Genomic DNA, 52,995 nt, shown 5'->3' with positions numbered 1-52,995 from the left:
GGAAGGGAGATAACTCTAAATCTGTTTTTCTTGCCAGCAAAATCTAGCGATGGCTACAAAAAGATTTGTACCCGTGCTTCAAACAATTCGAAATTAGCATTAAGATGTTCGGTAAGATAAATACATTGTTCACTGGTCCATCGGGGCCCATGGGTTGATGTACCCTCGATGTTTGTTTATGTTCCCCTGGCCCTTCGGGCTCAGGGAACATTCACAAACATCGAGGGTACATCAACCCATACCCTCCTCGTGACCAGTGAACAACTTATAATGTATGCCCTTTGTCTGTTATAGGTTTGGCATCAGACGGAGGAAACACGTCACTTCCTCCCCAGACAGTACAGAGTGTCAATACTCCACACCTGACTATGTGAACACAAGCTGGTGGCTGTCTGATACATTGGGTGCAAGGAATAGCACTGTGATCCACGCATTTGTTACTTCGCAGAGTTCCATGTTCCAAAATCATTTCCAATTTGAAACAAGTGTCACTTTGATCATGTCATGGTCTTGGTTCTGGAGAGTGAAAACAACATTGGCAAGAAAACAGAAAACACAAAATCATGGAAACAGAAACACATTCCTTTTGAGACTGAATAAGGGAGATAACGGTGTACAGACGATTGTCTGCATTTACTGAAGGTTGTAATAGATTACCTCAAAGTGGAATTTGGTATGTGTTCTATTCCTAAAAGGAGATAACTGTGTAGACAATCAGTCTGCAGTCACTGAACCAGACAAAGGAGATAAATGTCACTGACATTTCGGTTGTACTCAACATTCTTACACCAATAAACAGAGACGTAGGTTATAGAATTGCAACACTGGAATAAATAGTGTATATCACAGTATATAATCACCCATACATTGCCAGTCACATGTAAAAAATGATTATATGACATGCATAACCTTCAAGGTCACATCAATCATACTTTGATATCATCCATACTCGGGCAGTCATACTTCATATCATACTGGTCATACTTTCATATCAGTCATACCATTTGGTTTCAAATCATGAATCATACTTCAATGTAATTTACATGTCAGTCATACTTCAATGTCATTATTGGTATATCATTCCAACTATCTCCCAACATAATTCTCTGCAATGTCACAACCACTTGTCCCATCAAAGTCACTATTGCGGAAGGATGATGCCTATTTCAACTTGACCGAGGCTGGCAAATGTCAGTATGATGGAGGGATGACCTTGGATGTTTGACCTTTGCCTAGAGATGGCCTTGACCCAAACCATGACATTTTGTATTCCAGAGTTTGTTTGATGAGTTCTTGTTCATCACGACTGAAGTGTAACAACATGGCGATTGCCTTCACCAGCTTCATTGCCTGAAACCGAGGAAAAATACATGGAGTGAGTGAGTGAAATAAAAAACAGGTGGAGTGACACAGGAAATGAGTGAGTGGGAGAAAAGAGGTAAATTGCGGAGTGAGTGAGAGTGATACAGCGGCAAGTGGTGAAGTGAAACAGACAAATGGTGGAATGTTTGAGTGAAACAGAAAGATGATCAAGAGTGAACTTATGAATTTTCCTTAAATGATAATATTTCTCAAAATTACTGGGAAAAAATAATTTTGCCTCTGGTTTTACACAAATTGTTCACTGACATACTGCATGGCCTCCTGAAACATTGTGATGGCATGGAGCTGTGAGTGAAAATGAAATAGAAAGTTATGGTCCCCTGTGAACATTCCAGATGAGGCTATCAAAACAGTATAAGCTAACGGATATTACTGTGATTTGAAATATTGACTATCAGACGAGAGTATTTCTGGCGGAGAGCACAAGGCTGCTGTGTCAAGTTTGTCTACCTACCTCAGACTCCCCGACTCAGCATGAACTTCAAGATGACATGTTTGAGATACTGAAAGTTGACATCTTTGTCAAGCTCCTGCCGGATGCCCACTGTTCCGCTCCGAAGCTTGGCATCATCCTCATTTAGAATCCCTGATGCTGCCATCTGCACATGACTATGACCCCTTGACCCTGACCCCAAACCTGCTAACAACAAGTCTGCTTGGAAGCGTTTGTTGGAATCAAACTTCCTGTTTGGCTGAGGTGAGTGAGAGTCCACCAGCTCGGAGGAGTCGTCGTTAGGGAGAGCCTGGACCTTGAGCTCCCGTTGCAGGGTGATTCTCAGGTCCTTCAGAGTCTGCTCTTGCTTCTTCAGGGCCTGCAGTGAGTGAGTGAATGAGTGAGTGAGTGAGTGAGTTGGGTTTAATACTGATGTGGCAAGTATTCAGTTATATCACGATGTATGGGAGATATGTAGAGTGCTGACAAACCAAGACACAACCACAATCAATCTGGGTTGTAACTGGGTTGTAAACACACAATCATACGATTTGGGCACACCACATGGAAACAGCAATCTGAAACATGATGTGTCAGTGAGTGAGTGAGGTTAGTTTTACACCGCACTCAGCAATATTCCAGCTGTAAATAATCGAGTCTGGACAAGACAATCCAGTGATCAACAGCATGAGCATCAATCTGCACAATTGGGAACTGATGACATGTGTCAACCAAGTCAGCAAGCCTGACCACCCGATCCCATTAGTCCCACAAGCATGGATTACTGTAGATCAATTCTAACCCGGACCTTCATGGGTCTGATGTGTCAGTATAACTTAGAAGGAAAGCACAAGGTGATGCAGGTCTAAGACAACAACACTTTGGTGAAACCTTCAAGCATGGGTGAGTGAGTTTGGTTTAGCTCTGCTTTGAACATCATTCAAGAACATCATAGCGTGTCCACATAATGTGTGAGTGAGTGAGTGAGTGAGTGAGTGAGTGAGTGAGTGAGTGAGTGAGGTTTTACGCCACTTTTAGCAATATTCTAGTAATATCACAGTGGGGGACACCAGAAATGGACTTCACACATTGTACCCATGTGGGGAATCGAACCCGGGTCTTCAACATGACCAGTGAATGCTTAAACCACTAGGCTACCCCACCACTCCAGCTTAAAACCCGAAACATTTAACATTTTGGTGAAAATTGAATATAAGAAATATAAACAGAAATATAATCAATGTGAACTAACATCTGAAGCCATGATCATACATCCTGGAGTGTTCAAGGGACACAACTGGCTGAATGTGGTGCCTTACATCATAGGACTACCCTTGTCCCCAACCAGAATGGGACTCTCACTCACACACATTTTAAATATTTATCATAGATAGTGTTTTCACATGGATAAGATATCGACTGACCCTGTTCTTGTCAGTGAGCTGATTCTGCAGCTCTGTAATTTCTGTCTGCAGCTCGCCAACTGTTGCCGTGGTGACCTGGTCTTCAGACTTCTTTATCTCATAATCTGTACACTGAACACAGAAAACAAACATACAACACAGGAACTAATAATTTCCTCCAAATGTCCTCAAACCACCATATACCATCATCCTGAAGCAAGAGAGTCACGCAGTCTACATCAAAGCCTAGTTTTCATCCTTGCTCTTTCAAGCCGACATTGTTTGGCGAAGAAATGCAACATATCAGCACAAAGTCAGAACAGAATCCATCTTTTTTACGACCTATCCATTACAAAGATGAATGTGGCTTAATTCTCATGTGTTTGGTACCAGGTAACATTTACAGGTAACGAGAAACGCTGTTCCTACTTTAACAAAGACATTGTTCATCAACATATTGTTGTCCTTCCCACAAAACAGCTGTTTGAAAGTACTGATTATATGCAACAGAGCATATCTGCTCTTTTACAGCCCAAATACTAATTCCACAGGAAAAGAGTAATTTTGATAATCTTCTCAGTAGTAATGCACTCAGTGTCTGGACAATCAGTTGTACACCCCACCCCTCTACCCCAGGCTACAGGGAACACACACCCGCTTGTCATAAAGGGTTATTTTCTCCTCCAGCTGACTAATAGTCTGCTGTAAGGAAGTGATCGTCTCCCCTTTCTCCCGGACTTCTGCCACCAGGAGGAGCTCCTTCTCTGCTGCCTGTTGTCTTCTGCTCTCCAGCTGCTGTGACAGTTCAGCATTACGCACCAACAGCTCATCCTTCTCTGGAAGTTGATAACAATTTGATGAAGTTTCCTTCCGTGTGGTGGAATACACCCTAGAGAGCAAATACCTTGTCTAAAACTATAGCAACCAGGTAGTCATAAAGGTGAGAGTTATTATTAGAGGTATCCCTGACAGATATCTATGAGACATATTGATGTCAGATGTCTATGAGAGATATTGATGTCAGATGTCCATGAGAGATATTCATCATCTATATTCATGACAGGAAACTTTGATGTATAACACTGGGAGGTATCTGTGCCACATATTGATGTCAGATGTCCATGAGATATATTGATGTCAGATGTCCATGAGACATATTGATGTCAGATGTCCATGAGACATATTGATGTCAGATGTCCATGAGACATATTGATGTCAGATGTCCATGAGAGATATCCATGCCAGATATTGATGACAGATATCCCTGAGAGATATCCATGCCAGATATTGATGACAGATATCCCTGAGAGATATCCATGCCAGATATTGATGACAGATATCCCTGAGAGATATCCATGCCATATATTGATGACAGATATCCCTGAGAGATATCCATGCCAGATATTGATGATGATATCGAGATATCCATGCCAGATATCCACAGATGCCTGAGATATCCATGACAGATATCCAGATATCCCTGAGATATCCATGCCATATATTGATGACAGATATCCTGAGATATCCATGCCAGATATTGATGACAGATATCCTGAGAGATATCCATGCCAGATATTGATGACAGATATCCTGAGAGATATCCATGCCAGATATTGATGACAGATATCCCTGAGAGATATCCATGCCAGATATTGATGACAGATATCCCTGAGAGATATCCATGCCATATATTGATGACAGATATCCCTGAGATATCCATGCCAGATATTGATGACAGATATCCCTGAGAGATATCCATGCCAGATATTGATGACAGATATCCCTGAGAGATATCCATGCCAGATATTGATGACAGATATCCCTGAGATATCCATGCCAGATAACCTTGACAGATATCCCTGAGAGATATCCATGCCAGATATTGATGACAGATATCCCTGAGATATCCATGCCATATATTGATGACAGATATCCCTGAGATATCCATGCCAGATATTGATGACAGATATCCCTGAGATATCCATGCCAGATATTGATGACAGATATCCCTGAGAGATATCCATGCCAGATATTGATGACAGATATCCCTGAGAGATATCCATGCCAGATATTGATGACAGATATCCCTGAGAGATATCCATGCCAGATATTGATGACAGATATCCCTGAGAGATATCCATGCCAGATATTGATGACAGATATCCCTGAGATATCCATGCCAGATATTGATGACAGATATCCTGAGAGATATCCATGCCAGATATTGATGACAGATATCCCGGAGATATCCATGCCAGATATTGATGACAGATATCCCTGAGAGATATCCATGCCATATATTGATGACAGATATCCCTGAGATATCCATGCCAGATATTGATGACAGATATCCCTGAGAGATATCCATGCCAGATATTGATGACAGATATCCCTGAGATATCCATGCCAGATATTGATGACAGATATCCCTGAGATATCCATGCCAGATATTGATGACAGATATCCCTGAGATATCCATGCCAGATATTGATGACAGATATCCTGAGAGATGATATCCATGCCAGATATTGATGACAGATATCCCTGAGAGATATCCATGCCAGATATTGATGACAGATATCCCTGAGAGATATCCATGCCAGATAACCTGACAGATATCCTGAGAGATATCCATGCCAGATATTGATGACAGATATCCTGAGAGATATCCATACCAGATATTGATGACAGATATCCTGAGATATCCATACCAGATATTGATGACAGATATCCTGAGAGATATCCATGCCAGATATTGATGACAGATATCCTGAGATATCCATACCAGATATTGATGACAGATATCCTGAGAGATATCCATACCAGATATTGATGACAGATATCCTGAGATATCCATACCGGATATTGATGACAGATATCCTGAGAGATATCCATGCCAGATATTGATGACACATATCCCTGAGAGATATCCATACCAGATATTGATGACATATCCTGAGATATCCATACCGGATATTGATGACAGATATCCTGAGATATCCATACCAGATATTGATGACAGATATCCTGAGATATCCATGCCAGATATTGATGACAGATATCCTGAGATATCCATGCCAGATATTGATGACAGATATCCCTGAGAGATATCCATACCAGATAACGATGACAGATATCCTGAGATATCCATGCCAGATATTGATGACAGATATCCTGAGAGAGATATCCATGCCAGATATTGATGACAGATATCCCTGAGATATCCATGCCAGATATTGATGACAGATATCCCTGAGAGATATCCATGCCAGATATTGATGACAGATATCCCTGAGATATCCATGCCAGATATTGATGACAGATATCCCTGAGATATCCATGCCATATATTGATGACAGATATCCCTGAGATATCCATGCCAGATATTGATGACAGATATCCCTGAGAGATATCCATGCCAGATATTGATGACAGATATCCCTGAGATATCCATGCCAGATATTGATGACAGATATCCATGAGATATTGATGCCAGATATCCTCTGATATATCCATGCCAGATATTGATGACAGATATCCCTGAGAGATATCCATGCCATATATTGATGACAGATATCCCTGAGATATCCATGCCAGATATTGATGACAGATATCCCTGAGAGATATCCATGCCAGATATTGATGACAGATATCCCTGAGAGATATCCATGCCAGATATTGATGACAGATATCCTGAGAGATATCCATGCCAGATATTGATGACAGATATCCCTGAGAGATATCCATGCCAGATATTGATGACAGATATCCTGAGAGATATCCATGCCAGATATTGATGACAGATATCCCTGAGAGATATCCATGCCAGATATTGATGACAGATATCCTGAGATATCCATGCCAGATATTGATGACAGATATCCTGAGATATCCATGCCATATATTGATGACAGATATCCCTGAGATATCCATGCCAGATATTGATGACAGATATCCTGAGATATCCATGCCAGATATTGATGACAGATATCCCTGAGAGATATCCATGCCAGATATTGATGACAGATATCCCTGAGATATCCATGCCAGATATTGATGATAGATATCCTTACTGAGATATCCATGCCATATATTGATGACGAGATATCCATAGATATTGATGACAGATATCCCTGAGAGATATCCATGCCAGATATTGATGACAGATATCCCTGAGAGATATCCATGCCAGATATTGATGACAGATATCCCTGAGAGATATCCATGCCAGATATTGATGACAGATATCCCTGAGAGATATCCATGCCAGATATTGATGACAGATATCCCTGAGAGATATCCATGCCAGATATTGATGACAGATATCCCTGAGAGATATCCATGCCATATATTGATGACAGATATCCCTGAGAGATATCCATGCCAGATATTGATGACAGATATCCCTGAGAGATATCCATGCCAGATATTGATGACAGATATCCCTGAGAGATATCCATGCCAGATATTGATGACAGATATCCCTGAGAGATATCCATGCCAGATATTGATGACAGATATCCCTGAGAGATATCCATGCCAGATATTGATGACAGATATCCCTGAGATATCCATGCCAGATATTGATGACAGATATCCCTGAGATATCCATACCAGATATTGATGATGAATTCCTGATATCCATGCCAGATTGATGACAGATATCCCTGAGAGATATCCATGCCATATCTTGATGACAGATATCCCTGAGATATCCATGCCATATATTGATGACACATATCCCTGAGAGATATCCATGCCAGATATTGATGACAGATATCCCTGAGATATCCATACCAGATAACCTTGACAGATATCCCTGAGATATCCATACCAGATATTGATGACAGATATCCCTGAGATATCCATACCAGATAACCTTGACAGATATCCTGGAGATATCCATGCCAGATATTGATGACAGATATCCCTGAGAGATATCCATGCCATATATTGATGACACATATCCCTGAGATATCCATACCAGATAACCTTGACAGATATCCCTGAGATATCCATGCCAGATATTGATGACAGATATCCCTGAGATATCCATACCAGATATTGATGATATCCTTGAGAGATATCCATACCAGATATTGATGACAGATATCCTGAGAGATATCCATGCCAGATATTGATGACACATATCCCTGAGATATCCATACCAGATATTGATGACACATATCCCTGAGAGATATCCATGCCAGATATTGATGACAGATATCCCTCAGATATCCATACCAGATATTGATGACACATATCCCTGAGATATCCATACCAGATATTGATGACACATATCCCTGAGATATCCATACCAGATATTGATGACAGATATCCCTGAGATATCCATACCAGATATTGATGACAGATATCCCTGAGATATCCATACCAGATATTGATGACAGATATCCCTGAGATATCCATGCCAGATATTGATGACAGATATCCCTGAGAGATATCCATGCCATATATTGATGACACATATCCTGAGAGATATCCATACCAGATAACCTTGACAGATATCCCTGAGATATCCATGCCAGATATCCCTGAGATATCCATACCAGATATTGATGACACATATCCCTGAGATATCCATACCAGATATTGATGACACATATCCCTGAGATATCCATACCAGATATTGATGACAGATATCCCTGAGATATCCATACCAGATATTGATGACAGATATCCCTGAGATATCCATACCAGATATTCATGACACATATCCCTGAGATATCCATACCAGATATTGATGACAGATATCCCTGAGAGATATCCATGCCAGATATTGATGACAGATATCCCTGAGATATCCATACCAGATATTGATGACATATCCTGAGATATCCATGCCAGATATTGATGACAGATATCCCTGAGATATCCATACCAGATATTGATGACACATATCCCTGAGATATCCATACCAGATATTGATGACACATATCCCTGAGATATCCATACCAGATATTGATGACACATATCCCTGAGATATCCATACCAGATATTGATGACACATATCCCTGAGATATCCATGCCAGATATTGATGACACATATCCCTGAGAGATATCCATACCAGATAACATTGACAGATATCCCTGAGATATCCATACCAGATATTGATGACAGATATCCCTGAGAGATATCCATACCAGATATTGATGACAGATATCCTGGAGATATCCATGCCAGATATTGATGACAGATATCCCTGAGAGATATCCATGCCAGATATTGATGACAGATATCCTGAGAGATATCCATGCCAGATATTGATGACAGATATCCCTGAGATATCCATGCCATATATTGATGACAGATATCCCTGAGATATCCATGCCAGATATTGATGACAGATATCCCTGAGATATCCATGCCATATATTGATGACAGATATCCCTGAGATATCCATGCCAGATATTGATGACAGATATCCCTGAGATATCCATACCAGATAACCTTGACAGATATCCCTGAGAGATATCCATGCCAGATATTGATGACAGATATCCCTGAGAGATATCCATGCCAGATATTGATGACAGATATCCCTGAGAGATATCCATGCCAGATATTGATGACAGATATCCCTGAGAGATATCCATGCCAGATATTGATGACAGATATCCCTGAGAGATATCCATGCCAGATAACCTTGACAGATATCCCTGAGAGATATCCATGCCAGATATTGATGACAGATATCCCTGAGAGATATCCATGCCAGATATTGATGACAGATATCCCTGAGAGATATCCATGCCAGATATATTGATGACAGATATCCCTGAGAGATATCCATGCCAGATATTGATGACAGATATCCCTGAGAGATATCCATGCCAGATAACCTTGACAGATATCCCTGAGAGATATCCATGCCAGATATTGATGACAGATATCCCTGAGATATCCATGCCAGATATTGATGACAGATATCCCTGAGAGATATCCATGCTATATATTGATGACAGATATCCCTGAGATATCCATGCCAGATATTGATGACAGATATCCCTGAGAGATATCCATGCCATATATTGATGACAGATATCCCTGAGATATCCATGCCAGATATTGATGACAGATATCCCTGAGAGATATCCATGCCATATATTGATGACAGATATCCCTGAGATATCCATGCCAGATATTGATGACAGATGATGAGATATCCCTGATAACCTTTGACAGATATCCTGAGAGATATCCATGCCATATATTGATGACAGATATCCCTGAGATATCCATGCCAGATATTGATGACAGATATCCCTGAGATATCCATGCCAGATATTGATGACAGATATCCCTGAGAGATATCCATGCCATATATTGATGACAGATATCCCTGAGATATCCATGCCAGATATTGATGACAGATATCCCTGAGATATCCATGCCATATATTGATGACAGATATCCCTGAGATATCCATGCCAGATATTGATGACAGATATCCCTGAGAGATATCCATGCCATATATTGATGACAGATATCCCTGAGATATCCATGCCAGATATTGATGACAGATATCCCTGAGAGATATCCATGCCATATATTGATGACACATATCCCTGAGATATCCATACCAGATATTGATGACAGATATCCCTGAGATATCCATACCAGATAACCTTGACAGATATCCCTGAGAGATATCCATGCCAGATATTGATGACAGATATCCCTGAGAGATATCCATGCCATATATTGATGACAGATATCCCTGAGATATCCATGCCATATAAACTTGACAGATATCCCTGAGATATCCATGCCATATATTGATGACACATATCCCTGAGAGATATCCATGCCATATAAACTTGACAGATATCCCCATGAGGGAGTCTGACTGTTCCATCCAGACAGTATTACAAATGAAATAAGCCCTTGAAATGTGGCCAACTTACTGCAAGCTGAACTCAATCCATGGAGCTTGTAAAGGAGTAACTAATTTCTTCTAGGGCAGTATATAGATTCATGATGGGATACCTGTTCTGCTTTGTGTCAAATCAGACAGCAGTGCCAGTGACAGTATCATCTACCTTTGTTAGACTCCTTCAGTTCTGCCTGCCCTGACTTGAGGTTCTTCTTCAGATTCTCCAAAGTTTCCGTCACGGACTGCACCTCCACCTCTAGGCCAGATATCTGCTCACAGGAAACATCACTCACAGTTTATCAGGATCAGTGTGGTGCATTCTCACTGACATGGCAAACATGAGTTGATAAGGAACACTCACAGTCAACACTAGATTTGGAGGTACCTTCTAATTCTGGGTCCTGTTCATCAAAGTGAACTTAGCATTAAGTTTGTTGTACGTGTTATGGGAGTTACAATCATTTAAAAGCGAACATTGAGTCTACTCCTACCTTCTCCACGAGTGAGGTCTCACTCTGTCGCTTTTCCTCCATGGACGTCTTCAGCCTTGAACTCTCCTCCATCTTGTCCGTGTACTCCGTCTGGAAGCAGGATGTCAATGCGTTAATCCTACCACTAACTGACATTTAACTAGTCATCAAAAATATTGAGACATCTGTAAAAGTTCAATTCATGTCATCTATTATTTGTTTATACACTTTTCATGTACATGGTGTAAGAGTTCAGCTGAATACATCAGACAATGCTTATGAGGTGAATGTTCATATCCTGCTTTGCCCCATGTCCTTGCTGTGCCCCCCATTCCCTCACCTGTATCCTGCTGTGCCCCCCATCCTCCTCACCTGTATCCTGTTGTGTTCCACTTCAAGAGTCTTCAGCTGTTTATCCAACTTGATGTGTTCCTCCAGAACCTCCTGTTCCCTCGCCTCCAGCTGAGCCTGACATACAGACAGACCATGTGTCACTCCATGTCGTGAATCACCATATTTGAGTCATCACGACATGTCGCTCATCACTTCACATCACTAACCACCATATTTCAGTCATCACAACATGTCGCTCACTTCACATCACTAACATATATCAGTCATCACGACATGTCGGTCATCACTTCATGTCACTAACTAACATATATCAGTCATCACGACATGTCGCTCATCACTTCACCTCACTAACCACCATATTTCAAAATGGCATTGTGTATTTCACACCATATTTCCGTCATCACGACATGTCGCTCATCACTGCATGTCACTAACCACCATGTTTCAGTCATCACGACATGTCGCTCATCACTGCATGTCACTAACCACCATATTTCAGTCATCACGACATGTCGCTCATCACTTCATGTCACTCACCACCATATTTCAGTCATCACGACACTTCGCTCATCACTTCATGTCACTAACCACCATATTTCAGTCATCGCGACATGTCGCTCATCACTTCATGTCACTAACCACCATATTTCAGTCATCACGACATGTCGCTCATCACTTCATGTCACTCACCACCATATTTCAGTCATCACGACATGTCGCCATCACTTCACATCACTAACAACCATTTTTCAGTCATCATGACATGTCGCCCATCACTTCATGTAACTCACCACCATATTTCAGTCATCACGACATGTCGCTCATCACTTCATGTCACTAACCACTATATTTCAGTCATCACGACATGTCGCTCATCACTTCATGTCACTAACCACCATATTTCAGTCATCACGACATGTCGCTCATCACTTCATGTCACTCACCACCATATTTCAGTCATCACGACATGTCGCTCATCACTTCATGTCACTCACCACCATATTTCAGTCATCACGACATGTCGCTCATCACTTCATGTCACTAACCACCATATTTCAGTCATCACGTATTACATATCGCTTCATCACTTCATGTCACTCACCACCATATTTCAGTCATCACGACATGTCGCCATCACTGCATGTCACTCACCACCATATCTCAAATATCACGACATGTCGCCATCACTTCATGTCACTCACCACCATATTTCAGTCATCACTTACATGTCAGCCCATCACTTCATGTCACTCACCACCATATTTCAGTCATCACGACATGTCGCTCATCACTTCATGTCACTAACCACCATATTTCAGTCATCATGACATGTCGCCCATCACTTCATGTCACTCACCACCATATTTCAGTCATCACGACATGTCGCTCATCACTTCATGTCACTCACCACCATATCTCAGTCATCACGACATGTCGCTTCATCACTTCATGTCACTCACCACCATATTTCAGTCATCAATGCACATGTCGCTTCATCACTTCATGTCACTCACCACCATATTTCAGTCATCACGACATGTCGCTCATCACTTCATGTCACTCACCACCATATTTCAGTCATCACGACATGTCGCCCATCACTTCATGTAACTCACCACCATATTTCAGTCATCACGACATGTCGCTCATCACTTCATGTCACTCACCACCATATTTCAGTCATCACAACATGTCGCTCATCACTTCATGTCACTCACCACCATATTTCAGTCATCACGACATGTCGCTCATCACTTCATGTCACTCACCACCATATCTCAGTCATCACGACATGTCGCTCATCACTTCATGTCACTCACCACCATATTTCAGTCATCACAACATGTCGCTTATCACTTCATGTCACTCACCACCATATTTCAGTCATCACAACATGTTGCTTATCACTTCATGTCACTAACCACCATATTTCAGTCATCACGACATGTTGCTCATCACTTCATGTCACTCACCACCATATTTCAGTCATCACTTCATGTCGCTCATCACTTCATGTCACTAACCACCATATTTCAGTCATCATGACATGTCGCTCATCACTTCACATCACTAACCACCATATTTCACTAATCACGTCACACATCACAACAACTATATACACTGCATTACTCATAACTACATGCTGAAAGGATATTGTGACCACGACTCCTTCAGTAAAGTATAAAAGAATATACTTGCATTTCCCATTCAACAACCTGACATATAACAATACCCAAAGACTGAATCTGGTCAGATTTGGAGGCTTGGCTCTTTTTAATGTAATTCCTTGCTGCCTATTAAGAACACTATGTCTTTGTACTGACTATTCTCTGGTCAGCTTCATTCTTCATGTGGTCACGGGCTGTCTCAATCTCCATCAGCTGTGTTTCCAGGGCTGTGATCTTGGCCCGCAGACCAGACTCGCTGTCCACAGCACTCAGCCGAGCCTTCTGAAGCTCCACCTCCAGCTCATGTTTCTGCAGATGGCAAGCAAACAGTGTTAGAGTGTGGACAGTGTTAGTAGACACAGTGTCAGAACAACCAGAAGATATAGATGGCTGTAGAAGTAGAGTGTCAGTAAACAGACACTGTCTATACACAGAAATCAGAGCACTAGGCTCACCTGCTTCTCATACTGTCTGTCCTTCTGGCTTGCCAGCTCCCAGCTCTCGAAGGCCCGCTTCTCTGCATCCTCAACACTGTGCTGCAGCTCCTGTATCTGTTGGCAGCAACAGGTGGAGGAAGTGACTTCAGGGAACACCTGCACATATCTCAGACATGGGGCACCACACTATGCCACCTGCATACATGTCACAGACATGTGGCACCACACCATGCCACCTGCATACATCTCACAGACATGGGGCACCACACCATGCCACCTGCATACATCTCACAGACACAGGCCACCACACCATGCCACCTGCATATGTCTCACAGACACAGGGCACCACGACATGCCACCTGCATACATCTCACAGAGGTAGGGCACCACACCATGCCACCTGCATACATCCCACAGACATAGGGCACCACACCATGCGACCTGCATATATGTCACAGGCATGGGGCACAACACCATGCCACTTGCATACATCTCAGAGACATAGGGCATCACTCCATGCCACTTGCATACATCTTACTGACATGAGGCACCACACCATGTCACCTGCATACATCTCACAGACATAGGGCAAAACACCATACCACCTGCATACTTCTCACAGACATGGGGTACCACACCATGCCACCTGCATACATCCCACAGACAAAGTTCACCACACCATGCCACCTGCATACATCCCACAGACACAGGGCACCACACCATGCCACCTGAATGTATCTCACAGACATGGGGCACCACACCATGCCACCTGCATACATCTCCCACAGACACAGTTCACCACACCATGCCACCTGCATACATCTCACAGACATGGGGCACCACACCATGTCACCTGCATACATCTCACAGACATGGGGCACCACGCCATGTCACCTGCATACATCTCACAGACATAGGGCAAAACACCATACCACCTGCATACTTCTCACTGACATGGGGCACCACACCATGTCACCTGCATACATCTCACAGACATAGGGCAAAACACCATACCACCTGCATACTTCTCACAGACATGGGGCACCACACCATGCCACCTGCATACATCCCACAGACACAGTTCACCACACCATGCCACCTGCATACATCCCACAGACACAGGGCACCACACCATGCCACCTGCATGTATCTCACAGACATGGGGCACCACACAATGCCACCTGCATACATCCCACAGACACAGTTCACAACACCATGCCACCTGCATATATGTCACAGGCATGGGGCACAACACCATGCCACCAGCATACATCCTACAGACATGGGGCATGACACCATGCCACCTGCATACATCCTACAGACATGGGGCACCACACCATGCCACTAGCATACGTCTCACAGACATGGGGCACCACACCATGCCACCAGCATACATCCTACAGACATGGGGCACCACACCATGCCACCTGCATACATCCTACAGACATGGGGCACCACACCATGCCACCAGCATACATCTGCCACCTGCATTCCCACTGACATGGGGCAGACATGGGGCACCACACCATGCCACCATGCATCAGCATTTATTTCACAGACATGGGGCAACGCGACACCATGCCCCTGCATACATCCCACAGACATGGGGCACCACCACCATGCCACCTGCATACATCTCACAGACATGGGGCACCACACCATGCCACCTGAAGCATCTCACATTTCACCATGACATGCATTTATTTTCACCACACCACCACACCATGCCACCTGCATACATCTCACAGACATGGGGCACCACACCATGCCATCAGCATTTATTTCACTGACATGGGGCACCACACCATGCCACCTGCATACATCTCACAGACATGGGGCACCACACCATGCCATCAGCATTTGATTTCACAGACATGGGGCACCATTTATTTCACAGACATGGGGCACCATATGCATCCATCAAAGACACAGGGCACCGTATTATGCCGCTATATCCATCTCACAAGTATGGGACACCACCCTATTCCACAGCATCTATCTCACAGAAATGGGGCACCACATGCATCGTAAATATGGGGTACCATACTTCAACACCTGCATGCATCTCACAGACATGGGGCACCACACTCCAACAACTGCATGCATCTCACAGACATGGGGCACCACACCATGCCATCTGCATATGTCTCACAGACACAGGGCACCACACCATGCCACCTGCATACATCCCACTGACATGGGGCACCACACCATGCCACCAGCATTTATTTCACAGACATGGGGCACCACACCATACCACCTGAAGACATCTCACAGACATGGGGCACCACACCATGCCATCAGCATTTATTTCACAGACATGGGGCACGACACCATGCCACCTGCATACATCCCACAGACATGGGGCACCACACCATGCCACCAGCATTTATTTCACTGACATGGGGCACCACACCATGCCACCTGCATACATCTCACAGACATGGGGCACCACACCATGCCATCAGCATTTATTTCACAGACATGGGGCACCATATGCATCCATCAAAGACACAGGGCACCGTATTATGCCGCTATATCCATCTCACAAGTATGGGACACCACCCTATTCCACAGCATCTATCTCACAGAAATGGGGCACCACATGCATCGTAAATATGGGGCACCATACTTCAACACCTGCATGCATCTCACAGACATGGGGCACCACACTACAAAACTTGCATGCATCTCACAGACATGGGGCACCACACTACAAAACTTGCATGCATCTCACAGACATGGGGCACCACACTACAAAACTTGCATGCATCTCACAGACATGGGGCACCACACTACAATACCTGCATGCATCTCACAGACATGGGGCACCACACTACAAAACTTGCATGCATCTCACAGAGAGTGCAATGCTTGAATGAAAGTATTATTGCCATTATTGCTATATAGTGTCATTGTAACAGAGGCAATGATTAGTGGAGAGGGAGTATTACGGTTATCATTCCAGTTATTCCTGCACTGTAACAATGTAACAGAGGCAATGCTTGAAGGGGAGTATTACTGTTATCATTCCAGTTATTCCTACACTGTAACAATGTAACAGAGGCAATGCTTGAAGGGGAGTATTACTGTTATCATTCCAGTTATTCCTACACTGTAACAATGTAACAGAGGCAATGCTTGAAGGGGAGTATTACTGTTATCATTCCAGTTATTCCTATACTGTAACAATGTAACAGAGGCAATGCTTGAAGGGGAGTATTACTGTTATCATTCCAGTTATTCCTACACTGTAACAATGTAACAGAGGCAATGCTTGAAGGGGAGTATTACTGTTATCATCCCCCTTATTCCTACACTGTAACAATGTAACAGAGGCAATGCTTGAAGGGGGAGTATTACTGTTATCATCCCAGTTATTCCTACACTGTATCGATGTAACAGAGGCAATGCTTGAAGGGGAGTATTACTGTTATCATTCCAGTTATTCCTACACTGTAACAATGTAACAAAGGCAATGCTTGAAGGGGGAGTATTACTGTTATCATCCCAGTTATTCCTACACTGTAACAATGTAACAGAGGCAATGTAACAGAGGCAATGCTTGAAGGGGGAGTATTACTGTTATCATCCCAGTTTTTCATTCTTTATATTAATAACATTGTACACATTGCAACTGAACATAACACTGATGCTTGAATAACAAGTTGGGAATAAGCCCAGTCTATGCTGTCACATCAGTCTTGGCCGTTGGTCTACCATGTCATTCTAAGGTCAACAACATATACAAACCTCCATGCTACAAAACAGACCAAACATTGTTGCCACATGTTAGGTTTTGGGACAAACCTGTTTATGAAAGTTTTCTTGCATGTTTTCACAGTCATGTCGTAGATTGGCCATCTCCTCATTATCCTCAACTATTTTAAGGTTGAGGTGAGAAATCTGAAATGAATGTCAGTCGTGCGCAGTTCCAGACAAAAGAGGCTGCGATTGACACTACTCCCCACAAACTTGATAAAGTTGGAAACTTGCACAAAAAGTGAGTGAAAAGAAACAAAATAGCTGCATTCTGTGAATGGTGTATTTCCAAACATGATTAAAAACTTGACATATATATATATGGAGAATGTTTTGTATTATGTTACCTTTCAAGTTTGTGGAAACAGTGTCAAAGATCAAACAGGGTAATTGAGAAAGAACACACCATACACAAAGTGACCATGCTCATAGAATTATACAAAACTAATGCTGTTCAATTACTGATTACTTCTGCTGATTATGAACTAATCCTGTTTTCACGTCTTTAAAGATGATATGGAGAACGTGATGAAGTGACAGGTTACTGACTGAATGATATATTTACATTAAACAGCAGATGTTTGAAGCAATCAGAGCGCATATGGTCAGCTTGTGCAGTGTGAGTGTTACAGAGCAGGACATAACACAGTTCACATCGTCCACTACAGGAAGTCAACTTATATACCCTCACATATGAGGTTTCAAACCTGCATCAAGCTATCATTTGTGCACTGTAGTTTAGTACTAAGTTTACTGTCAACATTTCAGCTCTGCCACAATGACTGAAATCAGTTTAGAAGCTTTGAAAAATATCCATGTAATCATACAATAGTTCAGCTTAATGTGGAAGAAAAGCTACAAATGAGTGAGTGGTGTCATAAATTTGTAATGAACATGACACCCCAGGTGTTGAACAAACTCATTATATCAGACCACCAGGTGTCAAACATGGCCATCTCACCATAAGGTGTTGTGTAGCTATTGAATAATCAGACCACCTGGTGTCAACATTGTAATAATACAAATACACCATCTCACCATAAGGTGTTGTGCAGCTATTGAGCAATCAGACCACCTGGTGTCAACATTGTAATAATACAAATACACCATCTCACCATAAGGTGTTGTGTAGATATTGAGCAATCAGACCACCTGGTGTCAACATTGTAATAATACAACTACACCATCTCACCATAAGGTGTTGTGTAGCTATTGAGCAATCAGACCACCCGGTGTCAACATTGTAATAATACAAATACACCATCTCACCATAAGGTGTTGTGCAGCTATTGAGCAATCAGACCACCCTTGTAATAATACAAATGTCATCTCACCATAAGGTGTTGTGTAGTAATTGACAATCAGACCACCTGTGTCAACATTGTATCTCACCAATACACCATCTCACCATTGGTGTTGCTATTGAGCAATCAGACCACCTGGTGTCAACATTGTAATAATACAAATACACCATCTCACCATAAGGTGTTGTGCAGCTATTGAGCAATCAGACCACCTGGTGTCAACATTGTAATAATACAAATACACCATCTCACCATAAGGTGTTGTGTAGCTATTGAGCAATCAGACCACCTGGTGTCAACATTGCAATAATACAACTACACCATCTCACCATAAGGTGTTGTGTAGATATTGAACAATCAGACCACCAGGGGCTCCTTTCACAAAACAACCTTTACTTAGCTGCCATACTTTAACATTGAACTAAGGTTACCTTAGTGACTTACAATCACCTTAGTGCTTTGTGAAAAGGAGGCCCTGGTGTCTACATTGCAATAATACAATTACACCATCTCACCATAAGGTGTTGTGTAGCTACTGAACTATCAGACCACCTGGTGTCTACACTGCAAGAATATAATTACACCATCAAACCATAAGGTGTTGTGTAGCTATTGAACAATCAGACCACCCGGTGTCAAACATTGTAATACAATCACACCATCTCACCATAAGGTGTTGTGCGCTATTGAGCAATCAGACCACCTGGTGTCAAACACCTGGAGTGGAACACGAACATGATACAGTCAACCAGCAATGATCATATTGATGGGTCATGCAAGACATTAACAGTGTCATAAAAACCATAAACCATCACAAACAGAACACATTGTTACTATTTCATGCTGAACACTACAGCCTTGGTACAAACCAGGACAGTGAACTGTGTTATGTAGGGATGCTAACATTAGAAAATCATCAAACTGCAGTTAGATTCACACAACATGATGCAAACAGAAACACTGCATGATATTTATATCACAAACACTTATTACAACTACTTATTAAAATAAGAAAACATAAATCACACTGATCATGCTTACTTGTACAAGACAAAAAAGTGGCAATGGTGATATTAAAAGTTAAAAAGCTCTAGTTCTCAAAACAAACTTATTATGAATGTGTTAAGCAAACAACAAACAATGTAAGCTGACTAACAAAGCTGGTTAAGTGCTATTCTACATCTGCCATCCTCCAGGTCCCAACACATCACCACTCCAAACATAAGATAAGATAAGATAATTCTGTATTGTCCCAAGGGAAATTTGTTTTGCGTCATACGTTCTCTAGTTTTTCTTTCATAAAGCAGCCCTACATAACATTGCAATTGGTAATCATGAAATAATCAGGATATAAATACATCAATTTAGTACACAAACATAGATATTGAATAAAATTTGGACAATTAAAAGACAAGTCATTCACTGAATTTGTTGTTAATGCATCTTATACTAGCTGGAACAAATGAGTGGCGAACCCTGTTTGTTCTAAAAGTCGGCATACGCAGCCTGCGTCCAGAAGGTAATAATGAATATTCCGAAAAGAGTATGTGAGTAGGATCACTTAAAGTTGTTCCTCTTATGGAACCATAGAGGTAGATTAACAACTGAATACACATGAAATAAAATAACATGACTAGGTGTAATTCAAAACCTTCAGTGAAGTTTATTAATATAATAAAAATGTTTAATATAAAAGTTCCCATGAAAACCAACTGTTGGTAAGTTTAGCTGACATCTGAATGCATAATAGCTATGCTTTCATTAAGACTACCTCTGATTACTTCTTAACCAATACCTATGGAATAGCTGAGACGGGAGCTGCATGGTGCAGAGTGGTGAGTGTTGGACGTGGAAGACTGGAAGCACAAGCTGAATGTGAGGCTACTAAATTACACACAGGAACACGTGCAAGTTGGACTGACATCCATCAGTAACCATGGCGATCATTGGCTAACTAATGCATGTGTAATTCTGAAAATATTTGTCACCAGGTGAGTTGTTAATTACCTCTCCAGGATGAAATACAGCAATGGACAATAATTAATTCACTGTGACGACAAGCACCTGTTCTGTATCAAGCCCATGTCAGTGAACAAGCATTCATTCTGTATCAAACACCAGTTTAGTATCCACAACCCTGACCCCCCGAGCAGGCACTGTGACCACCTGGTACTGCATTCCTTGCAACTCTCTTGGTATTAGTGTATTGATGCTGCCTCAAGTTACATCAGTGACATATGATGATGATGATGATGCCTCCCCCTGTGTAGAAGCTCAGGTAAGACTCACCTGTTCCTCCAGGTGTGTTATCTTGTCACTCCATGTTGACTTGATTTCAGTAAGTTGTTGACGACTCTCAGTCAGCTTGTGCTCCAAACTGTCACGCTGAAACAAAATATTTATTTTGCATATGGATTTTGGTGGTTGCTCTATTCAGATGACAGAAAAACTTATAGTTTAACACCTCACCGTTCAGTGAGTGAGTTAATTTTCTGTAGCATTAAACAGATTTTCAGTCTTATCAGAGACTGACGGCTTAGTATGGGAGGCAAGCAGAAAACAATGCTGGTCCTACAACTGGACATTTACCTAGGTATGAGTTTAGTCCCTACAAACCAAGAAAAATAATCACCATGTTCCAATATTAACTATCATGATGATCAGATTCTGGCATTTGTAAGGGACATTCCAATATGTTTACATCATTAGTGATTCAACAGTGTGTTATTTAGAACTACCTCTACTTCTATGGCCTTGACCCTCTCATCCCCTGACAGTGTGTGGTCATGTGACCGCTGTTCCAGCATCTTGATGCGTTCACTGAGCTGTTCAATGTTGTCATCCTTCTCTGAGATAAGCTTGCTGGTCTTTACATAAAACAAATCATAATGTTATTGAATGGGAAAATTTCAAACAATTTTCTACATAGTTCACTTTATGAAGACATCTTCAGTTACTTGTATCAGTAAGACTGCAATATATGCACTCAGTTCGCTTACAAAGTTTAAACAGTAATATAACAGGTATGGTTCAGACTGAAGCCTAAGTTATAGTTCACAATGTTAGCTCACCTGAATAATGAGTAATGCTATTAATACTTGTGCACTAAAGGGAGACAACTTCCATCAACCTAGCTTACCTTGTTCTTATGGACTTCAGAGCTCCTCTGCAAAGCCTTATGCTCATTCTCCAGCTCTGAATATTCTGCAGTCAGTTTGGACAGCTGGTTAACTTTCTGTAATAAACAGGTTCCAAATAACAATCTGCTATACAAAGTTGTAAAACCACTGAAGACACCAGTGAAAGGAGAAGCAGGTAGAAGTTTTACAAAATGTTTATCACCCTGAAACCCTTCATGCTTACATTCATGATTTTACCTCCCACATATCACAATGTAGAATTCATATTTGAGTTGGGTTTTGTTTGCCACTTGCACTCATATTTGTCACTTGCACTCATATTTGTCACTTGCACTCATATTTGTCACTTGCACTCATATTTGTTACTTGCACTCATATTTGTTACTTGCACTCATATTTGTCACTTGCAATCATATTTGTCACTTGCACTCATATTTGTCACTTGCACTCATATTTGTCACTTGCACTCATATTTGTCACTTGCACTCATATTTGTCACTTGCACTCATATTTGCCACTTGCACTCATATTTGTCCACTTGCACTCATATTTGTCACTTGCACTCATATTTGTTACTTGCACTCATATTTGTTACTTGCACTCATATTTGTCACTTGCACTCATATTTGTCACTTGCACTCATATTCACTTGCACTCACTTGTCACTTGCACTCATTTGCCACTTGCACTCATATTTGTCACTTGCACTCATATTTGTTACTTTGCACTCATATTTGTCACTTGCACTCATATTTGTCACTTGCACTCATATTTGTCACTTGCACTCATATTTGTTACTTGCACTCATATTTGTCACCTTACACTCACATTTGCACTCATATTTGTCACTTGCACTCATATTTGTTACTTGCACTCATGTTTGATACTTGCACTCATATTTGTCACTTGCACTCATATTTTTCACTTGCACTCATATTTGTTACTTGCACTCATATTTGTTACTTGCACTCATATTTGTCACTTGCACTCATATTTGTCACTTGCACTCATATTTGTTACTTGCACTCATGTTTGTTACTTGCACTCATATTTGTCACTTGCACTCATATTTGTCACTTGCACTCATATTTGTCACTTGCACTCATATTCAAGTTTCAAGTTTCCACCAACATGATGGTGGTCTGCATCATTGGGGGACATCATCATGTGGTCATCAAAGCCTGACCACCTGATCCATCATATGCCAAGGATAGGTAACTCAGGTCACTTTTACCCTAGAAATGTGGGCTTCCAAATTAGGTATGAATCAAATTAGAAAGAAAGAGCATGCCTTCCTCTCATCTCATTGTGTCACAAACTAACATTCATTCATCTACATCATCAACCCCACAGATGTTGTATACTGTGCTGTACCAAACAAAGTTCACACAGAACTCAAAATGACCTACCGCAGTGAGCTGCGAGTTGACTTCATCTAGACGCTTCTCGAACACAGCCTTCTCCTTTGTCATAACAGCCACAACATTCATGTGCTGCTCATTGACTTCTGTCAGACGAGTGCTGCAGCAGATTGACATGAATCAGTCAGACAATAAGCTATCTCATTCAAGTGAAATTCTTTAATGTATGCAGAAATTTCCTCATTTAATCAATGTGCCTAGTTCATTTTTGCTTGCAGAGTGATCAGAATATCTGATCATGAGCAAAACCAATGAAGTCAGATGGGGACAGTGATGGATAGTGGGATAGTGACGTTACTACCCAAACTAAGCTATGAGTCAAGGCAACTCACTTCTCTTTCTCCAGTTCGTCCATTTTTGTTTTGAGGTTTGTGAGTTGATTCTGAGCTTCTTTGAGAGATTTCTCTGCTTCATGATGTTTGTCGGTGGTTGATGTCAGCTCCGCTCGACACTGTGACAAGTCCTCCTGTGTGATCAGCAGCTGCAACATCAAAGACTCAATGGCATAACAAGCTATTTGTCTACACATCGTTGGAAAGAAACAAATAATCAGATCATAGAGTCTAAGACACCTACACGAGTTGGGACTGTTCCTAGATAAAGACACCTACCCTGTGTTTGATGTTGGTCATATCCTAGATAAATACTCTCAGACACCTACCCTGTGTTTGATGTTGGTCATATCCTAGATAAATACTCTCTGACACCTACCCTGTGTTTGATGTTGGTCATATCCTAGATAAATACTCTCAGACACCTACCCTGTGTTTGATGTTGGTCATATCCTAGATAAATACTCTCTGACACCTACCCTGTGTTTGATGTTGGTCATATCCTAGATAAATACTCTCACCTAGACATCCTAGATAAATACTGACCCTGTGTTTGATGTTGGTCATATCCTAGATAAATACTCTCACCTACCCTGTGTTTGATGTTGGTCATATCCTAGATAAATACTCTCTGACACCTACCCTGTGTTTGATGTTGGTCATATCCTAGATAAATACTCTCGGACACCTACCCTGTGTTTGATGTTGGTCATATCCTAGATAAATACTCTCTGACATATCTACTCTGACACCTGTGTTTGATGTTGGTCATATCCAAGATAAATACTCTTTGACACCTACCCTGTGTTTGATGTTGGTCATATCCTAGATAAATACTCTCTGACACCTACCCTGTGTTTGATGTTGGTCATATCCTAGATAAATACTCTCGGACACCTACCCTGTGTTTGATGTTGGTCATATCCTAGATAAATACTCTCTGACACCTACCCTGTGTTTGATGTTGGTCATATCCGGGTAAATACTCTTGGGCCTGGTCATATCCTAGATAAATACTCTCTGACACCTACCCTGTGTTTGATGTTGGTCATATCCTAGATAAATGTGTTTGACACCTACCCTGTGTTTGATGTTGGTCATATCCTAGATAAATACTCTCTGACACCTACCCTGTGTTTGATGTTTCATATCCTAGATGTTGGTCATGTTGGTCATATCCTAGATAAATACTCTCAGACACCTACCCTGTGTTTGATGTTGGTCATATCCAAGATAAATACTCTCTGACACCTACCCTGTGTTTGATGTTGGTCATATCCTGTGTTTGAGATAAATATCTCTAAGTACTCTCTGACACCTACTCTGTGTTTGATGTTGGTCATATCCTAGATAAATACTCTCTGACATATCCTAGATAAATACTCTCTGACACCTATCCTGTGTTTGATGTTGGTCATATCCTAGATAAATACTCTCTGACACCTACCCTGTGTTTGATGTTGGTCATATCCTAGATAAAGACTCTCTGACACCTACCCTGTGTTTGATGTTGGTCATATCCAAGATAAAGACTCTCAGACACCTATGTTAGTCCTGTGTTTGATGTTAGTCATATCCTAGATAAGTACTCTCTGACACCTACCATGTGTTTGATGTTGGTCATATCCTAGATAAGTACTCTCTGACACCTACCCTGTGTTTGATGTTGGTCATATCCAAGATAAAGACTCTCTGACACCTACCTGACATGTGTTGATGTTGGTCATATCCTAGATAATACTCTCATATCTGACACACCTACCATGTGTTTGATTTGGATGTTAGTCATATCCATATCCTAGATAAGTACTCTCTGACACCTACTCTGTGTTTGATGTTGGTCATATCCTAGATAAAGACTCTCTGACACCTACCATGTGTTTGATGTTAGTCATATCCTAGATAAGTACTCTCTGACACCTACTCTGTGTTTGATGTTGGTCATATCCAAGATAGAAACTCTCAGACACCTATCCTGTGTTTGATGTTAGTCATATCCTAGGTAAGTACTCTCTGACACCTATCCTGTGTTTGATGTTGGTCATATCCTAGATAAATACTCTCTGACACCTACCCTGTGTTTGATGTTGGTCATATCCAAGATAAATACTCTCTGACACCTACCCTGTGTTTGATGTTGGTCATATCCAAGATAAAAACTCTCTGACACCTACCATGTATGTGATGTTGGTCATATCCTAGATAAAGACTCTCGAACAACTACCCTGTGTTTGATGTTGGTCATATCCCAGATAAATACTCTCTGACACCTACCCTGTGTTTGATGTTGGTCATATATTAGATAAAGACTCTCAGACACCTACCCTGTGTTTGATGTTGGTCATATCCTAGATAAGTACTCTCTGACACCTACCATGTGTTTGACTTTGGCCAGTTCCTGGGTGGTGAGACCTTGCACCTCATCCTGTTCTTCCTCACGCTGGAACAGTCGGTGTTTGTAATCTTCCTCTTGCTTGAGGTTGGCTGCCAGCTCCGTGTTCCTCTATAATACACATCAACACACACTGTTAATACTGGCGGCATAAGACACTAGTTTGGAGACTCTTACAATGTGAAAATATCTTTCAATGAAACATTATGATGGGTTATGGGCTTATTACTGTATCAACTGTCTAAAGATGGATGGATGTATTATGAGTGTTAAATACTTGGATTAGACATACCTTATTTAAGGCATTAATTTTTTCTGTCATTTCCTGTAACAGAAACACTAGGTGTGTTCATTTTTAAAATTGCAATGATGCCAGACAGTACATATCAATTCTGAAAATATACAATCTTAAGAAAATTATCATTGTACATCAGTAGGCACACAAGAAGGAAAAAATCAAAGCATTGCCTTATTGCAATTAACATGAATATCATACTAGGAAAACTTTATTGTTTTGCTATTATTGCACTTATACACTAGACTCAATGTTGATGGGGGGGGGAGTCATCACAAGGGGAGACAACTCCACACTGACCTCGTCTTTCTCAGCCAGCTCCTTTTTGTGGGCCTCAACAAACTCAGCAAACTTGGCCTTGAGTTCCTCACTCTGCTCATCTAGTTTCTCATTGGTCACTGTCACAGGAGAAATACACATGAAGATTGACAACAGTAATGTATGATTCAGAAATAGAGGATATTATATGAGTGCCCATGTCATACTATGTTTACGACACGAGTGCCTAAATGTTGGTATTTCCCGAGGGAGAGCGAGGGATATACCGATATTTAGGCACGAGTGTTGTTAACATAGTATGATATGGGCACTCATATAATATTCTGTTTATTACCGAAGTCGTCACATTGAGGAAAATAAACCCAAATCTACTTTCAAACACAGGCTGGCTACCGCCCGTCATCGCATGTAGAACGCAACGTCACAGAAGAAAAGTGACGTCATAGCCTTGTTCATGACGTCATGTCACCATGATAGAGCGATATTTTGCCCTAGGGCATCATATGAAAAATATGAACCTCGATATGTACACCCTCGTAGGTAATAATTATTCATATCATCAGTTAATACTTCAAAGGAAACCAGAAGTGTTTAGAGAGTATGACTTCCATCTTTATTGCAGAATAATATAGTTCCTGAAAAGGAGAGGTGAACGTATGCTCAAATTGATCTATAGGTACTTCATTTTAGTTTGGTTACCAATAAAAAATTTTCCAAAGTTCTCATGGATGAGAAAGGTCTGTTAAGAACCTCAGCAAGTCAGTCAACGTGACAGCTCGTATTGATACACTTCAATCGAGTGCAAGAATCAAAATGGCTGACACGATGAATGTAACAGGGGGCATTCCGATGTTTTATGAAAACCTGACGGCGGTCACAGATCGAGTGGACATTTTGAATGTAGCATAGAAGCAGGGGAGGTAATCAGGAATTCAATGCAAAGATGAAAAGCACCAGTCAGTGGTCATGTCAGTGACCATGTCCCAGGGCATGGCATATCACATGTCCTAAACTGCCAAAAATCAGAATTTCAGATTCAGGGTAGAAAAGAAACTACCAGTACACAGTTTTTGATCATGTCAAAAAATATATAAATGAAAACTCATTTTGAACTTGTAAATCCCTAGCTTCACGTAGAGACCTGTCCTTACACAGACAAGTGATGTGCTGCCTAGATAACTGTGGTGTAGTCTTACCTTCCTGTTGTTTCTCCGCTTCTGTCTCCAGGCGGTCAATCGCCTTGTTCTTCTCCTTAATGAGGGCTGCATACTCTGTGGGCATAGAGTTACCATAGTTACAAATTTCTACACAGAATGATGACAATATTTATGGACATATATATCTACACAGAGAAAAAAGGACTGTTGTTCAAGCATGTGACACTGTATGGGAGTAAGAAAACGAATCAGAAATATTGAAGAGTCCCCATGCCAGCTGTTGGTGGGAGAGCACCACATACTCTTAACATGCCAGCACTTGCATATACTTTTTGTTGTACTTGGCCTTGGGATTATTCTTTTAAAACAAAAGGTTGATGAGGTAAAGTAAAAGAAATACTAAAATGCTAATCAGTAATATACCATTCAAGCTGTTAGCAAGAATCATAATAACAGGTTCTATTAAAAATCTATAGAAACAAAACCATAACTGGTACATGACTGAGCAGTAACAATTATCATACACAAGCCCTTTTATCAGGTTTATAACATTTAAGGTGCCCAGCCTCAAACATGTGCTTATGTCACTACACTTTTATGTTTTTGGTTGTTGTGAAATACATCAACAGGAATATAACTTGGCCGCAGACTTTAGCCAGTGCTAGCCTTCCACTCAGATATTATACGGACAAAGTTGAGGAGAATGTGTCGGTTGAAATGAGTCGTATATCAAGTTATCAGGTGCATCAAAGACAATACATCTGACAATGATTGACTGATTACTGATGAATGGTGCTCATGTGTAATACAGGTAACTTCAGCTACTGACCACTGATCTTAGACTCCATCTTCTTGCACTGCTCCGTCCGCTTCAGCAGCATCATCACCACCTCCTCCCGTGACGAGTCTGGTATCTGAAGAATACCTCTGGAACTTGTCACCATGACAACAACAATCAACTAAAAAACTTATCCCCTGCCATCACCATCATCATCATCAGTATTTGTAATCATCATCATCATCATCATCATCATCATCATCATGATCATCATCATCATCATCATCATCATCATCATCATCATCATCATGTGTTTGTAATTACAAATAAACGTTTAGGGTCATTCTCACTTCACAAACTCTACGTGCCTAAAATGGGAACACAGGGCTTGATTTAAGCATTTAGAACTTGGGGTGATGCAACCTCGTCATATCATATTACAGCAAACAACCTAAAACACCTGTAATTCTGAAGACGGTGATGACGTGGACTCTGTATTTCCTACCTGAGAATCCTCGCTGGACTGACTGGCAGGGGATGCAGCACCACTCATTCCGGAGTCTCCAGACATGAAGGGATCCTTGCTCAAACCTTGCGTCAATGTCACTGTGGCTAAGGGGAGATAAGTCAAATTATATTTCCACATGAGTGCAATCATGTCATAAGGCACAAAAAAAATATGTCCGTTTCCAGTAACCCGACCGATCCTACCCTAACCCCCCCGACCCTAAATCTATTCTAAACCAAGTCAAAATCATGACTGGAGTGAATTTCAACTCATCATTTCATCCAAATCAAGGATATTTTCACAAGGCTAAAATGGATTGCATTGAATTGGCATAATACAACAAAACCTGATAAATAACATAAATAATCATTTGATATAGAAATCTTGTTTCATCACAAGGCATTGTCACTCAAGATATGGTAGTTTGGTACTCTTGAAGGCCTTCTCAGGTGCCCACCTGGTGTTACTAAAAAAAATTAAAAAGTTAAAAAAAAGAAGATCAAACCGACCCACCTACCCTATTTTTAAAAAGCATGTAATAGGAAACGGACATTTTTTTCTTTGGCCTAAGTGACACCATGAAACTCAACAAAAGGGGACAAAAACAAGTTATGGGGGAGTGAAAACAACTTTATACTTGAGTTTTCTAAAACCTAAAAAGGAAACCAACCGTATCAATTTCAAATGGAACTTGCATTTAAATGAAAGACGTTTAGATCTGTTTGTTTGCTGTTTAATGTAAACCTCAGCACTATTCTAGCTATATCAGTTTATGGCGACATTGTGTAAAATTCAACTAGGACCGGACAGTCCAGTAATCAACAGAATGAGCATCAATATACGCAATTGGGATACGATGATGAGCAATGTCTCGGTATTAGACGCTTAATTATAGTTTTAACAGCAGTATGTTTCCATGGTTACTTTCTGGTAATAACTTACATGAACTTCGGCGTATTGGACTGGCATGTCCTGGAAAGGGTGGTGGCAGGAAGGTCTTATCTCCATCCACAACACTTCCACTTTCATCCTTGATCCTTTTCTTCAACTTGGCAAACATTCTGCTATCTAATTTGTCCTTCTGAAAGTTAGGAAAAGAAATATAATTTCATTAGGATCAGCAAATAGGATAAGCATAATTCAATTACTTTGTTATATTTACTGGTTAACAGCGATTTTTGTAACGTGTTACCTAAGGAGGTTGAAATGATATAAATCTGTTTAACACGGTAATCAGTGAAAGAAATAAGGCCTGTCCGACCGCCCGAGATGGGCTAGATTTCTGACGGACGGTCTAAATATACAGCTAGCCAGCCCGATGGTCTGGTAAAAAATATAGATGTTCCATACATCTGAGTAAATTCACCATATTTGGTCTGGTTAAATCCATTTTGGGCTGGTAACATTTTGAAGTTACCGGCCCTGATGTCTGGCTGGGTTTTTGGCTTATTTCATACACTGCGCTAATGTGTATATTCTGGAACTCATCAAACTTTCAAGATCAGTAATTATGAGGACAAAAGTACATGAAATATTGCTGAATTAGTTTTCAGCATGTGTAAGTGCAGGATCAATATTTGATCATAACATATGTTCATGAATTTACTTGCCAAAGGAGGTGTAGTTTCTTAAGGATTTTGCAAAGGCTTTGGACAATAATTCTGTCAAAGATACAGTGGTCAGGCAAATATAATGACCACTGCCTCTGCACTTAGATATTTAACCATTGTTACCAGACTGAGCCATTGTTTGGTCAGGACTGGAACTACTTCTTTACTCCCAAATATTGACGTATAATACAAAGTGCTAGACTGAAGCAGGGTTGTGGACCAACTGCTATTTAGCAAAGAGGTCTACCAGCAGTGTGCAAAATAGTCACTGGCCCGCTAGCCCGTGGCCAGTAAAAATCCACAGTCACTGGCCCGACTGGTTAGTGAATTTTCATGGGGTCATTTTGTAAATATATCACTATCTCCGACTTGTTAAGTTATCATACACTTTTAAATCATGCAAGATTATGGCCTGATAAAAATGTTCATCATATTAGCAGCTAAACAATGAAACCCATGTCTACATTCAAATTTCTGGCTAGTGAATTATTTTTGTGGGCTAGTAAGACTGTACAGTATTACCAGTATATCACAATATGCTTTTCAAACGATACGCATTGCAATAATTTTTTATGAGAACCAGTATATTGGGTAAAATACATATATGAAGTTTTTGTAATGATCTTTATGGTTCAAATTAAAATCTACCCATACTTTCATTCACAACAAATGTTTCCTTCGTTATTCAATGACAAAAAGAAAATAGAATCCCTGACTATGCAACCTAAGTTTGAGATTGCTGTTATCAGAACCATAGCATATATGTTTAGGGACTTATAATGAAAAAACATAGGATTGAAATGCACAATTAGTGTCACTCACAGTCAAACACTTAAAGGTCACATGCTACCAAAAAATCAAACATAATTAAAACACAATTATCACTTCTTCATGACATATAATATGCATTGCTGATTATGAAAAAACAAATAAACAAAATTATAAGCGTATAATCGCAAATCAAAAGTGCAATATTTTGTACTTGGGTTTACCTCCCTCGAAACGAAGCAGCCGGGATACCGAACCCAGTCAGAGCGGGTGGGTGTGCACTCAAGTGTAACGGCTGGTTCATTTGCAGATGCTGCCCTCACAGCTCATTGTGTGTGTATATATAGAGATGTTGGGTTTTGTAAAAACATGCTCATTTTTTGTGTATAACATTTTGCAATCAACAGACATCATAACATGTCATGTGTTCTAGTATCACACCTGCCTGTCTGTGTAATTACATAATGTGACAGAGACCGAACTCGGGCCATAAATCAATGCATTTTGTTTATGGTGTATAGCCTGATTGGTGTTAAGTTCAAATTGCATGTGGTCAGTGATTGCAGCTGTGTATTGAATATTGTCATTAGCAGACAGGCAGGCAGACACACAGGTGTCAATAAAACAAGACATTGAGTTTTGTCTGTGACAACGACATATCTATATCACAGTTGGAAATTCTGTCAACGGTGAATAATGACATTTCTTTTAAGTATCGAACTGAGAAAGTGACTTGGTAAGAAGAACGTGTGGTGAAATAGACAAATGAAATTATATAAACAGTTAATTTACTGTCATAATATATAAAAAAGCTCGCGCCTGTGAGATATCAACAAAACATTAGAAAAATAGCTCACACCAAAGCCTTCACCGAGTATTCACCGGACAACCGCTTCCAAGCTGTGCGAACCTACTTCACTGCGCATGTGCTATAAGCGCAGCCCAGCTGTTGAAACCCGTTTTCCCCAGAAAAGTCTGGGGAAAATTAGTGAAACGTTTGAACTCCGATTTCGCGCGTTTTTTTTCATCGTGTTATTTTTCAACTTTATAAGTTGAATTTGCATGTTTGAAGATTTGTTTCGGTAAGTCCATACCGAAAGGTATCAGAATCTGCAAAGTTGTGTTTTACGTTGCATGTGACCTTTAAGTTCCCAATATATTGCAATATGTATTGCAATAGGGGTACCCCGAATCGCAATATATTGCAATACGTATTGCAATAGGGGTACCCAAATCGCAATATATTGCAATACGATTTACTTGCCAATACACAGCCCTATGTGCTAGCAAAATTTGGAAACTATTTTGCACACTGTCTACCAGTGATGTGTTCATAGTACAATCAAACTCCTGGTCCAATGTGAATTCCTATTGCTCCCATATAGCAATGTGTGTGCATAGGTTAGTCAACTTGTACTGGTCCAGGCTAATGCTGGTTAAAGTAGAAGACAGTATCAGACAGTATTCTGAAAAATGGGTGGTGGCAAAATGAGGGGACCCTACAGATACTAGGGTACAACCCAGATCCTAGTGTTCATGTTGACTACATATCTGAACATTGGGCAAGCTTCAACGTGTGCAGAACACTGCAGTGAGGGTGATAACCAATAGCCAGAAATATGACCACATCACTCCTGTACTCTACAGTCTACACTGGTTGCCAGTCAGATACAGGATCCAGTACAAAATACTGTTGTTAGTGTTCAAGTGTGTGAATGGCCTTGCCCCCAGCTACCTTTCAAATTTTCTTCAAAAACACTACCCTCCCAGATCCTTATGATCTAGTTTCCAGTATTTCCTGGAGGTACCAACCACCCGAACAAAGACATTTGGCAACTGTTCATTCGCAAAAGCTGGTCCAGTAATGTGGAACTGTCTACCTACACACCTCAGATCGCAGGATAATCTATCAACATTCACGTCACAGCTGAAAACGAATTTGTTTAGTGCTGCCTACCGTACTTGAGCAATGCCTTTCGAGACTCATCTCCAGCTCTTTTGAGTGGCACATGCCATAAACTAGCGCTGTATAAATATATTTTAATAAATTTTATGTGTGTATGTGTGTGTGTGTCGCGTCGTCGTCGCGTAGCGCGTCTTGGCACAGGATAATATAAAAATTACATCACTTCATTCCCCGCAGCAAGAAAAAGTACTCAAAATGAATGCAGATTACATAGCAAAGCAATAGAGTGCTTATCAGCTCTGGGGACATTTTGTTCCTACAGTAAATCTGTATCTTTCAGTTTTAGCTACAAGAAAAGAAGTGACTACCACCCATAATGTTTACACTTGCCCACATGTGAGTTAATGATGTCGGTTGAGTGTTAAAGATGAAGTAAACGAGCATTAATTGGATTCTATGAACTAGAATCCACCTTGCTAGGACTGCCATTTGTCATGATGCTAGTCTCCCTGGTAAAGAAACAAGCATATCAAACTAACATTTGCAAATATTGATCACGTTGATACAGAAGTGTGATACAATCACAACATATAGCTCCGGAAAACGTAATATAAAAGGAATGTCAACCCAAACATCACCGAACATTACATTTACACTGAAGTTGTAAACATAAAAGAATACCTGTTTTTTAGATTGATGAAAGGGACATGTACATCAAATACAACAGCGTTGCCAGTTCCACTGAAGAATATCCCGTTTTGCCTAGTTTGCAAGACGCCTGTTGATCACCGACTTTGCGTTGTATCAAGTCATTAATATATACACACCACAAATGATTTGGCACCTAAATGTGAATCAGAAATCAAAGACGTAACCATAAATGTGAAAATTTTCTCAAAAATCTGGCCAGCCTGGCAGGAACCTCAACAAGTCGGCCATGACAGATAACCGGAAATGATTTCATCTTTGCTGTATAGTGAAACATTTCCGAAATACGGTAGTACAAATAAAGCGGTAAGGTGACATTTGTGAATGAAACCTGCATTATGAGTCATTATATGGTCTATTGTTACACTCAAAAAAGAAAACTGTATTGAATTACGTGTAAAACACTCAGGAAAGTACATTTGAAAACATATCCTTCATGTTTCGTTCCAAATTCGTTTCACCTTTCAAATTGTCAAGGGAGATCACCGGTTTTAGAGGAGATTCCAAACAAGTATTTGTTGCCACCTGATAAATACTGAAGGATTGTTTACGTAAGATTTTGTCATGATTTATGTCGCTTTCGTCTCCCCTGTTTTTCTCCATCACGTAAGATGCGATCATTGTATACTCTGTGCATTGGTCATAGTCCACTCGGATTATCAGCTGGTTCAGATATAAAATGATGACCCCAGGCTCAGAGTCAGTAACGCAGTGTGGATGTCCTCATATAGCCATGTTTCTTCTATCATTGCCGCGACTTCTTCATTTACAGGAAGTTGTAGATATATGCAATTAATATTGTGCTTTAACCCATGTATAAAACAAGTATTTGTGTAGATGGATCATAAATTATGTTTGTCACATAAGGAAGTTTGGGGTTACCTAACACAAACTAGCGATCTATGTCTGCAGTTAATGATTACTTTTCTGCAAAAGGCTATGAATTACTTCTCATGTGAAATTTACCTAAGCCTCAGTCAGAACAGATTGTTTTGAACGAGAGCCTGAAACTGATGACAGAAACTCTTTGATATTATATATGATATATGCTGAGCCGCTGATCCTTTGCTTTAAAAGACATTTAGTGCCTTAACCCATGTATGTATGCCTCACCTATTGAGGTATGTCTGAGTGCACTTCTGATTGCTATTACCATTAAGCAGTGCTTCTAGTTGGGAACTTTATGACATTATGTATGGAATGGTAACACTGATTTCCTATCAAACCTACAAGAATGTATGCAGCATTAAATGTGTAAGATAAGAAACATTGTATTATGTTGTATAATAAGATTCCATGTTTCTGTAGCAGGTTGAACTGTGACTCAGCACAATGGATGTTGATGCAGAAGATGAAGATCCATGTCAGTTCATGGATGGTGAAATGGCTGAGGAGTCCATGGCAACAGATGGTCCCACGTATCAAGACTGTGACATAGCAACTCCAAAAGATAGCATCCCTGTTGCCATGGCAACAGAAAACAGAGACATTTTGGAAGCCAGTGATGGTGAATGTGTTCATGGTAACGGCACCGCACATAATGATGTAAATGGAGCCATTGCAGTTTCCCCTACTGTGTCTCTGCCGGGAACATTTAGGAACTATCAAACATTCTCCAAATTAATCCTGTCTCCTGGGACTGGTTTCCAGGTGCCAAAAGATGGAACTCTTTGCAATGTTAACATTGCAGTTTTAAATTCGTATTTATTAACAGCAGAACAAATTGGGTATGAAATAGGGAATAACATTGTGATAATGGTGGGCGAAGGGGATACTGATGTTGCTCGGCAGCTCGACCTCTGTCTACAGACGATGAAAGAAGGGGAGGTGTGCGATATTCAAATACAAATAAACTCACTCAATGACCAAACTGGTATCTGTGATACATGTTCTTTCAGAATCCATTTGATGTCATTTCAAGAATCTGTGTTGTCATGGCAACTGCTTCCAGAAGAGAAGATCAGCCGTGCAGCTCATCACAAGGAGAAGGGAACCGCCTTATTTCAGCTTGGGAACATAGAATTTGCCTTCAGGAGATTTAGCAAAGCCTTGAAATATCTTGTGTGTTGCCATCCTCAAGACAGTATTCCAGAGCACATGCTAGAAACATATTGCAAATTGAAGTGTCAGTGTTACTCCAACCTAGCTGCATGTCAGATGAAGATGAATATGTTTAGTGAGGTTCTACAGAATTGTTCCAAGGCCATAGAAATTGATCCAAAGAATGTTAAGGCATTGTATCGCCGAGGACAAGCTTATCTTTTCTTTGACGACACAGATTCAGCCAGATCTGACCTGGAGATGGTGGCCTCCCTTGAACCTCACAACAAGGCTGTGCTGCAGCTGTTGGGTCAGCTGCAGGTTAAGCAGAGACAGATGGACAACAAGATGGCTTCAGGACTTAGCAAGATGTTCACCTGACATGGTTCGGTTTGATTTAATATCAAATGGTCAAGTTATATACTTTGAAAGATATGTGCCTGGCTTCAGAAACAAAGTACTCTTATTGCTCAGAAATGGAGGGTTTCATACTTCCTGGACAGTGAGAACAGAGGTGACCTTGACAATGTATGTTTTGGCTGTGACAATATGTTGAATGAAGTATCATACTTTGAGCCACATGTATTTAACAAGTGGAACATTGAAGTTCTCTCCACACGTCCCAACTAACAGAAAAAAACCGTGAAGATCTGGGTTGGAGTTTGTCATCAGCCGCCCATGCTTATCATACTATTGAAGTAATGGGATTGCCTGGTCAGGCTTACTTACCTATTTGATGCAGGTCATTGTATCACGGTTGCATAGATCAATGCTCATGATGTCAGTCATTTGTCCAGAACTGAATATTTACAAAGTTACAAGGACTTCCATGTCATTGCTGTGTAGGTCTATATGGCAAGATATTATTCATCATTTGTGTTTCTTGCATTTTGTAAATGTGGATGTTTTTGAGATTGTGGGAAATAACTGTACCATTAGTGTTACCATGGTTACACTGTACACAGGGCTTCAGATTGATTCATGTTTCTTTGAGTATCGTCCTAATCATACTAATTATAAATTATTTTTTTTGTTGTCAGTTCTGGTCAGATTTAATGATGAAGTTGATAACATAATGAAAAAGTAACTGTTTGGTAACTGCTCGAAGACATGCAATTAATTTCCAATCTATACCAAAGATTCTTTATAAAACACAAAGTCAGAATTCATGGAAATAAAGCATACAATGTTGGAAAGTGTTACAACATAAAATTCTGTACCATTGAGAAAATGTCACATACTTGTAAACAGTGATGATCCAGTTCACCTTGGAATAGAAATGACCTGAAACTGGGAAACATAGGTTTCCCATGACTCAACTCCACTGATATATGTAGCCATAATATTCATGAAGAGTCTCACTCAAATGACATATCAAATATATGAAGTCAAGATGTAATCTGTTATAAGTGTTGATATACTTGATATCAAAAGACATAAGATAGGGATTTTATTTATCATCCAAATCAATCTCCCTTGTTTTAGTTTTTAGACAGTAATTATGAACATCTTTAGTGTTGAAAGTACAGCTAACCAGCTTCAGTGGAAGAGAGATAAGTGATGTCACCTGTAACATGTTATATACTGAACAACATTAGAAACACACCACACTAAAATGCACCGGCGATGCTCAGATATCATGGGTACATTTCAGTCTGATGGGGATATTTTGTATTATATGGGTGGTGCATTTTTAATGTTGTTCAGTATATTTGGGGTTACACTTTGTTAGTAAAGTACAGATTCTAGTACTTTTGTTGGGTTTGAGTCCCATCCGGGATTCGGACCCTCACCCTCAGAGTCAGGCACCTAATCACCAGCACACACAGTCAGCCGCCTAACCCACTCAGCCACCGCGACTTCCAAGATTTTCTTCTTGTTAAGGAAAGTGCAAAATACACAACTGATCAAACCCTATCATAGAACTGAAATTATAAAAATGGCACTTTACTTACAATGATAGAAATTATAAAAATGGCACTTTACTTACAATGATATTTGATATATGTCTTGAAAATCTTGTAAGCATAAAGGACATGTTGTAAAACTGATTATTTTGCAGTGTTGTTAACTGAGACTGTAGTTGTTATGCCCACAGGAATAAATATTGTTATGGAGTGTTTTTATTTAAGGTTATACTGGTCTGGAAGCATTTTGTGATTGCTGTAAGAAATCTTGTTTGTTGTGTTTAGACTGTGTGGTGCAGCATATGAAATTATGCTTGTTGTCTACCATTGGTCTTGTTACACGTTAGTGAAACCTCTAACATGTTCTCCGTTAATCTTCGTCAGTGAAACCATCAGCATCTTAGGATCATCTCTGTTAATCCTCACACGTGAAACCTGTCAGATCTCTGTTGTTGCTCATCAATAAACCTGTAACATCTTCTTCGTTAATCCTTGTCAGTGAAACCTCTAACATCTTCTCCATTAATGCACGTCAATGAAACCTGTAACATCTCCATTTAATCCATCAGTTAAACTTCTTACACCAGGCCTGTTTAATCATTGGAGCCTTTAACTTACAGGTCTGTTTTATTTACTCCAGTGAAACCTTGTTTCCCACATACAAAACTGGGAATGCTGCTCTCCCCAATTTACGATGTGCTGAATGACTGGCAGCCATATCTGTTCATGTCTAATGATTAAGGGAACATTATGTAATAGTTTTTGATGAGAAAACTCAACATCTACACACAAAGTCGACTAAAAGTAGTTCCTGATTGTTCTACTAAAAGTAGTTCCTGCTTGTTGTCCTACTAACAGTAGTTCCTGCTTGTTGTCCATGAAGTTTATCAAACTTGTTTACTGCATCATAAACAGTATGGGTTACAGGAGATATGGCATAATGTGATAAGCAGCAATGTAAATACATGTGTAGTAACATGTTAACTCAAGGTTTCATGTTGTTCAGCAGTGTCAACATTTTGTTGTGAAATTTGATTAGCAGTACTACCTGCAGGGGACCGAAGGGCAATTGTGATTCTGAGACAGCGATACTGTGTCACAAGACGAGTCTCAAGGCTCCTGTTTGTTGCCACATGTCTACTAGATGAATTGTGTTATCTACTTTACTTTGTGGAATGGCCTGGCTTATTGCCTGTCACCCTATCCCATGATGTGAATTGCTGCTCACTAATATTGCCTTAATGATTCAACAATTCTCTGTGATGTAACTGGAATGTGCTCTGTGAACACAACCAGTGACAATCATGTTGCAACTTCAGATTCGGTAGACATCCTCTGAAAACATTTTAACAAGTAATTTTTCAACTATTTTTTAAAAAGAAAAACATTTGATTATTTGCCTTCCCTAATAAACTATTGCCAACATTCATCTTGTTTGTCCTCATTATTCTAGGACAGAGTTCGGCTTGTCTAATCGTCCAGGCTGAAGATGGGTAGTTTGAATGTGTTCTTCTTTTCCAGTCTGTTACAGCCAGTTCATCATTGTTGGATGTACAAGGTCCTATGTTCATATGAAACTGACTCAAGTACAGATTACTTAGTGGAGTGGTGATCTGGGTTTGAATCCTGTTAGTCATGACTTCGACCCTTCCTTGGTCTGCATCTTCCTCATTGAAAACACAGCATCGACAACGTTCGGTCCTCCTCCCTCCATGTTCAGCAAACAAGTACAATACCATCTCTATACAGTTGAGTTTACATAATTAATGAAATAACTGTATGCTGCTGTCACAGACATGATGCACTTGTGTGTTTAAAAGGGGGTCGTGTTGTGTACCATAGTTTTAACCAATATGTTGACCTAAAAAACCTGCATTGTTTTAGGCTTCGATATAGTTAACCTGTTTGCACTAATGCACTCAGCAATATTCCAGCTATATAAATGCACACAGTAAATAATAGACCAGACAATCCAGGAACTGATAGTGTCCCTGACTTCACCAACGGCACATACCGCTATTCCTTGTTTAACCGATTTCATATGCAGGTTTTCTTCTGGTGGGCTGGTCTGCAGCTGAAGGCCTCCATGACCATATACTTCATGCTTGACTGACAATAAACAGGACTTACTATTAATACATATCTTTTTATTCAGATATATGGAAAAGATGAATATAAAATCATATTCAGTGATATACTGGACAGCACATGATGAAGATGGGGGCTGTAGTTATAGCTGTGACAAGTCTGTCTGAATACACTCTTTGTACTTCACAGAATGGATTAGTTGTCTCTAGATTTACAGTATTCTACATTTTCCATTGTCCTCAAAGTTTCATATACATGTACCCAGTAATGTAGGAACGTAGTGAAAAGCTGTAAAGTATGGACAATGAACAATGCAGGAAGATATTTAGCTGACGAAACTAAACTCGAGCGGATCTTACTTAAGGATGGTCACGAGTCATGTGGTGTATATTGTGCAACCTTCATAGTACATGACTGACTGAGTTTGGTTTTACGCCGCTTTTAGCAATATTCCAGCAACATCACGGCGGGGGACACCAGAACTGGGCTTCACACATTGTACCCATGTGGGGATTCGAACCCGGGTCTTCGGCATGAAGAGCCAACGCTTTAACGATTAGGCTACCCCAGTGCCCCTCATAGTACATGAATTATGTGATCAATACAGTAACATCTTCAAAGTACACAAGCCAGGCAATGACTACAACATGCCACTTGTAGTACTTGGCTGAGTTTTTTTAACAATTATGTCATGAAATCGGTTTATGAAAGAATTCTCGTGGAGAAAAGAAAGGAAAAAGTCTATAGTTCAGTCATGAAGTTTCAAATTCAACGTAGCACTTTGAAAATATGACACAAATTTTATCAATTTCAGTTGCTGTACTTCAATATCATTTGTAAAGTAAACATAAACTTATCTCGACAGAACATTAACACTGTACAAAATAGAAATTTGATATGTTGAAAGCTGTGCTCAGCTGTTTTTCCAGGTGAATGAAAGAAGAAATGACTTGCTTTGGTTGTTTCATTGACTGACAACTTGGCTATGTATACTCCTTCCCACTTGAACGTTGTCTGCATACATTGTTTTTCACACTGAAATTTGATCACTTTGGAAAAATATAACAATAACATATCAAATTTCATTTCACTTTACATATTTATTTGGTCTTAAAAACCCATGTTATATAACAAATTGAACATGATAATCATAAGCATTAATAGTGAAATATATTTGTGTGTATGATCTCACCTTACACAGGTGAGAAACAATGTAAACAATGCTAACATTTTCTAACTATCTTTATATTTGTTCATTAGCTTGGAATACATGGTTGAAAGCAAACTGTAGACTCACAGTTTATTGAAGGTAAACATAATGTGAAAGCTAAAGGAAATGTCTGCTTCTCCGACCTATTAAATGCAAAAAATCAAATGTCAAAAACAGATTTGGAAAATTATTTACCTTTACCAGCAAACTTGCTACAAGTATTTATGGGCAAAATGATGGTGCTTATTAAAATATTACCTTTATGCTATCACATTTTTGAAAGCAATATAGCTCAAACTTTGAAAGAAAAAGAATTCTGTAAGGCAGTTTCACTACTTGAGTATTTTTTGACCGCATTTACTTTATTTTGGAAACAGACGAAAACCTTGATATGTGCTTTGTTCCTAAATGAAAAATTGTTACAATAACCTATTTTTGAAACTGTGTCCTGCCTTCTCCTTGTCAAACAGTCAGTATGTAACATAATGAGAAAATTTTGGAAACGTGCAGAATAGCAGCATTTTGTAATGTTTTATTCCCAAGAAATAACTTTACACTCTTTGTAAGCTCGCTTACATTATTCAAGTTATAAACATTTTTCATAAGTTAAGATAACAAAACAGACCACTCTTAAAAATATTATGTTGTTAATATTTCAGAATATCTCAAAGGTTATACAGGCAGAATCCTTTAGGTGTGTAGTGTGTACTGTACATGCAGATGTATACACAATATCTTAACAAATAGTCAGACAAGTGATCAGACACAGACAGATGACACCTCCTTCAGACTTTCTTCGGTCAGTCATTACTCGGACTATACTTCCCAAACCTCCAACGGCAAATGTCTGCAACAGATAGAACACAGGGTAAAGGAGAGTGATATTAGCATGTTCCAGCACGAGGGACACCAGATTGGGTTTCACACATTGTACATGTGTGAGGAATCGAACAAGGGTCTTTAGCGTGACAAGTGAACGCCTTAACTACTGGGCCAACACACCACTCCACCTCCCCCGGGTCAATGAGAAGGGGCATTACATACCACTACTGGCAATATTCAAGCTGTTTCGTGTTCAGTCACGGAGCAAGCGGGTTCTAAACTGCTCTCGTCAATATTCTGGGAGACACACATGGCCCAGATATCTACAGCATTGGCTGTTATATTTCTTATGGGTGACTTGGTATTCAAAAACATGATCATGGGTTGAATGTGGTGTCTTAGTTGACTGGGCTGTCTCCCAAGTAGTTGATATCTCTTGGGTATGAAATCTATCAGATATACATGGCTGCTGGTTGTTGGTTTCTTGTTGTTTAACGTCACATTCAGCAATAATCCAGCTATAAGACAGTGGTCTGTAAATAATTGAGTCTGGACCAGACAATCCAGTGATCAACAACACGAGCATTGATCCATGCAATTGGGATATGATGACATGTCTCAACCAAGTCTGCAAACCTGACCATCCGATCCCATTAGTTACCTCTTATGACAAGCATGGGTTGCTGAAGACCAATTCTAACCCAGATCTTCACGGGTGGTATCAAATATGGCGTTTAGCCCAAATAGTATTATGAGCAGTTAATTTCAGTATATGAATTAGTATTTGCTGGTCTTACTGGGCATAATATCTTTTCAAGAGAGAGGGTTCAGACTAGTGAGGTGAGGTGACCTTGGGTTTAACGTCATGCTTGAGAATATTTCGCTCATATGACGACATGCATGCGTGTGTATGTGTATGTGCGGCTGCTTGTACTAGCCCAGACTGAAGCTGGTTTTATAGTGCTAGCCCACTGAGATACCATGCCGCAGTGAAGCATGAATACCCCACTCAGACACATTATACTGACTCCGAGCCGACCAGTCCTTGTTGTACCCATTAATGCCGAGAGCCAGGCAGGGACCAACAAGTACCATATTTTAACGTCTTTTGGTATGACGCTGGTCGGGGATCGAACCCGCGACCTTCCGCATTCAGACTAGTGGCTAAACTCTACAGCACATTTTCTTCATTTCACAAACCTTTTCATGCCAGGTAAGGAGTACTGCACTGCTGCCTTCAGAAGGATTCTCGAATCCACGGTAGATATATTTCATCAATACATCTATTGACCTTGTATCTAGTGACTTCACAGCTTTTTCTACCTCACTGGACTTGAAGGATGTCAGCACCCGGACCACAATCTGACTGGCTCGCTCCTAAAAATACACATGTAATCTGAACATCAGCAAGGGTGGGAGTCAGTGGGTTGGGTCTCACGGGACAGTCAATCAATGTCATATGATGACACTTGAAATAAACCATGTCATGGAGTCTGACCATCTAATCTAATTTAGTAGCACAAGGCCAGCAATAGCGTGACTGGGATCTACTTTAACCTGTGTCTCCACAGTACAATCGCAAATCAAAAGTGCAATATTTTGTACTTTGGTTTACTTCCCTAGAAACGAAGCAGCCGGGATACCGAACCCAGTCAGAGCGGGTGGGTGTGCACTCAAGTGTAATGGCTGGTTCATTTGCAGATGCCCTCACGGCTCATTGTGTGTGTATATATAGAGATGTTGGGTTTTGTAAATACATGCTCATTTTTTGTGTATAACATTTTGCAATCAACAGACATCATAACATGTCATGTGTACAAGTATCACACCTGCATGTCTGTGTAATTTCATAATGTGACAGAGATCGAACTCGGGCCATAAATCAATGCGTTTTGTTTATGGTGTATAGCCTGATAGGTGTTAAGATGAAATTGCATGTGGTCAGTGATCGAAGTTGTGTATTGAATATTGTCATTAGCAGACAGGCAGGCAGACACATAGGTGTCAATAAAACAGACATTGAGTTTTGTCTGTAACAACGGCTATATCATATCTATATCACAGTTAGAAATTCTGTCAACGCTAAATAATGACATTGCTTTTAAGTATCGAACTGAGAAATTGACTCGGTTCAGAAGAACGTGTGGTGAAATAGAAAAATGAAATTATATAAACAGTTAAATCGGTAATCTACTGTCATAACATATAAAAGCTAAATACCTGTGAAATATCAACAAATTATTAGAAAAATAGCTCACACCAAAGCCTTCACCCGGTATTCACCAGAGCGCCAGAAGGTTTTCCGTCTTAAAATGTCGAAAGCCCCACTGGTTGACACATAGCTGAGTAGATCTAGATCCTAACAAGGTTCTTTTATGTAATGAGTAGATTATTTACTATTTGTTTTGATTAGACTACTCTTGCTCACGACCTTATAATCCAGACAACCTTCCAAGTTGCGCAAACCTGTGTCACTGCACATGTGCTATAAGTCCCACTTTTCCCCAGCGTTGGGGAAATTAAGTAAATCGTTTGAACTCCGATTTCGCACGGTTTTTTCCATCGCGTTATTTTTCCACTTAATAAGTTGAATTTGCATTTTTGATGATTTGTTTAGGTAAGTCCATACCTAAAGGTATCAGAATCTGCAAAGTTGTGTTTTACGTTGCATGTGACCTTTAATGGGGGGAACAAACTTGAAGCAGGTCCCTTGGCAGAGGAATAGTGCTGTCAAATCAAATCTGGGCTTAAGACAGAACCCAGGAACCAATGGACACAACTTTGCACAACAAACTACAGGACCTCAGTCCAATGAAGCATGTACGCCATTGTCATCAGGCAATGTTAAAGCATCCACCGTTAAGTTCAAAATGAGTTACAGCTAACAACAACGTAGGAGTGTTCTCACCTTTACATTTTGGTTCTTTGTTGTGACTGGAGCACTACTCAACACTAATTTTAGGGCATCTGCATTTTTTCCTGTATCTAAAGTTAAGTAAAATATGCAAAATATTGACACTGACAAAAGTCTAATACGGCAAAATTGGACAAATATTCACTGTTTTCAATTATTGTGATCAGAATACATACAGTCAGCTGGAAATACAATAGCCCTGCTTAGAGACCATTATATTCAGCCATGTCAAAAAGTAATGTCATCTGAATTTATGCACTCTTTGAAAGATGGATCGGTTTGATCATGAAGAAAAAATGTGTGTAAAATAAAGATAAGAGGAAACTCCACATAGATTAAAAGTACTCCCTTTTTGATGTTACCACAGCACACGGAAACAACCAGAGAGATATCATATCAGAGTTAAAATCCAATGTTAATGAGACTGCAATGATGTAAGTAATATGTTGACAATGCAAGTAAAATGGCAACAGTGCTGAAAAACATGGGAGTTTTAAGTGTTTTGAACCTCATGAATAACAATCAAGTCAATTGTAAGACCCTTCCCTGGTGACCCTGGTATATATGCGAATAGAAATTGGAAGACTCATTTATTCACAAGCTGCTACAGTTTCCTATTCATGCAAGTTATGATTCAAGAAATGAAACCCACCAGACTGCCTTGAGGCATCATCAGACATCATTGAGGAAGTAACATAAAGCTGTTTCATGAGCAAAATGATACAATTACTTATTTGGTTATGAGGCCTTTGTTCGAATAAAATTGAAATGGTAGGTCACAATTATTTCCTGAATAAGAAACAGAATGCTGTGAGTCAGAGATGAACTTGGACTGCCAGTTCGAGTAAAGGATATTGAGTAAGGAGTGTAGTCACTTCCCCCTCGTTCGGTCCTTGTTCGGCAACATCATTATCTTCGTCTTTGAAGCGATCGTCGTCATACTGATCGACATCTACCTTCCTAAACTTGCTAGCACCAGTATTTTTTGACATAGCTGCTAATAATTCCAGGAAACTGAAGTCTTCGGCACCGACCCAATCACACCCCGGAAGTAGAATGATCCTGCCTCGTTTTGACAGATAACGACAAGTACTTACCACGGTTCCGCTTTAAAGAACAGACTTTTCGCGGAAACTTGGGGATATTTTCTTGTTGATAGTATCGATGATAAGATAAATATCGATTTAAATTACTTGTATGGGGAATATTGTATCACCTTTTCTATAACGACATTGTACCGGAAGTCGATGTTTTCAGAACCTCGTTCCGGCCTTTACTATTCTGACATCTTCCAACATGGTACATACAACATGGTTCTTTTATTATCTATGCAATCCTATGTCCCTTCCTACTCATATGTTACCATACGACGTATCTTGTCAATAAATAATGAATAAAGTATATGTCTGACCGGTCATTTTATGTTTAGGGTATGTAGCGATGTAATTTTGCACTTGTGAATCGCGGTGCCCGTACGTAAACAACCCACATTTGAAAGGATTTTCTTTACTTTGCGTTTCTATTGCGGTATAATATCCGAACCGTAACTGACACGTATATTTTGTGCACATACAAATCTGTCATAATTGACAGCTGTCTAACAAAAAGCTTCAGTTTGGGTCAGATAATAGCCTATTACTGTCTATGATTTCCACCCTGTATCTACATTTTGTAACTTGTAGACGAACCGTGTCAATGATCATGGACTAATTGACATATTACTTGCGAAAGTATATATTTTCACATTCAGGGACAGAAGGCCTGGTTATGCTTTGCATTAGAGTTGTTTGTTAACTTTTAAAGGCTATCATTTTGATCCACTTTTGTTATAGGACGGTGCTTAGATTCTGAGCACCAAGAAATATGATGTCAACCTCGCTGACAAGATTGATTATTTGAGAAACTGTCTCCGTAAATTTTGCAAAATGTCTACAACAATCATCCCACAAATTCTTTGTAGTTTACAGGCATCCTTTCGATGAGTATCTTGATGTTAAAGTGGACTGCTCAGGTGGCAGAAAGCTGTGGTTTTTCATGGATCAGTGGTATTAATTATGTCTTCATGTCTTTGCCAAGTTAATAAGAAAATCTCTATGCAAGATCAGGCAAATATCCTTTGGCCATGATATACCAGCCCTCGTTTGATAAGATTATGTGTAGGAGATCCAGTGACAACAGTTCTTAAATCACGTCTGCTCATTTTGGGTCTCCATCAGTCAATTCAATTTCAGCAAACACAAAGGGAAGCTTTGCAAAGATTATTGGATAGTTGGCCATCAGGGCCTGCTGCCGCCTGCAGGCTTTAAAATCTACAGGCCCTGAATGAAATCTGCAGGCCCATTTTGTTAAAGTCAACCCAATAAAAACCAAATACAGGGATAGAAATCCTTTTTTTTTCTAAGTGTGCCTTAGGGCACCAGACAAATATTTTAGGTGTGCCTTTCTGAAATCGAGTATGCCCACATGTTTTTAGAGTAAATGACAATGATGATGATCATTTGAAATTTATTGTTAAATAAAGAAATGAGTTTATGAGCATTCAGATATGTATGGTATTATTCAATTTGGAAAAATACAATTGTTTGGGGGATTAAATGACTAAATGTGATTTATGTCTCTTAAAAAATTAGGCGTGTCAAAAGGGCACCGAGAGCATTTTTTATCCGTGCCATTTCTGTATTTACCGTGCCATGGCACACTAATATATGGGGTATTTCGAACCCTGAAATAGACTACACTGTACACAGTTTCACACTATTTCTATAAAATCAAGTAGCCATGCCTATGACGCAGATAGACGTTTTTATTTAAGTGTTGACATTCCTTTGCACAAAGCGTACGTTAATAAAGAAATAAAATGAAGGGAAAGATTCAAGTTGAAAAAAAAGACAGATAATGTACTGAAGGGCACAAGGGCCTGCAGATATATGAAACTGCCGGGCCAATACCATAACAACCGGCGCTGGGCCTCTGAGCTGGCGATTATTTCTAATGCTGTATCCAACTGTCATTTATGTTACTAAAATATGTTGTGAGTGTAATGAAAACTATTATTAGGCATCAAGCCTAATCAAGAATAACCCACCCTTTGTCTACTGGCTTCAATCATTCCTATCACAACAAGTGTCATGTCAACACACCGTACATCAACCTCTTCTATTGTATAAACCAATACCCGCCATGTATATATTTCTCCTTGTGCAAATGTTGTGTATCATTTGCTTGATAACGGTGTTAGGATCTACACCAAAACGTTGTAACTACTACTGCAACAAAGAAGTTGTCTATCCATAAAAAGTGTTCCACTTCCAAACTATTATTGTTACATGATAAAATCTTGCAATGCCTGTGACTTTCTGATTTGAAAAAGTTTGTTGAAACCCTGAAGACACCTACCATGCTTACTACTTACCTTCCACTGTTTTACTACAACTAAACTAAGACTAGAAATTGTCAGAAAATATTTGATTATCGTTTTATGTTGCAGGCCAAGGTAAAGGCTAAGGAACTTCGCGGCAAGAAGAAGGAAGATCTTACCAAGCAGCTCCAGGATCTGCAAGAGGTAAAAACCATAAATCTCTGTCAGACCACACCCTTGTGAACCATGCTAGTAAATCTTAAGTTCACAGTGGCTGATATAATGAACACTCCCTAATTAACTGGTGAAAGTGTAATCACTTTTTACAGCTCTGGATGAGCTTTGAATATATTGAAATATGAAGAATAAGTTCAATAGGCAGTTAATTTTGAGTTGCTTACAACAGGGATAGAAATACTTTTTCTTTGAAGTGTGCCTTAGAGCACCAGACAAATATTTTAGATGTGCCTTTCAGAAATCAAGTGTGTCCACATGTTTTTAGAATAAATGACTGTGGTAATGATAACAATCATTTGAAATTCATTGTTAGTAAATAACAAATGTAACCTGCTTCTGTTATCACTGATTTGCTTCTGTTTAAGATGGCTTTCTTAAGCTTCATTTGTTCTGCTTTCCCAGCCCCTTTAATAGCTAAGACTTTTTGTGACAGGTTCACTTGTTCAATATATCCTATCTAACATACACAATTTCCTTGTCAATAACCAAACTATCAGTACACCCATCACTCTAAGTGGAAAAACAACCAGATTTCTTTACATCATCCATCTTAATTCCAGTGATTTCCTGGGTGATAAAGTCAATAAATGTTTTTGCTTGTTTGTTATTTGCTAAAGTGTTTTGTTGTGGGGATTAAATGACTAAAGTTGAGTTATGTCTCTAAAATGGGCACAGAGAATTTTTTATCCGTGCCATGCCATATTCAATATTTAACCATGTTACAAATACACCTTTGTAATATATCAGGGTAATTCAGAACCTGGGTCCCGTTACAAATACACCTTTGTAAAAACTATCAGGATTTGGTGGTCAGTGTTACAGTTCTGTTCTGTCACAGACTGCCATCATACAGCTGAGATATTGTTAGGCGTGGCATGAAAGAGCAAAAGACGCCCAACAGGGTTGAGTTAATTTGATCTGGTAATGAAACTAGGAACCCTGTTCCAGTTGATACCTATGTCAAGAAATATTTTGAGTACTATTGAGGCATTGATCCTTGGGTTAAAGCTACTGTATTAGAGACCACAAATAAAGACTTTGAATTGTTATTGTGTGTGGACATTTCATATAGACCTGGTGTCCCATGATTTATCTGACCAATGACCTTGTCTTGACAATTTCAGGAACTTGCTGGTCTTCGTGTTGCCAAGGTTACAGGAGGAGCTGCCTCAAAGTTGGCTAAGATGTAAGCAAACTCCCATAGAGAATAGGTCTCCAGTAAATCTACTGGGTTTACAATAAAGACACCTTTTACCAAATTGAAGAGGGTAGGTAACACTACTCATAGGCTCAATTGAGTGGGCAGCTATTGATGTTGACCTTCTATGAAGATATGGTACCCTGTCCCAGTTTAAAAGCCGTGCACACACACACACACACACACACACACACACACACACACACAGAAAAGAAAGGATCAGGCGACTTGGTTGATGCATTAAAACTAATTAACCCGATGGCATGGATTGTTCAGTATCCATCATTGGATTGTCTCATCTAGACTCACAGGCAACAAATCATGCAATTAACAACGGTCAAGCCGAACACACCGTTTGATGTAGAATATTGCTCTGTCAAAATTGACATTGAAGTAAGGAGCCCTTGAGGGTCAGTGGAAGTCCTCAATAGAACACTGGTTCTATTTACCAATGGTTTGCCTTTTTCTTGTCTTTGTATGCACCAGCCAGGGATACAGATGGATTATCGCTGAAACATGTAGGTGTTGAGGTAAAACTAAGTGGTAGTGAAAACAATGATTGGGCTTCTCAGAGGAAAGAATTGTATGACATGAAACAGTGGTAAAACGTCTGTGTTGCATAGATGCAAAAGATAGTACATGTATGAAAAAAATCATCAATGTCTGCACAGGCAATGGTCTACAGATTGCCTGTCAAAATCTTTTAAGCTCATGTATAGCTAATGTTTTAAGTTAATTATTGCTTTGAATATTGATGAAATGAATTCTAATGGAATTGTTGCAGATGCTCTGTGAGGAAATCTATCGCTCGAGTCCTGACAGTCATTAATCAGACACAGAAGGAGAACCTAAGGAAATTCTACAAGACAAAGCGCTTCAAGCCCAAGGATCTCCGTCCCAAGAAGACGAGAGCAATGAGGCGTGCACTCTCCAAGTTTGAACGCTCTATCAAGACAAAGAAGGAACAGAAGAAAGAGCGCCTGTACCCTACACGAAAGTACGCAGTCAAAGCTTAAATGTCTATTTGTGGGGAATAAAAAAAGTAAAAAAAAAATGTTTTCTGTCATTTATCAACCTTTCCATAAGGTGTCTAGGGAAGAGATGAAGTTGTGTAAACATGCATTCTGGAGATGATAAACCATGGAAACAATATCTTTGTTAAGATGGAGTGTATGTGTATCTTACACAGAAGTCAACAGTATATCCACTCCAAAATGACTTCTTAATAATCCAGTCCAGAACAGATGAACAAGTGGACGATAAAAGCTTTGTCTTCCATGGTGGGCGGTGGGGTAGCCTAATGGTTAAAGCGTTGGCTCGTCACGCCGAAGACGTGCTTGATTCTCCACAAGGGTACAACTAGACTAAAGCTTAGTCTCGGAATATATATAATTTTGATAGTAACAAACAAGCCCATTTATATTGAAAGGGAGACCAGAGATTCAGAGATTAAGAACATCTGCATTGGGACTACACATGCTGGGGTGATTACCAATTAGAAGTCACATCATACAACCATCAGATAACGCTATAAGTGAAAGGCATATTTATTGGCCCTCCTGTTAAGCCCTGTCCTATCTCCATGCTGTCATCACCTCAAGTGCCCCTACTGCCTAACATTTTACTGTTGGGAAACTTGCAGCCCACAATGTCACTTGGACACTAGATGACCAAGGTGCAAGATCTGTGTGGAACACCAACAAAATTATTTATGAATTTGATCCTATCTCCAAATTCAAAAGTTTCCATTTTGTATAATATGCGAAGAGGATATAGATAACCACCTTTTTTTAAACAAACTGTTCAATGGAAGCGAAAAGGCCAGCGTCTGTCTTACGCTTGAAGATGTTCTGGGTATTTCTAGATACTAGATCATCCTCACTAGATTTCACCTTGCATGCCTCAATCACATCACGAAGGTAAACAGATTTAATTCCGAGATGCTGTGCCTTTTGAATTTGCTTCTTCACGAGAAGGCGACTAACGGGGTCGGGTGGTCAGGTTTGCTGACTTGGTTGACACATGTCATCGTATCCCAATTGCGTAGATGCTCATGCTGTTGACTACTGGATTGTCTGGTCCAGACTCGACTTATTTACAGACCGCTGCCATATATGGAATATTACTGAATGCGTTGTAAACCCAAACTCACTCACTCACTCTTCATGAGATATGTTTTACTGTTGAGCAATTACCGGTAGACAAAAAGAGATACTCAAAACACACCAGAGTTTCACACAATTATCTTATATCAGGAATAAGAAAAATAACCCTTGTTTTAATTACAATTAAATCCGTAACCGCATTTACAATTGGGC

At 40.0% G+C, this 52,995-nt stretch overlaps 4 protein-coding genes and 1 long non-coding RNA gene across 10 annotated transcripts; 2 read left to right on the top strand and 3 right to left on the bottom strand.

The window, feature by feature from the left end:
• Positions 1-210: 210 nt before the first annotated feature.
• LOC124267406 (golgin subfamily A member 1-like) lies at positions 211-35,133 on the bottom strand. 4 transcript variants are annotated; one of them, XM_046702316.1, is made up of 23 exons: positions 34,877-35,133; positions 30,854-30,992; positions 29,909-30,015; positions 29,455-29,539; positions 28,665-28,739; positions 27,490-27,587; positions 27,187-27,219; positions 26,877-27,005; positions 24,503-24,651; positions 24,159-24,270; positions 22,749-22,844; positions 22,348-22,476; positions 21,899-21,994; positions 18,354-18,449; positions 14,562-14,657; positions 14,263-14,415; positions 11,957-12,052; positions 11,606-11,695; positions 11,281-11,383; positions 3,874-4,055; positions 3,241-3,351; positions 1,838-2,195; positions 211-1,350 (listed from the first exon to the last, which is right to left on the bottom strand). In XM_046702316.1, exons 2-22 carry the CDS (start codon positions 30,969-30,971, stop codon positions 1,839-1,841), a joined length of 2,511 nt encoding a protein of 836 aa, XP_046558272.1. In that variant the 5' UTR covers positions 30,972-30,992; positions 34,877-35,133; the 3' UTR covers positions 211-1,350; position 1,838. The 4 variants fall into 4 exon arrangements, with proteins under 4 accessions (XP_046558272.1, XP_046558275.1, XP_046558274.1 ...); XM_046702319.1 differs by having other exon boundaries at positions 1,845-2,195; XM_046702318.1 differs by lacking the exon at positions 18,354-18,449.
• Positions 15,586-16,205, bottom strand: LOC124267419. Its single transcript, XR_006896024.1, has 3 exons — positions 16,170-16,205; positions 15,633-15,683; positions 15,586-15,601 (listed from the first exon to the last, which is right to left on the bottom strand). It is a non-coding gene; the product is annotated as an uncharacterized LOC124267419 (long non-coding RNA).
• Positions 35,134-35,360: 227 nt separating the features above from the next.
• Positions 35,361-37,961, top strand: LOC124267410 (FK506-binding protein-like). 2 transcript variants are annotated; one of them, XM_046702324.1, is made up of 2 exons: positions 35,361-35,454; positions 36,215-37,961. In XM_046702324.1, the coding sequence occupies exon 2, from the start codon at positions 36,236-36,238 to the stop codon at positions 37,322-37,324; it is 1,089 nt and encodes a 362-aa protein (XP_046558280.1). In that variant the 5' UTR covers positions 35,361-35,454; positions 36,215-36,235; the 3' UTR covers positions 37,325-37,961. The 2 variants fall into 2 exon arrangements, with proteins under 2 accessions (XP_046558280.1, XP_046558279.1); XM_046702323.1 differs by having other exon boundaries at positions 36,212-37,961.
• Positions 37,962-40,976: 3,015 nt separating this feature from the next.
• On the bottom strand, positions 40,977-46,959 carry LOC124267415 (actin-related protein 2/3 complex subunit 5-C-like). The gene is made up of 4 exons (XM_046702332.1): positions 46,740-46,959; positions 45,879-45,951; positions 44,171-44,347; positions 40,977-42,995 (listed from the first exon to the last, which is right to left on the bottom strand). The coding sequence occupies exons 1-4, from the start codon at positions 46,874-46,876 to the stop codon at positions 42,885-42,887; spliced, it is 498 nt and encodes a 165-aa protein (XP_046558288.1). The 5' UTR covers positions 46,877-46,959; the 3' UTR covers positions 40,977-42,884.
• A 145-nt stretch (positions 46,960-47,104) lies between these two features.
• LOC124267416 (60S ribosomal protein L35-like) lies at positions 47,105-51,749 on the top strand. 2 transcript variants are annotated; one of them, XM_046702334.1, is made up of 4 exons: positions 47,105-47,183; positions 49,372-49,446; positions 50,604-50,665; positions 51,462-51,749. In XM_046702334.1, exons 1-4 carry the CDS (start codon positions 47,181-47,183, stop codon positions 51,691-51,693), a joined length of 372 nt encoding a protein of 123 aa, XP_046558290.1. In that variant the 5' UTR covers positions 47,105-47,180; the 3' UTR covers positions 51,694-51,749. The 2 variants fall into 2 exon arrangements, with proteins under 2 accessions (XP_046558290.1, XP_046558289.1); XM_046702333.1 differs by lacking the exon at positions 47,105-47,183 and adding an exon at positions 47,291-47,314.
• The last annotated feature ends 1,246 nt before the right edge of the window (positions 51,750-52,995 follow it).

The sequence above is a fragment of the Haliotis rubra genome, unplaced genomic scaffold (genome assembly GCF_003918875.1).
Source record: "Haliotis rubra isolate DU_JTF1 unplaced genomic scaffold, ASM391887v1 Scf131, whole genome shotgun sequence".
Classification (NCBI taxonomy): Eukaryota; Metazoa; Mollusca; class Gastropoda; order Lepetellida; family Haliotidae; genus Haliotis; species Haliotis rubra.
The sequence above is the reverse complement of the archived record's forward strand: the minus strand, read 5'-3'. Positions and strand labels throughout refer to the sequence as shown.

Coding starts and splice junctions, on each gene's coding strand:
- LOC124267416 (XM_046702333.1), top strand. Junction 49,447..50,603: donor AGCTCCAGGATCTGCAAGAG/GTAAAAACCATA, acceptor TGACAATTTCAG/GAACTTGCTGGTCTTCGTGT. Junction 50,666..51,461: donor GCCTCAAAGTTGGCTAAGAT/GTAAGCAAACTC, acceptor GAATTGTTGCAG/ATGCTCTGTGAGGAAATCTA.
- LOC124267406 (XM_046702319.1), bottom strand. CDS start 30,971: ATGTTTGCCAAGTTGAAGAAAAGGATCAAGGATGAAAGTGGAAGTGTT. Junction 22,477..22,748: donor CTGAAGTCCATAAGAACAAG/GTAAGCTAGGTT, acceptor TTTTATGTAAAG/ACCAGCAAGCTTATCTCAGA. Junction 14,658..18,353: donor AAGAAAACTTTCATAAACAG/GTTTGTCCCAAA, acceptor TGCTGCCAACAG/ATACAGGAGCTGCAGCACAG.
- LOC124267410 (XM_046702324.1), top strand. CDS start 36,236: ATGGATGTTGATGCAGAAGATGAAGATCCATGTCAGTTCATGGATGGT.
- LOC124267415 (XM_046702332.1), bottom strand. CDS start 46,876: ATGTCAAAAAATACTGGTGCTAGCAAGTTTAGGAAGGTAGATGTCGAT. Junction 45,952..46,739: donor GTGACTACACTCCTTACTCA/ATATCCTTTACT, acceptor AACTTTAGATAC/AGGAAAAAATGCAGATGCCC. Junction 42,996..44,170: donor TCCTTACCTGGCATGAAAAG/GTTTGTGAAATG, acceptor TATCTGTTGCAG/ACATTTGCCGTTGGAGGTTT.